At 38.6% G+C, this 72,089-nt stretch overlaps 1 protein-coding gene across 1 annotated transcript; it reads left to right on the plus strand.

Annotated features, from left to right (window-relative positions):
* Positions 1-520: 520 nt before the first annotated feature.
* SLC17A6 (solute carrier family 17 member 6) lies at positions 521-33,005 on the plus strand (the record flags this gene model as incomplete). Its single annotated transcript, XM_082484957.1, has 12 exons — positions 521-606; positions 3,529-3,781; positions 4,962-5,080; positions 21,754-21,868; positions 23,670-23,757; positions 23,857-23,943; positions 24,855-24,997; positions 27,415-27,564; positions 29,784-29,916; positions 30,622-30,732; positions 32,184-32,311; positions 32,673-33,005. The coding sequence occupies 12 exons, from the start codon at positions 521-523 to the stop codon at positions 33,003-33,005; spliced, it is 1,746 nt and encodes a 581-aa protein (XP_082341083.1).
* Positions 33,006-72,089: the final 39,084 nt, after the last annotated feature.

A 72,089-nucleotide genomic window follows, 5' to 3' on the forward strand; every position in this document is an offset into this window, starting at 1 on the left:
CGGGGTGCTTCTCAGCCGTCTGCCTACGGCGGCGAATCGCACCCCTCCCCCTCCAGCTCTACAGCCGGGGACACCGCCAGCGCCAACCCGAGATTGCTTTGAAACGCTCCCGCTAAGGGATCTCCGTCCCCTCCCAGCCGGGCATGGCACTGCCTCCACCCGCCACCACCGAACCCTGCCAGGCCGAGAAGACTTTCTGAACGTGCCTGGCATCTCCGCGCTGCCGGGAAACCCGGGGGCTGCCTGCAGCGCTCTCAGACTCCCCGCTCGCTGCCGCACACAGGCGCGCTCCCTCGCCCTCGCCCTCTCCCCCCCCGGCTCTGCACGCCGGCGCTCCCTCTCTCTCTCACACACACACACACGCACGCACGCTTTCTCTCACTCTCCCTTTACCCGAAGGTGCACGGATAGCCATTTAATGAGGGGGGAAAGTTAAGAGATTAAACCAATATGAACCATCGTTGCTCGTAGCGGTGCCCTGTCCAGAGCAGAGCAGAATCCAGCGAGCATCCCTGCAGGAATGGAGTCGGTAAAACAAAGGATTTTGACCCCTGGCAAGGAGGGATTGAAGAATTTTGCTGGAAAATCGCTTGGTCAACTCTACAGGTAAGACATATCTCTTATAGGACTCTGCTTCCTAGAAATATTCGGAAGCTTTTCTTAACCGCCAGCTGCTGAAAGAGGTCGACTGCTTATGGGAGGGTGGCGGTGGAGGGGCTGGGAGCTGCTGAGATACTGCCGATATAATCTGGATCCTGGAAACTAGTGCTGAAGCTTCTCAATATGGCACCCTCGTAACTTCTCTATCTGATTCGTAGATGGTGTCAGTAAATATGTAGCGAAAGATTACCCCATCTTTCTCCCACAAACACAGGCTCCCATCTTGAAAACATAATCAGGAGAGAGCAGCTCCCTGTATTTTTGTTCTGTGTTAATTTTGCAATGTAGTCACAGGATCTTCCCCCCTGCCCTTACCAATCATTAAAAAATAATAATAATAATCTTTCCTGGTTTCGATTAGTCTTGTCCCTTGTGTAATTCGTCGTCAGAGGAAGATAAACATGGAAATGTATAAATAATTGATATCCGAACGATTTTTTTTTCTCCTGAAGCTGAAACATATAGAGGGATGTGTTTAATTATTTATCAGTCTGCTTTGAGAAGCATCTACTTGTCTTATAAGTAATACACAATTGCAATTGCTAAACTCAAAAGCATCACTCAACAGTATGTTTCTGTGTGTACAGAACATTTCTACCGTCTTCGAGCCCTGTACACACAGATAAACAAGCCTAAATTCTCGCATACCTAAAAAGTGTAGGCACTAAAGTTGACACATCGTGCTCCATCCAACCTGGCGACTTTAGTGACCTGCAGGACATCTGAGAATAGTGTGCGAAATTCCAATGTATTTTCGATTGTCCCCTCTGCTAGCAATTACCGCGAAGTGATTTTTTTTTTTTTTTTTTTCGAATTACGGATTAAAGGTAACTGCGGATTTATCTGCCCAGGGTAGGTCACGTAAAAGTCTTTTTTTTTTTTTTTCCATACCTATGCGGCAGTGTTGGGCACAGGCACAAGGCTGTTCCACAGCATGAGTCACAACTTCTGCTGCCATTTTCAGGAAAGGGGACATAGCAGTGAAGTGATAAAGACAAAATTAAGATTTCTATTTTAGTAGGAAGGGTACAATTTTGAAAAGCCAAAAGCAAAAAAAAAACCGAAGCCATCAAAAACGCAGTGAATATCCTACAGTTTTTGGTCATATTTAAGTCATTTTCAATGGTCAGAAAAAGAAAAAGAAATATTGATGATCCAGAATAACTGCTTAAAATATAATTAAGGAAATAAAGCTCTTTTTCTACCTAAAAGATTCTACAACATATAAATAAACCGATCATGTCTACAATATTCACACAGTGAATAATGGAGAAACGGTGTTTGTATTTTCCAGCAAAACTCCATTTGAACTCCCCCCTTGATTAACAAATGCGCGAACTACTAATCTTTTTCAACGCACGGGACTGAAGTATTTTGTTTCCGATTTTTAGAATTGAAATAGTTTTCCAGTCCCTTAGACGTTAATTTCTAGTGTCTGCTCGAACACAAGAAGCCCATTCAGGGAGAAAACACTTCTACATCGTCCTTTATTTGCACAAACGAATTTTGAACATAAACCTATGGTGTTTTATTTTATTCACAACCTTAGGGCGTTTCTTAATGCTGCGATCTTTAAGCATGGGAATAATTCTCCCAGCAAAGAAAAATCGGGAGAATTTCAACTGAGTAACTATTGGAGAAAATCCCTGTATTTTCTCCAAAACACAGAGAACCTTTTGATCTTGATTCTGCTAATTGTTACTGCCCCATTAGCCGGATGAGTTAACCTCAAAGAGATGCTCCGAGGGGAATTTCTGACTTGAGAAAACACTCCTAGAGCAGAGATGAGGGCAGCGGTAAGGAGAGTTCAGAGTGTCGGGAAATGGTCAGATATTCGCTCCTCCAGACGTTGGAGCTAGGAGGGAAGCGATTCGTTTTTCTGTCTTTTAAATATCTCAGTGATTGCAAAAGAAGACTAAGAGATTCAGCATGGGACACCTGTTCGATAAACCCGATCTTTCTTACTAAAACACGTCACTTTTAAAGCTTTGCCAACAAAGAAGAAATAAAACCAAATGTCACTTTTCGTGGATGGCAGGGTTGGTTGGGTTTTTTTTTCGGTATTTTCCTGTTGATTCGAAATAGCTGCAAACAACCATTCCCCTTCAGATTCCTGCTCACTGTTTTCTCGGAGATAGGATTCCCGTGTGAAAACAAGGGAGTGGGAGGCAACGGGATCGAGTTTAAAGCCGATCTGGGCAGGTTTAACCTGCTGAGCGATCGCACGGTCACACCGCGTTGGGTGGGCAGATGCGAGCTTTTGGACAGACTTCTCCGGAGCTGCCAGTTCTCTGAAGACGGTCGTGTTTTCTTTCACCGCATGTGACAGCCATTTTGCAAATCTAAAATAAGTAGCAATATCGCTCCCCGCCCCCTCCCTTTCTGTTAATATTTCTTTTGTTCCCAGACATGTAGCGAGATGCACACCAAGATCATCCCCCTCGGTGCGTCTAATTCAGCAAGGAGGGAATAAAACCTTCACCTAAAGACTGTTTCGGTTTCCATACTATGCTTCTTGGGCTACCCAACATGGCGCCTCTGCAGTGGTTACAGATGATGTCTTCTTAATGCGTCCTACATATTTAAGCAGAAGTCTTTAATGATAGATGAGCAATTCTCAGCTAGAGCTCCTCCCTGGGCTTCTGCGGCGGGGTGGCGGGGGGAGTTGGGGATGACTAATCGTGACTCCCACAGGTCATTGCTAAAGAACAGTTGAAGGTGAATGGAAAACAAGGAATAAATCCTCAAATCAATCCAAACCGAGCCAAAGGCGGGGTGGGGGGAGTGGTGAACTTAAGCCTTCAGCTACCCGAAGTGGCTGTGCCTTCCGGCGGCCAGGGCTTGACTTTCCCTTCTTGTGTCGGGCAGAGTCCTAGAGAAGAGGCAGAAGCCCGGGGACACCATCGAGCTGACGGAAGATGGAAAGCCCATGGAAATGCCCGAGAAGAAAGCCCCGCTGTGCGACTGTACCTGCTTCGGGCTGCCCCGGAGGTACATCATTGCCATCATGAGTGGACTGGGATTCTGCATTTCCTTCGGGATCCGATGTAACTTGGGAGTGGCCATCGTGGATATGGTCAATAACAGCACCATACACCGAGGAGGAAAAATTATTAAAGAGGTGGGAGCCCTTCCCTCGTAAATCCCATGTCCTCCCAGTACAACTCCCAGGCCGAGCACCTTTAGCACAGGCGAGACGGGCTCGGACGGTTTCGCAGCATTCCCCCCGCCCCCGGTTCAGCCCGCGATACTCCCCGGCCCGGGGCGGGCGTTCCCCCTCGCACTGCCCGGCACCGCCGCCGCCCTCGGCAGGACGGAAACCCCGTTCTTGAAGAAGAAACCGTTTCCACCAATTATTCCTATTTTTCTTTTCGGTTCCCAGCCCCCTTTTGCGGTATTAATTTGCGGGCAGATTTTTTTTTTTTTTTTTTCCTTTCGCACACAATCTCGAAAAACGCAGATATCTCCTAAAATCAGTGTAAGGGATGGGGGAAGGAGGACGTAGAATAAGCGAGTGCCAGCGGATGCGCCGCGCTGTAACCGAGACGGGGAGGCTGTGCAGGAATGTTTGAAAACACCAGAGTGAAAGAATTTGCGTCGATAAAAGGCGTTAAAATGATAAGACCCGTTTTAAAACGGATTATTGCCTAGCGAGAAAGAGGTGAACGCTAAATACGGATGAGCGTTAATTACCAAAGTCCGCAGACAAACCCCTATAGCTTATTCCTTGCACAGGGAAGAGGTAGGTGTTTACAGTCGCGGCCGTGCGGGCAGGGAGGGCAGGCGACCCCCCACCCCGACCGCGCAGGGCTGTATTTGCAAGCCCGGAGGGACGGCCCCGAGGCGGTGGAGCAGCAGTCGGGTGTCCCCGCGGCTCCCGGGGTCTGCGCTGCCCCGGGCCGGCCCCGCGGAGCCTTGTCCCGGCGGAGCGGCTGAAGGTAGACGGGGCTCTGGTCACTCGTGAGCCACCCTGCCCCTCTCGTGTCCCTGGGGGGCACGAACGGTGCTGGTTTTATTGCTATTATTGAATTTGTTTTGCTGCTTATTTTCCTGGCGGTCACCTGGAGTATTTGCAGTGGTGGGCTAAGGCACAGTGAGTAGCTTTGGGCGCCCGGCGCGCCGTGTCCTTGTCCCTGTGCCCCCGCCGCCAAGTGCCACCCCTGCGCTAGAAGCCAAACACGCCCCTCCTCCCCCCTTGCCTGCCCGGTATGAAGTTACTGAGGGTGAATGACTTAATCTAGCACGATTACAGCCTTCCTCTTCTCTTTCTCTCCCTCTCACCCGGTCCCTTGCACTGGAAGAAAGCGAAGTTTAATTGGGATCCCGAAACAGTTGGCATGATCCACGGCTCTTTTTTCTGGGGGTACATAATCACCCAAATCCCCGGCGGGTATATCTCATCCCGGCTGGCAGCTAACAGGTAACGACGGCCTAAATAGCCCCAGGGTCCGAGCGGGAGGTGCCGGGGAGAGGGGGGGGAGGGGAGGCGGCGGGGGGAGCCACTGACACCCCCGCCCAGGGGCAGGGCAGGACGGGCGGGCCCGCCCCAGCTCCCCCGCACCCCGGCAGCGACACCCCCCAACCCCGCTTCAAAGGCAGCGGCGTTAAATAGGGAAAGAACACTTGCATGAATCTGGAAACGCAGATGCGGTGATGCGTTGACCACCTATTTTCAAACTACCTTCTGGTTTTGCGGGGGTGGTCTGCTGTTTGTTTCTTTTTCCTTTAATAAGATATTTAAGGGGGTTGTGGCAATGATAGTCACACAACCTGTACTCAGAGGCAAATGCAAAGATTCATTATTTCATCAAAGCTTAAGAGAATTTTTTTTTTTTTCCATGACTGAACGAAAGAATTTTATGATTTTTGTTTTAATGAAAAGGAAAACCATCAGCAGGAATTTTCCATTAACGCACAAATGAATTTAGAATGGTCGAAAACCATGTTTCAATGAGACTTCCACAATGAAAAGAAAGTGCAGATGGTGCGGGGACTTAAGGACTCGTTTCTATGGTGTCTGGCAGTTTTTCAAGCACCCAGGGTGCGATTCTACCTGTTAATTAGATCCACTGAGTATTCAAGACACATGAGGCTTTCACATCCATGCTTAATGCCATAGGCTCATCGTTTGCAGAAGCGGCGAAGGTCCTAGTGCCACTCTTCAAAACAATAACAAACTAAGTGCAAATGGATACTAAAATCAGCAATATATACCTTTAACTCCTCTCAGGAGTGTGCAACATCAAAGGTAGGCCTGGATAGGCAGAGGCACTTTGCCTGGTGAGCGAGCTTACTTGTGTTTGTTTGAGAAAGACGGAGAGGAGAGAGGGGAGCTACAGCAAAAATGCTCTCTCCAAGGTAAATACCTTTTAGACAGAGACCTACATTAAAAATAATTAGCATTTATTAATGGAGAAATGCTCTGTAACAGAGATAACCCTAATATCCCTCCTTCTAAAGCAAACAAAACAAAATACAAAATTTATTAAACTGGGGTATCCATTACCTGTCTGTTTACAAGTGCCATCTTTCTGATAATGGTTCAGAAATGTAAAAGGCTATTTCAAATAACCATTAGCAGCTAGTTAGAGTTCTTTTCCTTTTCTTTTCTTCCTCCTTCAAACATTTTTGCATCTTTACACAGCCTGTACCCCCTTAGGATTAATTGGGAGATTTGCTTGAATAAAGACTGCAGAATTTGACTCAAAGAATCAAAAATCTGTCTTCGTTATCCAGAGCAACATCAGTAAAGTAATTTGAATCAATCCAGATTTAAAGTGGTGAAACTACAAAGATTTGCAAGACGATTGCAGGGACATTCCCAGGAAAACTCAGTAGTAGAAGCACACAACCAGGCATACAAACATGTACATTTACAACAGTAAATGAAGACTAGTTCCAGTTATTAACCTGGGTGTATTTTAACTCAGCAATTATCACAGATTAGTGATTAGTTATTACTACTGTGGAATCCTCTGAGACAACTCCAGCACAAGGTAAATGACTATGTAAATCACAGATTTAATAAAGGAACTAGCTACAACATACATGCCAGTAATTGCAAATAGTAAAATATAGATAGTGGCTGTGATTTATATTTAGTTTGTAGGTAAAAATGGCAGAGAATAGAGTGCTGCGTGGTTAGATGTAGTGGTTGGGATAACAGAGTATAGAGGAGCTGAAAATACAAGTTAGTTCCTGGATGCTACAAAGAGATTTTGACATCTACACGTTCAACTTGAAATGAACAGGATAAATGTAGGATAAAGCAGCACCCAAAATAAGGTGCTAGCCTCGATGTCCATACCCTTTCCAAAAAACTGCATGGGAAAAAGTCAGTACACAGGCTCAGAGGCCAACAGCACCAATAGAAAATGAGCTACTATAAAAGTCTCTGCTGATTTACATGTCTCGTGCTACAGCCACAACTGGTCCCTTCACACTGTGGTGGATGACAGCCAAGTAACCTTTTTTTTTTTTTTTTTTTCCCAAATCTCACTGAATATCTTTGTGGCGTCAATGGTTTCCTTTGAATTCAGAGCAAGTTTGTATTTATACAGAAAAATGAAGTTAAGATGTGCTGTACATAAAAAAAATAGAATAGCGTCACCAGATTCAAGATGATCTGTGAGAAACTCAGTCTTGAGCTTAAGAAAAAGGGAAATTTTCAAGACATTAATTCCTTGGAAGGGAAGCAGATAATGATTGCATGGAAAAGATAGCATGAATGAAAAACTGACTCCCAACTGCTAAGAATGTTAAGGAAGGAAATTGAGAGGAGGGTTAAGGTGTGCTTTTGCGAGCTTAATTTATTATTGACAGGGAGCTGCTGAGTGTACGGCACTGAGTTTGCTTGACATTAAGATTCAGCGTAACAACCAATTACAGAGATTGGGTTGACATAATTCGAAAGTTTCTCTAAGGTGTAACACATAGAAGAAATGACCCTCCTGTGGCATCAAGAAAATCTTTCTACACACAATGCATTAATTTCAAGCTGGGCTGAAACCCTTTATTTTGATTCTGCCCCTGTTTTAATGCTTACTGACAATTAACGACTAGCAGCCCTGAGCTCTGAACTCCCTAACATATTTTCTTCAACTGAGTCTGTCAATGGGTAGCATTTTCCTGAGATCCTTTGCTAATTGTAGAGCTGAAGGCTGCTGCATAGTTATTCTGTTCTGCCTTGACCCACTGCTCTTACCATGCATAGCTCCCCGTTACTTCTGACAGATCGGATTTAGTGATTTGCAGATTTATAAGTAGCAAATGGAGTTTCTCAGGAATTTGCACTTGATAGCTTGGGTGTCAATTTATCTCATATTGCATCACTGAGAATTTTCTGTTATAGAGTATTTGCAGTCCAACAGTAGAAAAAATATTTTTGTTTTGTTTTGTTTTGTTTTGTTTTGTTTTTTTAAGAGGTGTATTTACACTGCTGTAGTACCAGCAAGGTCAAACAAAACTGTGTTTAAAAATTCCAGAGAACAGTCAGAAAAAACATATCTCCTGAGCACTTCCCTCTCAGGTGGTCAACAGAAGTTGGGCTAGTATGTTGCAAAGCTCAGCGCTCCTGAACACTTTCAACCTCTGTTGACTTCTGTAGGAGTAGGGAATCTTCTGTACATCACAAGACAACATAATGTTTCAAAAGACACGGACTGGGCCTCAGGTCCCCCCTCATTTGGATCAGTGAAGCTTTAAACTTGCATCCCTTGAGTAGTGTGAGAAAATAGAAGAGGATTCCTTTTGCCGCAAGAGGCTGGAGACCTCTTCTCCCAGAGGAGGATGTGCCTCTGGAAGATGCTGGTACGAAAGCACTATGCAACCAACCACAGCAGATTAGGGGAACAAAGGAGTTCCACGGGTAGGGTTTGTTACAGCTCTACCTTTTCTCAGGGTTAAGTTCTCAATGAACAATGAACAATTAACCTTGCCATTGATTAAGCATGACACGATGATAGCAGAGAATATTGAGCAGGTTCTAGTAGTTTAGAGAGGGCATCTTGTCATGTGGGTCTCCGGGTTTGAGCCTAATCTAGGTTACTTCTCCTATTTGAACATATGTATGGCCTTACACTAAAAAAAGTGCCCTTCTCCCCAGGTTGCAGTACACTGGGAGTAGAATTCATGGTCCCCACAGAGATGTTTACATAACTATCTTTATCGAGAGAAAATCAGCTACGATTCAGAGCTTTTGAGACTGTAGGGACCAGAACAGACAAGCAGATTCCAGAGACAAATCCAAAATAACATAAATGCTTATTGGTTACAACCCTTTCTGATTAGTAATAGCAAAGCTTTCTCCCCCAAAAGTGAATAAAGAGGGAGACTTTTTTTTTTTTTTTGAGATTGTTGGGGATTCAGTGCTATGTTTTTCACTAAATCACAGTGGATTTTGACTAGTGTGAGCAGGGATTTCAGGAGAAAGGAACTGAGTTGCTTTTGCATTGGTTAAAAGTATTTTTCCTTGAAAAATACAACATGAAAATTCAAGTGTCATACCCTAATACCATGTATCCACACTATTTAATCAGCTGAGCTATTACTCATAATGGCAGTTAATGCCATTTAAAAGCACATAAATCTCATTTGAATGCTTTTAAACTACAGGTTTTAATGTCAACATTACAGAGGCTCCCACCAGAGGGGTTGTCATTATGTGATTATGATGTGATATGAACAGAAAGGGTATGAAATGCTGACAGTCCTCCAACCCCACCTATTCTTAATTTCTCCTTAGTCCATGAAAAGAGCTTTGGCTAGTGCTAATCAGAATTCACTGCATTTTGACAAATTTAAAAAAACAACCATCATTCTCAGGAAGTGAAACCTTATTAAAAGAAAGAAAAAGAATTTTGTGGCTTGGTGGTTCTCCAACTCTATCATTCAAAATTTGATTTAATGCAATATTCTGATATGAAATTCAGAAGTGTAATTTCATAATTACATTCTTTTGTAGTATCTTAACAACTATATTATAAACAGATTTTGCTGTTCTGATGCTGGAAAACAGCAAACTGGAAACTGGTGCAGTTTTTCTTGGCTCGAGCTCCTCCCAGAAGATTTATACTGCTTAAGTGAGTGAGTTAAGAAGCACTTTAAACCTCAGGTGTATTGTGTCATTCCCAGAATATGTGTATCTCTGCCTGTCTACTGCCTAAAGACCCCAGGTTACTTGGGATATTTGCAGGGGTCATCATGTGCTGTGATGAAACCCCTTCTTTTTGTGTTTCGCACAACCAAGTGAGTGCCTGTAATTGGACTAGTGATATTTATCATGCTGGGAGACTGATGATTAACTGGCTCGTGTTTATGAACCTTTCAAAGATATGATACTGCTGAATAGTCCTTAAACAAGATCTACTGCGATCTTCACATTTCATCAGCCATTTAGGGAATATGTATAAACGCTGATAAACTTGTGGGTACAAAAAGGACCAGACAATCAGATGACATATTAAATACCATTTGGTAAACTGGCTTCTGTTCAATATATAGGGCACTCAAGTGCAAAGTAACATCAGGGAGTGGGGACCCACCCTGGAAAGCAGTCACGCTGAGTGGGATCTTAAACCACGCTGAACTAGAAACCCATCATGAACTGCCAACATGATGCTCTAATAAGGAAGCTGATGTAATCCTGGGATATTTATTTTTCTGGGTTTAGTGCAGTGGGTGTTTTTAGGTCAATGACACTGACCTTGTTGCAGGTAATTTGGGTACCTGCATATTAACACGTGTGTCAAAAACTTAGAGATTGATTTAGAGGTCTTTAATTACTTAAAAGATGATTGTATATAATGTCACATAGTGAAAGAAATAGCAAGAACTATGTATTCAGGATATCAGTATATAGAAAAGAATACTAGGAGACAATCTGACTACAAAATGTGCATATAATTCCACTCAAAAAAATTGCTGGGTGTAAATGTGTGCTTTAGTCCCATGGAAAGATATAACAAGAATCAGTAAATGACAGCCATATAAATGAAAAAAAGCATAAGTATTAACAATAATGACAAGCCACCACTGGCCCAACCAGAGAGATTATATGCTAGATTCTTCTTCTTTGGGTATTAAATTCCTATATTGAAAGTTATATTTTAGCTACAATAAAACGTTTTCAGTACAGGGATAATTAAGCAAAATATAAGGGATAATCAGGTGACACATAAGGGTTAATGCCATAGTGAATGTCAGACTAGACGGTCTTAAAACTAAGCTCTTGTTTTGTTCTTAATCTAGAAAGATAATAATTTTATTTAAAATAATATTTTTGATTCCACATTCATGCTACTGCAAAGCTGCAGCTGTCTGTGAATAAACTATCTGCTGTGCTGTCACACGTCTATGGAAAGGTGTGAAACCACACTGATTTCTACCACCTCATCTCAGGATATTTTAAAGATCCTTATATTTTAACTTCTGATACACTCTTTAAAAATTCTTTAACAACCATGCTGGAAATCTATAATAAACTTACTGCACTATCAAAAGCATTACCAAAATGCTGTGGCAGTATTTCCTCATGGACTTCCTCAGTGAACAGTTTAAATACTTACTGTGAATCAGGAAAGTTTAAATACTTACTGTGAATCTCTGAAATTAATGGGTCATTGTTAGATTACAGAGGATAGGGAATTAATTCCCAAGTTTGCAGTTATATATTTAAAATTGAAATGCAGGTTTTGACTGTTTGTGCCAAGTACTGTTTCAAAAATAGGTCTGCAATCATCACAGACTTTTTTTGGTAAAACAAAGCTGAGTGACCATGTTAGCTCATTTGTGTATGCTGAAAGATTAGAACTTCCTTACACAAAGAAATACAAAGGGCAGAATGGAATGACAATTTTAAAGAAATTAAAGCCCCCTTATAATTCTATGATAATGACATATATTTCTTATTATCTGTTTAACTGCAAATCCCAGCACTATTCACATTAAGAATCATCACTACATAACTATACTAAATTTCTCTACAATGCAATTATCTCTCATCTATGTTGAACTCTTCATCGTTGCCACATTCTAACGTGAATGAAAACATATAAATCAACCTTTCACTTCAAATTCATCTTTGTTTTTAAAGTGCCATTCATCTTGTTATTAAGGGCTAAATCCTTCTTCCCGGCAAGTAATCTGATAGGATTATTTGCATGAATAAACGGAATGATATTTCAGACAACTGTATGTCAGTGCATCTCATCTCAGAGTCCCAAGGATTTTCACTGAAACTGTGTCATTGGTGTGTCAGTGAAATCAGGATATTTCTCCCTAACTCAGCCTTAATGACAACAAGCATAAAAAATGTAAGGTAAAGTATTGGTTTAGAAATACAAGTACAAAGATTTCCTAGAACTTTACATCTTTATATTTTTCTGTTATAAAAAGAGAAATTATTCACTCTTCTTTAGTGGGTAGACATATTGTGTGCTTTTTTCTGATTTGCAAGCAATGTGTAATTCACAGCATGTCCAGGGGATCTGTGGATGGTTAGACAAGAGTCAACTTCTGAACTTCTGAAGACATAAGCTGACCTTGCACTGTAAGAGAGAACCCCCCAAGCTGTACTTGCCAACCCCACCTTTCACGTTCAGTTCAAAATCCTGTTGATTAAACTGGGCTCTGATCCCAGGCACTGGTGTAGGGTTTGTCTGTTTCCAGACAAAGAAGCCAGTATTGCACCAAAAAAACAAGACGATTTTGTCACCCTACACTATTGCAGGGTCTCTTGAGCACCAGTCACTGCAGGAAGGGAACTGGGGAAACATCTACGGGTGGCTGATACTGCTGCTGCCTCTGCCATATGGCTCAGGGTCCTTCCATTTTTCTGTCACGAATGATGAAGCTGTTTTCACAATTTAATGATGCAACAAGGGATTTGGATGGGGGTTTTGGTTGGTAAAAGGGGGCCTCAGATGTGTGACAAAAATTAATAATGTATCCAAGCCCTTATTATACTAGATTAGATGGCGGGAGGTCGGCTTTTACATATTAATGCTTCATGAAGGGCTTATAATAGGATTTGGTATGAAGGGCACACAGACACATCCCCCTCCTCCCTTGTACACATATGAATGGAAAGAACCTGTTTTATCACATTTTAAAAAAGCCAAATAAAGCTGCTATACTACAGCTTCTGGACACAGACTATTATTAAAAAGGATCGGTTTTAAGCAATTCTCTCACGAAGCATGGTCAACCTAAGACTAGCACTTGGGAATAAGTGTTCCTTTCTAATGTCAGAGGTAGCTTATTCTGTCTGTTTTGCCGGGCAGCTGAGTTCATCAAACATTCTAATATTCATGGCATAATCCCAGATTTGTTAGCCCTATGCCATTTTATGCAAATGAAAGGCCCGATTCAGAAAAAACACACTACATTCTGTCTATCATTTATGAAGCCATAAACTGTCAGGGTGGGAATTTCACAGGAATATGTCTACAGCAGAGGGGTCAACAGAGTCATCAGGAAATTAGCCTGCACTAGAAAAAAGTCAGAATGATGATACATGTCCCAGAATAGCTAAACGGTGTCTCCCCACACTGAATTGATTTTTACTTAATCCATTTCAAACACATAAACAGAAATAGAAATTGTCCCAAGAAGGGTAATCAGCACGATTTCAAACTGAAAAGCTTACTAGATTAAGATAAATATTATCAGGATTATTTAGGTTACAAATGTAACGAACGGGTGACATAATAGGTACATACGCAATAAACATCAGTATAGTAATGTAAAAATTCCAGATGAATGGCTACTCACAGTTCAGAGTCACCGAGGTAACCATTGGTGCACAGGGCAACAGCTGAAAAAAATGCAAACAATTGTCAGAATATATTACTGAGGAAAACCAGTCTTTTCAGAAGTCAGTAAGAGCACTGTTTACATTTACGCAAATTGAAAGCAAATAAATCATTATTAAAGGTGTTAAATTTATAGCTTCCAAGCAAACCTCAAGCAGCTACATGTTAGGCTAAAATATTATTTTCTGTTTTACCACAAAGCACCTGTGTTACTCTCAGTTGACTAGTACGAGTCCACAAGTGTGGACTTTTGGAACTTCTTGGATATAGAATGGCAGTGATCCTCAAGATACTAAATGCAGAGAACTACATTTACTCTTCATGAGTTTTTTCAGGACTAAATATAAAAATTTCAGAATTTGACCCTGCTTGTTCAGCTATAACTAACAAGAGTAGGATTGTGTTTGAAATTTGGACTTATTTTTGCTTTTCATCCTCCATTGATCCAAATCCTTTGACATCAGTACCTGTAGAAAAATTGCCACACAGTTTACATAAAATTACACAGCACACTTTCAGACCAAGCTTATAAAGAAACATATTATTTATTTGAATTATATCAACTAGATATGTCAAAACTGTTGAATAACTTTGCTCCCAGTTCTCTGCCAGGTCCCGAGCCTCCATGAATCCCTACTGCATGTATGATGCCTCATAACTAGAGTCCCTTTCAAAGGCGAAAAGACTAACCCTCTCTGAAACAAAACCCAGGTATGCTTTTGACATAGTTTCTTCCAGGCACTCTATCCAACAGGTATCCTTAATCACCTCTACCTGCTTTGGTACTTCACCCCAATACAATACGTACACTGGGTTTCATGCAACAAAATGCTGTTCAGGTTGGTTGCATAAAAACACCAATGTCACAGGCACTTTGCTCTGAAGGAATCTGCATTTGGTCTGAGCAGTCCAGATACAATCAGCTGTGACACGTGGCCCATATGTCAGAAAACACTTCGCAGAGCAGTACGGATGTAGCTTTTGAGTCCAACACATAGCAGTTATCCTCCCAACCAGCTCCACGAAACATTTTAAAGTTAAAACCACAGATGATTTCAATGAGAAGTGTATTATATATCTCTAAATCAACAGAGGCAGTTGAATCACAGCCTAAGCCCTGGAACTTGGTAAGGCAATTTGAATGAGACAGTCTTGGTTTGAAACATGATCTTGCAGATTACATATTTAAGGAGCAAGCCATCTCAAAGCTAATGAGCTAGAAGGAATGAGTCAGAGCTTTATCTGCACGTATATGGATATAATGAGTTGTAAAACGAAACTGCAGGTTTGAGAGATTCCCTGGCTGAATTCAAACAGGAGAGGGAGAGGGTTGGTAGGGTGATCAAATGAATGAAGAATGAAGAAGATGAGGTGAAGAGGGCCTGGCTTGCTTAGCGGTGCAAAAGAAAGAAAACAGAATTGCTATTGGGGTGAACCGCAGAGATTAAACCCACTAAAATAAACCAGCATGGATACAAGATATCTACTGGATGTAAGAAATAACAAGCTGTAAAGGACTTCAAAATAAGTAGGGCAAATGCTAATTACCTCTGAGATGGAACCTGATCTGCTTATGAAAGGATGATGTAATGCACTTGCTGGTAAGAGCAATCATCAGAATTTAACGACCTAGGAGATTTTTACATTCAGCATCACTGCAATGATGCTGTCATCCAATAGTGCCCAAGTTTTTTGTAAAGAACACACTGACATATCAAAAATAGGTCTGTGAACAGGCAATGAAAGGTGAACTCTGAAAACTGTTTAGGGTCTTGGTTTGACCTGTATGAGTCAGTGGCATTAGCGGGGTTTGGAGAAGGCAAAAGACTAAAGGGACTTTGTGTTACTAATACACATTGACGTAGTCTCTGCATGGCATGTCACTCTGGTGCTTCATCCAGTCCTTGCATGGTCCGTTTTGCTAAAAGACTTGTGAACATTTGGTGATTTATTGATCTTCAAAGATGGCAGATCAAACCGCAGCAAATTCAGGTCCCCCAAATGGTCATGTTCTATATCAAAGTCTTAGAAGACCTGATACGGGTAGAGACACGCTTTGTAAGAAGGGGAGTGTTCACTGGCAGCTAAACACCTGAAATTTCTATATATTCAGTCACCGCATAACTCAGTGAAAAAAATCGGTTACAAAGGATGATCACAAATTGTCACAAATTGTCATTGTTAGCAACATTTGCAGGAGGAGGAATTCTGAATAACTGGTGCATGCCTACAGGCATTCCAGCAAGATCCTGTCCTGTTTCTCCCTAGACATTATGTTTTACTGTAAAAATGAAGCATTTAATCCAGCATCCAGCCTTGCAGTTCCTCTCAGACAAGATATTCTATGGAAAAATAACATAATCAGGTCTATGTTGTGTTGTTGGCCTTTTGTAGGAGGAGGTGTGTCAAAGATGAATAACAGTAGGCAGAGTCAGAGTGAAAGATAATAAATTTTAGAAATCTTGAGTTGACAGAATAATCTAAAGGGTCACTTTGTGTGATATGTGTTCAGCTGCCCAGAGCTGCTCCTGTGCTGGGACTCTCCCAAACAAGCGCTGTTCAAGAAAGAACATCAAAGGATAGTCAAGAGCCAGTTTATTTTTATATATGTTTGACAAAACAAGTCCTTGTTCAACGTATTTTATGTGTTTTCCATAAGGAAAAGGAATGGCAATAACCAGCTCACCAACCTGAATCCGAATAAATTTCATTTTTTTTAATGACAGAATCTTTGCAAGGAAAACTCATGTTTTCACTCCTCATCAGTTTCCACCCTTACCTAAGACTAGGAAAAATGTTTTACCTTTGTTTACAAATAAAGTATTTGTTCGATACATATACTTTACCCAATGAAAATAATCTTCGATAATATGGTCAGTATTACAGTAAAATGGTCATGTGCAGAGGTTGTATATCCCAGAAAAGACAATGGGCTACGTTTTCCATAGGTTCCTGTTTACAGTCAGAATAAATCACCTTATAATATTTTGATTTATTGTAGCAGTGTGAAATGCTTTCACACAGCTCTCCTCCCCTCCACGATTCTCTACAAAACTAACAAAATTATCAGACTTTCCTATTCCATAGATAGGTCTTCTATGAAATGATGATCTTTGGAGGTGAAAACCGTTCAATTACAGTCCTGAAAGAATTTTCTATTAAAGCCATTGAAAACTTCTTCAGGTTATCATGAAGAGTGATGTGAAACCTTCTATGCCTTCATAGTTCCCAGTGTAAATCCATTAAAATATCTGCAATCTTGTTTTGTAGTTGTCAGTGACTAACACTTACTATTCTTTAATTATTTTGGATTTTATTGACATGGCATTCATAATTGATTAATATAAGATATATTTAGGCATCTTAAACCTACATTATTTTTTTTTTTAAATAAATATCAAAAAAACTATTTTCAACATATAGCGTTACTGTTTGATTTTTATTCTTTTTAAAGGATAAACGTTAGTTAAGGTGCTTCATATGCTTTAGAACAGACGTATTATCTGGTTTCCATAAGAGTTTCGTTTTCACAAAGTTGAACCACTTATCCAGAGAATAAAGAGACACAGATAATTGTGGAATTTGTCAATTATATTACAAAAATGACATAAATAGAAATACATGGGATTCAGACGGCTGAGGAATTGACTCCTCCCCGTACACATAGGAAAGGGGTTTAGCCTTACGGAGTCTTTGTAGCAATTTTTACTCCCAGTCACTGGGGTAAAAGGATGCTTCCAACCAGGACCCCTTACTTTCAGATATCCTATGTGTAACCCAGTACGTCACCCATCTGGCATTCAGCAGTTGGCTTTCATCTGTGCTCCCACTGTTCTCAGCTCACTTTTTGAGCTGGCACTTCTTCCAGAAGAGTAACAATATCTATAAAGCACTTCCATGCCGAATGCTCATGTAATATGAATTGCCTGGAAAAGGTAGATGAGAACAGTGGGGCTGCACAGATGCAGAGATTAGAAATCCAGAGATGAAAATAAATACATTTCTTTCGCTTTAGTTTGTCCCCAAAGAGAAAAATGAGCCAATTGGCTCAAAACCCAAAAAGATTAATTCCCCCTGCAACCTCATTCCATTCTAAGCATTTTTCCTGAATTGTCAGAGTCATTTCCTTCCTCTGCTCCCATCCCAAGCGTCTCTTAGTCAAATATGATTTTGCTATTATTACTACTTGTATTACAGGAGGACTAAGTCACAGCTCATGACCTTCAGATAATGCCAATGTCAGTAAAACACTGAGGATCAATGTTAGATTCTGTCTTTTGGGACTGAGTCTACCGAGTCTAGAAATAGAAATAGATAAGCAAAGCATAATTTTTTGTTTCAGGACTTCTTCTGGTCACTTCTGAGGGCCAGGCTTTACCTTTTTTTTTTTTCCCTCCTTGACGTACTACTAACCGTATTTATTAATTTGTCTTCTGCACATATTTATTTTCTTCTTTATATGGTTTTACCAGTTGCTGATTTGGGGTCAGAAAGGAATTTTCCCCCAAGTCTAGGGGCTGTTGAAGGTCTATCAGGGCATTTTAATTCCCTCCTAATGCCAGGGCTGAGAATGATGGCAATGTTATTGGCCTCTCCTGCTCTGTCTCTGTGGTGCACTGTAGTTTTCCCAGAATCTACCTTCAATCTGCTAAATCTCTTCGTTTGTGCCATGGCATTAAAATATGTTTTGTGGGTTTTGGAGTGTGTCCAGCATGAAAGGGATGTTCAGGGATACCTCTGAATGAAAATTCAACAGCACAACTACAAGGAATTCCTAGGCTGGGCTCAACCAAAGGGACACCATCAGCAAGACTTGGCTGACTCTGCGAGAGACGTGTTTGTCTCTAGCGGTGTTTGTGCTTGAGGTATAAAGCCTTCGCCACAAGCCCATGCCACTGTAGAAAGCATGACTGAAGAAACGCACAACAGGGCATGGCAGCTTTAAGACTGCGTATCGCATAAGGGCCATATCTGTCCGTTCAAGATGATAATTGGAATTTCAAGAGGACAAAAGGATACATGCATAAAAAAATGCAGTGGGATGTGGGATAGGAATGAACACTCCTAAACAGGGAACCTGTCAGTCTGAGAATGAACATAATCCATCTGTAATTGCAATAAATACAACTATGGAACCCCACATACTGTCAATTTGCCATGGAAACATAAGGATCTTAAAGAAAAATATGGTTTCTAACCCATGTTTGGTGTTGATGTCGCAGCAAAATTAAGCAAATGAGAATTGTTTGAGAAGCAGAAAGGAAGCTAAAGGGCATAACAGATCATAAAATCACTAGCTTAATAAAGATAACAAAAAGGTAAGCACAAAAAAAGAACAACATGATTTTGAGGTTTGATGTGGGGGTCAGTAAAATGCCTTAGAAATGCCTTAGGATCAATCAAAATGTTCTGTTTCCCAATTACATCTGTTAGAATGCGAGCAGCATTCAAATATATTTAGATTTATTGTAGCTGGAAATAATTCGTATTTGATCTAAATCACAATAGATGTAGTTAGATGAGATATTTAAAACAATAAACCAGTAGGTTTGTATAAAAAATGAAACTATATCACAATACTCTCTTAGGAAGAAGAATTTAGTATTTATGGAGGTGAAATAAATGTAACAAGACAAAAGAGCACAAAGGAGAAATGCTGATTATATTTATGGGTATGCACTGAGAGATGCGAAGCAAATGTAGGAAGATGTATTCGCTCTTGACTAAGAGTTATAGAGGAAACGGATGCACTAAAATAGGTGTGCCCTAAATTCATGGTGCCGCTTTTAATATGCAGTCAAGAAAAAGGATAAAAACCCCATTTCTGACAAGGATCATAATTTAACTCTAATTTATTCTACCCTTAAATCCATAGATTTTGGGGTGAAAAATTGAGCTGTATTTGAGAAGGCTGTTCTAATAAAGCATAGTTCTGAGAGAAAATTGACTTACAAGTGACATTGTGGAATTATTTCATTATCTGCTCCTCAGTGTAACTAAATATTCCCTGGTACTTGTGTGTCTAAATACAGGCAAGATTTTCATTTGGAAGACGCATGTCTCCGATCATTCCTTAAATTACATTTTCCTTTCTCTTCTAGAAGGAACAGATTCAAGGAAACAGCTTCTCTTTAGCGAACATGAGAACAAAGGCAATTCTGGGAAACACAGTTTTCAGCTGTGGCAAACAGACGCTGATTTCAGATACAGAATTGAAAAACTAAAGTCAACAAAACAGTTACACAGCATAACTAACTCCTCAATGAAACAGTTACACAGCATAACAATTTTGCAAATCCCATCCTTACAAAGAGATGGCATTTTCTAATATTCTATCTTAGCAGGATTTTAACAGGAATAGTGACTTAGAAAGAGTTGCACTGATTCACACTAGCTAAGAACCTGCTCCAGCAAGTCTATGTCCGATCACACATTTAAAACTGTATTGCTGCAGTAGGCAGTTAGCTAAATATCTGCTCAGAAAAGAAACAGGAAAGCAACAAACCTAACAGTCCTTTTTTCCTGCTTACAAGCAAATATGGATTTTCTCAACGAACCTTCAGAACAGTAACAGTCTGTTGCTCTTCAAAAATTGCTAACAGGAACACCTTTCTTTTTAAAAGAATTTGTAAAAATGACAAGCAAATCTCTCATGAGTCCCAAACTCTTCTCATTAACAAGTAAAGAAAAAGGCAAATGAAAACCAAGACACCATTGTGCTTTACGTGAACATATGGGGGGTATTAAAAAGTAAGGAAATGAACTGCACGTACTTTTGGAGTAGAAGCTTACACATAAAAAATTAAGAGTAAAGGCAGAATTCAGGCCAAAATAGTTCACACAGTGCAACACAAACACATGCACCAGTCAGTCCCGGTAAATGTATTGAACATGCTGCCAAACAAAGCCAGAAATGTGCTGCACAGCCAGCTAGATGCTGTTTAACACGAGATGAGGAGTTGTTAACACAATGAGGAGACCAGATTTAGAACTATTTAACAAAGCTTCCTTACCGTGCCAAGAAGCGTTTTTTTTCTGCTGCCCTTTAATATTTGTCAAATAGAAGTGGAGTATACTCAGTTTGCTATTTAAAGATTCACGTCAGGCTGTAATTCTAAATAGAGAATGTGAAACATAGATGTCTATGAGGAGAATTCTCATCTTTAAACTTATTGCTGCTTCCTGCTTCTTCAGCCCAAGGTCTGTTTCTCACTAACTTATGGCACTGTACCAATTTCTGAAGAACACATGCTAAGGTTAAAGGTTTCTGTCAAATCTGTTCCACATCAGATACCGTGATGTCATATGTTAAGACATCTCCAGGATTTATCTTAGCGTTACATAGCTTTGTATAAAGAAAGTGGCCAGTCATTGCTACTGGCTTCATCCCTTTGCATAGTTCCACTGAAAGGAAAATGGGGGGAAAAAAGGATTATTTCCACAATAATGGAATGAATGACCGTAAAAAAAAAAAAACAAACAATGCTGGAGAAAAGGTTTCCTTCTACAGGGGGTAGATATTAACTGAATCAAACTAAAATTCAGTCAAAGAAGTGGAATTTTGAAAATGAATCATCACTTCACAGTTATTTAGACCTTGCAATGCGCTTTATTTGAAGCAATTCCTAGGATGCTGTTGGAATCAAAATCAGCAACATTCAGTGAGTAGCCTTTGAAAAACCAGCAGAAAGAATGATCTGTTTTCTGTGCGTATGTGTTTCCAGATTGATTAACTCTTGTGTCTAACAAAATCCCAGCTCTGTCTGAAATTCTTCCTGCTGCTTTGGCATTTATAAAAGTGCATTCTCTTCTGCTTTATAAGCAGTGAATGCATGGTGCCACTTTCCTACAATTAAAGCACTAATGAGAATCTCTCTTTTACTTGGCCACTTGTTTTAGCAAACCATTTGGAGTCTTAATTTCTAATTTCTCCAGCGGGTGGTGAATTCAATCAGATTTGGTTGAAATAGATGTGAAAATTAACTAAAGGAAAGTGTGGGGATATATACGGAGAGTGAAAACTATACCTGTGACTGCATAAGAAGTATTGCCTTCGGAAATTATGCTAAATACATGTCTATGCCCATGTTCGGTCTGGGTCTTATCAGCCACATTATTACACAAGATGGAAGTAGATCCAGTCCAGCAGTTAGTATGTTTAAATACATAAAGAACATATGTTTAAATACATCTATATTGATATGTGAGCATATGTGGAATGAGTCAATTGGAACAACACTGAAGTTACTTCCTTTCCTTTTTTTTCCCCCCACCTTTGCAGAGTATTTGGTGCTGCTATACTGCTGACATCCTCCCTCAACATGTTAATACCGTCTGCAGCCAGGGTGCACTATGGGTGTGTCATCTTTGTCAGGATCTTGCAGGGCCTTGTAGAGGTATGGAAAAATTAGAAAATAACCGGTAAATGTGATAGATGCTTGTTAGCTTTTAATTAGCAATTGTATCATTTCAGGGGAAAATAAAAGTTGCTTTCAGTTTATTATTGATTTTTGGTGTAATGGATTTCAGTGTATGAATTACAGCTATTTGATTGTCCTTCCTCTATAAAATTACATTGGAACGTTTTCTCAGCGAGATACGTATTTAACACTGAAATTTCACTGAAATGTACTGCATAGGGCTTATACTGGTGCTATTCTTACCAGTTATTTGCTGTCCATCCTCACAGATGAAACACATAATAAAGAATTAAGCTTCTGTCATAGGCCCTGACCATGGTCTTGTTGGTATGAATGAGAGATTTACCATGATTTAAGAGAGAAAAAAATAGAGCCTGCCTTCTAAATTTATTTGTTTGTTTCTTTCTTTACTGAGAGACAGGTTTTTAAGCCTGTGATCGCTGGTTCTTTGCTCCTCAGGGCTACACACTTCTGTTGCGTGAGCTGATTTTAAGTCATGGGCTTTACTGTATAAAAAGCCTCCAAAAGAGGGTGCAGAGTGGGCCTGAAAGTTAGGTAACTGTCAATCAAGTTCTTAAAGTATACACGTACAAATATGGATCCATTCCTGAAAAGTGCACGCATAGAGGTGTGCTTGACTGCAAAGACGAGAGGAACAGAAGCAAGTGGGTAATTACAAAATAAAACAGCTATTTTAGACCCACTCATTTCTGTGATACTGTTCAAAGGAATTGGCAATCAAACCATCTCAAACAGGACCGTTTGAAGAAGGTTTACAATACGTCACGTCAATCTTAAGATTACATCTTTATATTTTTTTTTTAAATGAACAAAAGACTGAAATGAACACAAAACTGGTTATAGGATCTTCTTTCAAAACAGAATAATGTATTTTGCAACCTTTTTTGTATATTGAGATTGACAACATTTATGGTAATCTCCACATTTGTCAAAAGTTATTAATTTTTTCTACTTGCATAGGAAACAAAATATCAAATTAAGAGAAAAGGGACTCTATATAACTATGCATATGTCGTAATAATTTTTAAGTTTATTTTTTAAAAAAATTAATGTATATTTCATATCAACTTTTCTAAAATTTCAACACTACAAGATGCCATGATTCTGTGTAATTTTCCTATCGTTAGGTTAAAGACTGCTTTTGAAGAGAGACCTAAGAATAACTGGTTTAAAATCAAATCAAGTAATATTAGCCAATTATTTGCTTTAAGTGCTCAAGAAGGTTCATTAAAGACAATACTAGTGAAAAACTTCTCTCTTAACATTATATTTTTAAGCTCTTATTGATCTTATTTTTTAGTTTTAGAGCAGTGGAACAGTAATCTGTATTTCCTAAATTATGCTTTAAATGTTAGATCAAAAAATGTTAGAAAGCCACCAAAGCTGAGGGGTGGAGAACTGAGCCCAGCATTAGAAAGACTCCAGAGTGTCTGTGTTTTCATCCTTCAACTCGGGTACTTGTGCGTTAAGACTCTTTCTTTTAAATTCTTTGCAATTCTTTCCTGGAAGAGGGAGTAAAAGAAATAATTGTGTTTTATATCTGTTTCCTAAGGCCTCTTTGATGATGTGGAGTGATATACAAAACCCATTTCAGTTTTAATAGAAACAGAAGTTTTTCTATGGCTGTGCTCAGACTTGACTATAGAAATGCAACGCATTCTCAACTTCTTGTTTGTAGCAATTAAAAAAAAATAAATCATGCAAAGACTGAGTGATTGATCAGCATTAGCTAACTTGTGGCACGCCCATTCCCCAGGGGGTCACCTACCCTGCCTGCCACGGTATTTGGAGCAAGTGGGCCCCCCCATTAGAAAGAAGTAGGTTAGCAACCACTTCCTTTTGTGGTAAGTAACTTTCTACTTTTGTCTTTCTTTTATTTGTATCGTAAAATTGTTTTGAGACTGAATTTTTCTCCCTTTTCATCCACACGTCTTGTTTTGTAGGTTCCTATGCAGGAGCTGTTATTGCAATGCCTTTAGCTGGAATTCTAGTGCAATATACCGGGTGGTCTTCTGTGTTCTATGTGTATGGTACGCATTTTTGCTCCTCTCACTCCAATATTCTATGACCTTACTCTACCCTTTCTAAAAATGTAAAAGCTACTGTTAAGAGGCCAAAAAAAAGGAGAAGCGGGTCCGTAAAGTTAAAAATACAGTCTAGAGAAAAGGACAATGAAAGAGCAGAATTTAGAAGAGAGAGTAGAAAAGCAACATTATTAAAAAAGAAGAGAAGCTAGTTCATGGGGAAACCTTCATCACATCTAGTACAAGTAGTGCAAACTGCTATGCAGGTCTATAGAACCTCAGATCATGTAACCTCAGTGTTTCATTTATACAACCGTAAGTTCAGAGTACCTGCCCTGACTGAGATGTCCTGATTTTTATCTGAAGACCTTCATTCACACTAGACGTGCTACCTTAACTTACACTGATGGAAAAAATGGTCCCCAAGGAGTTCATTCTGCAGTGTAAAATGGATGTGAATTAGGGGGGAACCTTGTAGAAATTCATTAAACGACTCAGGAAGTGCATTGCTCTATTGAAAACAATGCCACAACCTTGTATTTTGCAGGTAAAAAATTTAGTGCAGTAATCAAACATCAGTGGCTTAAAGCAGAATGGAACTTCATTTGCAGTCTGGTGAAATGAAATGGAAGCTGTTTCACCGCATTGCATTGTACAAATTGATGCTAAAATACCAGTGAATATTCACTTACAGTGAAATCATTCTGTAAATGAAACAAAGAAGACTTCACTGTGGTCCAGCTCTGCATGTATTTTGCACAAGTATTGTTTGCAGGATCTGATTCTCTGTTAGAATGACTCAGTAGAAGAGCAGTAACAAGTGCCATTTAAATTTGTTGTAATTATTCAAGGCTTTTTTTTCCTTGTTTGCCTCTTTACTGTGCATTTTTTTTTAAGTCTTTCTTTCCATTCCAAAGGGAGCTTTGGTATAGTCTGGTACATGTTTTGGCTTTTGGTTTCATATGAGAGTCCTGCAAAGCATCCTACGATCACAGATGAAGAAAGGAGATACATAGAAGAAAGCATTGGAGAGAGTGCCAACCTCCTAGGTGCAATGGAAGTAAGAATATTACTCATACACTTGTTTCCTATGAGAGAGTAGTAAAAGTCAAAAAACCCAAATAGAAACAACCAAAAAAAAAATAATCAAAGACAGAAAAGCATGTTTCAGACAACTGTATTTTTTTGGAGTGGGGAGATCTGAAATGTGCTGATGGATTTCCAAGTGGATATTGCTTCTGCACGAAGAGAATCATAGACTCATAGAATAGTTTGGGTTGGAAGTGAGTTTTAAAGGTCATGTAGGCCAACCCCCCTGCAACGAGCAGGGACATTTTCAACTAGATCAGGTTGCTCAGAGGTCCAACCTGACCTTGAACGTTTCCAGGGACGGGGCATCTCCCACCTCTCTGGGCAACCTGGGCCAGTGTCTCACCATCATCAGTATAAAACATTTCTTCCTTCTATCTAGTCTAAATCTACCCTCTTTTAGTTTAAAATGATTACCCCTTGTCCTATTATACAGGCCCTGCTAAAAAGTTTGTCCCCATCTTTTGTGTAAGCCCACTTTAAGTACTGAAAGGCCACAATAAGGTCTCCAGTTCTAGCAGATCACTGATGGAATTTATGCCTTTTTCTACTCTGAAGTATAAAAAAACCCAACAGCTACATTTGAAATTGCAGCTTTATTGAGACTTCCATAGTACCTTTAGTTCAAGCGGTTAATTTCCTTCCTATATAATCCCTTCTGGAAGGTTTTCCTCTTTCTGAAAGTAAACTGGAGGAAAAGCACTAGCCAGTGTCTCCTGAGGTCCTCAGAACATCAGAAAAAAAGCAAATCCTGACTATTCTACATTTCATTTGCAAGAAATACTGTAGGTTGCAACACAGCATGCTAGGAGAGCCATAGGAACATTCCCCACTATCGCGGTCATGTTGTTGGAAACATGTTATAAAGCATCTCATAATCTGAGTTAGTTCTGAACTGGATTATTTCTCAAGAACTCCTAAAAACCAGCTCTGAACTCAGAGAGTTTTTTAGCCACTTAATAATCCTATCATGCTAAATAATAATTTTATTATTTCTCTAACTATTGAAAAGTTTTAAAGAAACTATCACCATACTTACTAACTCAAGAAAGTAAAAAAAAATCAGTTCTTAAGCCTCACTTCATCTGCCCAATTTTTTACACTATCCATTCCAAGTAGACCCTCAATACCGCTCTTCAATACGTTTTCTAATTGGTCTGAACATTGGTTCTTGATTGAACTCAGGAATAAACCATTTTTCTCTTAATAAAAACCTATGATAGAGACTACATAGGGAACTGGAAATATTACAGAGTCATTTCTTTGATAGCTGACATTTTTAGGTGTTCTTGAGCTAGCCTCTGGGTTGATGTTTAATAGCAGTCAGCAGCGTTCATGGCTTCATATGTAAGTGCTTTTGAAAATCTTACATGATATGAGACACTTCAAAGAATATCCATAGTATTCTAACTTGGACCGGATAATTTCTAATTTTTATTGTTGCTTTTTAATTAAAGATTTTTTGGAAGAGATTAGTTTGTATCAATAGTTCAGTCTCTTCTAAAATATTTATGCTGAAATTCTTCCCTTAGTATCAAGTTAGCTTTTCTGGCTGGCTTCTCATTAATTAAGTCATGCTCTCACTTAAGTGTAATTTAATAGGTATACAAGGTATTGCATATATTCATCTATGGGCTGTTTTTCTTTGAAGAAAAGCCAGTATTCAAATCAACAGTAGACTAAATTCAGCCTGAAACCTTGCTGAAGTGATTTTCAAACACTCATCTGGGTCTGGATCCTGTATTTGGATCAACACAGATGGGCAGAACCCTGGGCTCGTGGAGAGGTGCTGGGACTCAGCAGGATTGTAGTTCTGTCCATCTGTCATTTTTTTTTTTTATTATGCAATTCATTTTAAAAATACAATAAAATAAACAAAAAATATATTGACCAAGCAGTTTCAGCTGAGGCTTGGTAAAAGAATTACTCAGAATGCTGGGATTAAGATTTAAATGCTAAAATACATGCTTAAAATAAATCTGGATGAAATTGTGTACTTGCAGTCTAAAAACTGACCGTTGCCTCAGATACAGCAACACTGTCTTTTAAAGACATACTATTATTTTGGACCTAGTATGATCATGTTTAAATAATTGAGATAAGGGCACTTGTACACGAGTTTTGTGATACAGTTAAGCATCACTGAGATTCTCCTCTTGTGCATTTTGTAGTAAGTTTAACTTGCTTATTTTTTTAAATTAAATCTTGATCATTCAAACACGGATGCATGTACTTTATGATAATTGAAGCAATTGGAATTCAGATACATAAAGCTGTGCATATATGAGTTTGTTGGAGTACAGGTAAAAACATCAGGTAGGAAAAGGGAAGATAGACAGTTGATAATGATCAAAATGGTGACAGGATCTCCCCCTTTCTATATTCCAGAAATACAAAACTCCATGGAGAAAATTTTTTACATCTATGCCAGTCTATGCAATAATTGTTGCAAACTTCTGTAGAAGCTGGACTTTTTACTTGCTGCTTATTAGTCAGCCTGCTTACTTTGAGGAAGTCTTTGGATTTGAAATAAGCAAGGTATGTAAAAATAATGTAAAGCTTTTATCTTAGCTAAGTAAATATCAGGGCTACATTTGTGGTATTTATTAGGAGGAGGAAAGAAGTGTGTTCTGCATCTTTATCATGGGTTTGTAAGTCTTAAATCTTATCCCTCCCAGTTACTGTTCCCTTGACCACCGCATGTAAGTGAAGTAACAACAACGAAAAGGATTGGCTAGAGGAAGGTGAAGGCAGGATGAGATTTAGGGAGGATCTACTTGGGACCATATTGTAAAAAGACCTTCAGTTAAGTGCTTGAAACCAGATCATGCATGGTATTAGAAGGGTATCGAGAAACTCATTACACTTCTGTCCCTGCCACCCCAGGGGATGCGGGATCCCACCAAAGCTATAAAGAAAGCATTGACAAGTGGTTCTGTTTTTCCAGGTGCCTTTTACAAAGCAGGACTACCTAATTTTAGGAAGGATAGTACAATTTATCACCTTTCTGTATCCCCCTTTAACGTGGTGAGAACTGCTCCCCCTTTTCCACTTAGGAAGCAAGAGAGATGGTGGCAAAATACGAGACTCAAGGATAATCTAAGGTTCCACATAATTCATATGAATTTTGCATCAGACCTGTAATGTAAATGCAAACAAACCTTCGGAGTATATTGTAAGCTTTCTACTACTACAGATTTCCTGCTTGTGAAAATGACGGGGGGTTGTGCTTTTGAGAGACTTGTGTTCTTTTGACATTGTTCCATGAGGTATTGTTACCAACTAATTTGGTGGTGTAAGGGACAATTTTGTCACCAACCAAATTGTGGTGTAAGGGACAATTAGGTGAACAGCTTCCAAAGCGTTGCCATATTATGGAACGTTGTCAAAATTATGCAATGCCATCCTGCATCTAAAAGTGGGCTTCCATCTTTAGCTGGAGTTATTTTAAGAAGCTTAAAACATCATCTGTTATGTATGCAATAAGAATGGTCACATCCTACAGAATTAGTTTTGCATTCATTTCTTCTAGAAATTTTTTCTAGAAGATTTTTCTTAGAGCGTATTCAAAGAAATGTGGAGCTTTGTAAACAATGACAGAGAAGTCGGTTTTCACCTGCTGCGGATGTGGATACTCAAAAATGAACAGTTATCATTTAGTCAGGAACACCCCAAAGCAGTAACTGCAATACCATACTTACCTCACAGTTAATATCTGGCTTTTTGGGAGAAACGCCTATTGACATGAGGCTAGCTCTCGCAATATAGTTGCCACGTATACAATCTGCAGTGAAACGCACAGTGTCAAAACTTTAATTGAAGAGTAGGGAAAACTTGTTTTCCTTTTGTTCTCATGGGGTCTGTCTGCTCTGCACCCTGACGTAACTCAAGTCAGACTCCAGGCCAGCTGATGCACTGTTCAGACAGGAATTATGCAAAAACCCCTGTGCTTAAACACTTTTTGAGATATACAAAATAATCAGAATTCCCTACTAGAACAAAATGCCATGTGTACTGAATGAAACTACCTGCAAGGCGGTTATATTGACAGGAGATAGCAGTTGGCAGTTCATGCCATGCTCACAGGTACCCTATCCTGCTTTGAAGAACTGGTTTTCAAATATATTATTATATCTTGGAACAGTCATCACAAAACGACTATGTCTTACTTCACTAGCATGTATAGCATCTTGAACACTGTCGATGGAAATTTAGTATGTTATCTTTCAATACACTCAATTTCTCAGACATATCTTTTGCCTAAGTGAAATTCGAAGCTTGAGGGATGGTCAGAAATCAAAGGCAAATGGCCATTGTGCGTGTGAGGATGATCCACAGGGAATCTGCCGAGACATGGTGGGTTTGCTGGGCAATGCTACGACAAACACATCACCAACAGAAATGTAGCAATTTAGTTCAACACATTTGATCATAAATTTTATGAAAAGAAAGGGCAGAGAGGATATACGTCAGGGGGAAACAGCCATTAGCTTAACTATAAACTGTGAAAACAATCTATAAACAAAAAGTGTCACAGCATCAGAGGTTCTTAAAAACTCTGGCTGTCCTTCATAAAACACAAAGACAACTTAGGATCACCAGTTTTGTTCATTCAATAAACCAAGTTGAGATATTTAGTTTTAGCACACAGCCTGAAATTGAAGAGAAACAATTAATTAGTTGCTGAATACTTCAGAAAATGAAGAATCAATATTTATTCATGGCTTATACTCTGCTAATTCTAATGCTTATTTTAGGTGGGTATCTTATCTGCTGTGCCGCATTTAGTGATGACAATTATTGTTCCTATTGGGGGACAAATCGCAGACTTTTTAAGAAGCAGGCAGATTCTTTCAACCACTACTGTAAGAAAGATAATGAACTGTGGAGGTACGTCTTCTTATTTTATTAAAAAGCTTCTTGTACTGATTCAATGTCCATATAGTATGCTGTATACAGGAAAAAAAGAAACTGCATGGGTTTTTGTACTTATGAAGCAATACTTTGTGCGATTTTTATGTATTACAGATATCATTACTGAATACAAGTGAACACAGTTGTTCCTATTCCCGGTTTCAATATATATATTTGGTATTTGGTATTTGAAAAAGCATTTAGACTGCTAAATACGCAGACAAGCTTTTGGGGGGTAATTTGCCTACCCTCAGCTGCTTACTGAATCTTAGCTCCTCAGTTAAACACCCTCCGCAGTACGAGAGCCCAGACAACTACCTGAGGTCACACATCTGACTTCTGAGAGGTTAAAGTCACACGAGCTGCATCCTGGCTGTGATAAGGGCTGCAAAATTCCTAAGCCGGTTAAGTGTATATTCCCATTAGGGTTGGCCGGAATGACCTAACCAAACCACAAGTATTTCTTTTCATCTTAAAACTGATGGAAAGTAACAATAAATTAGCATTCAAAGAATAAAATAAGGATGTGCTTTTTTAGGGATGAAAGAAATACCTATTTATATTCCAGTCGGAGGTAATGTTCTGCCTCTGTCTTCCTATGAAATATTGCCATACCCTCAGACCTGCAATATTTGAGAGGGAATGAAATCTGATGCATGGTTTTCTTTGTGATTTCCCCAGGATTTGGTATGGAAGCAACTCTTCTTCTTGTGGTGGGCTATTCTCACAGTAAAGGAGTGGCTATTTCATTCCTAGTGCTTGCCGTAGGCTTTAGTGGATTTGCCATATCTGGTAAGATTATATTACTGTTATTAGTAAATTATTTTATTTTAAGAGATAGATCATCTCATTTGGGTTTTATTCATTGATGGTAATTTAAACAAACCTCAGAATTCCAAATGACATTATTTGTGATCATTACAAAGGGAAGTACAATCAGTATCACATCTTTTATATTAGATTATTTTTGTTCAAATGCTTCAATCTCTTCCATATTCATTGCAGCAAATTAGACTTTCTTTTCAGTGAGGTGCTAATGTACACCATAGATTTTTCTTGAAATCAAACACATAATACAAATGAACTAATATTATACCATGATACCTAAATTTACATGTCTTTGTTTAAATATAGGCCTTTTATGATTTTTTCCCCTCTATATTAGTTAATGCTTTGTTAGCATTGCACTTTTTTATTACTTTGGGGCCTAATTACTAGCAATCTTTTTCTGATTTAAAATTCAGCTCTTCCCCTTTCCTGCTGATATATCACCCCTTCGCCTTTGCCTTTCCCAAACACAAGTCACCTGGCCTTCCCGTGTTTTCCCACTGTGATCTTTGTATCCTCTCCCATGCTGGTTCCTTATGTCTAAAACAGGCTCTTTTCTTTTGTGCCAAATATCTAAACTCTCCTTAATCAAATCTGTCCTTAATCTCTTGTATTCTGCAAGGCATCATACCTGTTTTATACAACTTGAAAAGTGTTTTGCACTTTCTCTAGCAGTTATCCATATCTCACTGCCTGCCTTTTTTCTTTGACTATCTTTCTGTATCCAAAGATTTGGTTTTCTGTTTTCACTTACTTAAGTGCTTATTTTGGGAACGAGTTCTGTCACTTCAGAGAAGCATGTGGGGTTTTTTAAGATTATTTAAATATTTACTGCATAAATTTCAACATAATTAAGCTGCTGGAAATGCGAGAGAACAAGCAAATATTTATAAAAATAATTAATAAATCATTTATAGATTTATGGAAGGGAGTATTTTTACTTCCTTCATTTTACCACTTAAGAACAGAAGGGAATTCCCTTCTGCTGGACTGTGTGACAAAAAAGAAAAATGTGGGCAATAGGAAAGGAAAGTGATACAAGCTGGAAGAAGAAATGACGTGTTATTTACTGCATGAAATGGTCATGAATGACACTGCGAAATAGGAACTTTCTCCCTGCCTAAATATCTTCTGGGTTCTCTGCTCCACACAGTCACTACTGGGAGGTTTTTTTAAAACTGCAGTTTTGGGAACAAAATACATTTGGTATCCTTTTACAACACATTTTTAAAAGAAAATGAAAACCCAGAGTCTCTGTGGGAGTGTTTAGCCATTATAAGCCTTTAAGAGAAAAAGAAATTCAATTAAACAGCCCAAATACGTCACAGTAAAATTGCCAAGCGATAGCATTACTTTTCAGAACTGAAGTAATGCTCTGCTTGTGGTATGAATGTTTGCTGACCTTTGTATTGCAGGATTCAATGTCAACCATTTAGACATTGCCCCGAGGTATGCCAGCATCTTAATGGGGATTTCTAATGGAGTCGGGACCTTGTCTGGAATGGTTTGCCCTATAATTGTCGGAGCAATGACAAAGAACAAGGTAAACGGCGATACAGTTTTCAAATCTTCCAGTTTAATATGATTGGTTCCAAGGAAAAGACCTTGCCATAGTACAACTTGCCGGGCTATCAGTATTAGAGTCTGGGACCTCCAGGGGACAGCATCCAGGAACTTGCAAATTTGAAGCATGCTTTGCTATACACTCAAAAGGTCAATGCTTTTGTAGGCTAATGAACAGTGATTTTTCAAGGGAAGATAGATATAAATAATTGGAAACCGGACACTTACATGTTTTAGCTGTGCTGACTATCACAGCGTCAATCCCTAATTTAAATCTTTCAGCTCAGAAGAGCTAGATAAGTCTATGAACTAGTCTGATTTAGCAAATTTCTTCTTTACAGACACGTGAAGAGTGGCAGTATGTCTTCCTCATTGCTGCTTTAGTTCATTACGGAGGTGTTATCTTCTATGGCATATTTGCTTCGGGAGAGAAACAACCCTGGGCAGACCCCGAACAGACAAGTGAAGAGAAATGTGGCTTTATTCATGAAGACGAACTTGCTGAAGAGACAGGGGACATTACTCAGAATTATGTAAATTATGGTACCACCAAGTCTTATGGTGCTACAACCCAGGTCAACGGTGGCTGGCCTAATGGTTGGGAGAAAAAAGAGGAATTTGTACAGGAGGAAGTACAAGACTCATACAACTACAAGGAAGGAGATTATTCATAACAAACCTAAATATTGGTTATATTTTGTAGTGTTTGTGATTAAATTCATTGTGATTGTTTGCACACAGAAATAAAATGTGGTATAAACATGTAAACACATATCAAACAGGAAGGTCTTACTGTAAAAAAAAATGCATCAAAGTGCAATCTGTATGAGTTGTGACATGTCATCACATTCATTAGGTTATATTTGTTCTATAAACATTAGAGTTTTAAGGGTTTACTGGTCAAAACTATAGAGGCAATTAGATACAGTATACAAGAGCTAAAACTCATAACTAAGGATTAAAGCACAACTAAGCAACCAAGTTGGCACATCTAATGCTCTTTTTAGAAAGCCAAAATTACTTGATCATTAAAAATGCACTTATATATTTGTTACACTGTATTGAAAGAGATTGTGTTAAATACACGTTTACTCAGTGCAATGTAGGAATTGTGTGTTTAGCCTAAGACAAGAGCTTTCTTAAAGAAGAAAGGTTGAGTCCTAGGCATTTACAGAGGGTTGATCCAGTTCCTTTAATGGTAATTGTATCAAGCCTAAAGAACAAATAAGGCATATTGTATGTTTATTGTGATTACATGCTGCAGGCTACTCTGTGATGAATAAAGGAATTCTTTGGGAGTTTTATATTGAATGTTTGGGCACAAATTCTTATTTCTATTCTTTACAGAATCTTATGAAATTATAGGCATTGTCATGTACTTCCCTGCATTTATCAACTAACGTAAAAACAATATATAATGTTAAGTCTGACTTTTCATGCAGACTGTCAAATCCCTTTATCAAAAGCCAAGCTTTATGATTCTGTTCTTTACAGTGTATTCCAACTTTCTACTGGTGTCTTTAGAGAGAGAAAAAATCCAATATAACCTAGAAAAAGATATAGTCTTTTACAAAATTCCAAAGAGAAATTTACTATGAGTAAGTAGCCCTATGAAAAAGGATGTATTTGTTTTGCAAAATATTTTGAAGCCAATAGATGAAACAGAGAATAATTTAACCCTTATTCTTCCCTTAATAGCTTTCATATTTTTACACATCGTGCCACAGTTGTATACATAGATATAAGTTTATTGAAGATACTGTAATTATAGAAAATGTTGCTATTTTAGAAATCCCTGAAATGAAAAATGTATTTGTCTTTCGATTAAACCTAATAATAATGGACACTGAATATGAGTAACATATAAACTCACAATAAACCAAAGTGGTAAATAACTAGTGTTGGGTTGAAAGAAGCCAACAAGCATCACGCTTGTCTTTTTAGCATAACTCAACAGTGACTGCAACATTAGTGTACCAAGCAATAAGTGCAATGCATTATGAAGTGCATAATCTTCTAGACTATATATTAACCTTCATTTAGCTTGTTGTATATATTTGGGGTTGTTGGGATTAAACCAAACTGAACCAACTGAAGTTAGCAACGCCAGACCACTTCTTAATACTCTAAAATGACAACAACGATCCATTTCTTAATTCAATCAAGTGATTATTATTGTATGTAATAATCCATTCTGGATTCTTGGTCTGTTCATTGTATTGTGCTAGTGATTGGAAACCCTGCTACCGCAATATACAACTTGAGGATTGTTTCTTCTCCTTTTTTTTAATGCAAATCATACCTTGACCTTAAGAAAAAAGTATTTTGCTTTGTGCCTCAAAGTGATGTAAAATGTGACCATAGCTTTTGCTGTGTTTAATGAAAAAGATGTGGACTGTGTCACTTTTGTTGCTGCAAAAAGTGTTAATAAAATGCTCTATTTATCCTTTTATATAAAAAAGGACCATTGCAGTTTCCTGTCATTTTTTAAGATGTGCTTTAATATAGATGACTAAAATTATTGTCACTGCAGAAAAAATTCTGCTATTGACATGGAGGTAATATCTCAGGTCACAGCTGGGAGCTGTGCTGAACACCCAGTGTTCTGCATTGTCTACTCTCTCCTTGAACCATGCACAAACAGGTGGTGGGAGAGGCACCTAACTCCAGATTGCTGTTTCTCCTCTCATAAGGATGGCTGGAGTAGGCGTGGAAGAGAAAGGAGCCGGAGGCTCAATGTGCCATCCAATGCAGTGCGACGGGGAAAGAAAAACTAATCTGTGTTAGCTGAAGAGCTGGCATGGATCAGCATTCTCTAAAGAAAATGAAAAGCATCACAGACTGGTGGTCTTGGAACTTGTTTCCTTTCTCGTGCCTGTAGCAAGACTCCTTCACTGAAACATGATCTTACTTTCCATCCATCTTTGGACAGACCCTAGAGGAATCAGTAAAGTCAACAAATCCTATATTAAAAGTAAGCCTTTTTCCAGCAAAATGTTTGCTCTTCAATAATTTTCTTGCACTAAGTAGAAGAATGTAGAAACACCAAACTGAACAAAAGGCTGCAAAACACTAGACAGAACAGGAATGGGCCCCCTGTTTCTCACCAATAAACTGGTTGTGATGAGATGCTGAGTCAGGTTACACTGCTAATTGTTTTGATGGACTGGTGTGATGTTGCCATGGAAACTTCCTGAAAGATTCCAAAGTGGGATAAATAGGGGCTGTAAAAGTACGGTTGCATTTATCATGGTAAGTGGACAGCTCAGAAAATGAAAACTAATTAACAAAATCAAAATCAATTCTTCTCAGTTTTCAGTCTAATCTTACAGGTTCTCTATCTTTCCAAATTGTTGCAATAATTTTGTTTCATTAAATACAGGTAATTTTTTTTCTTATTAGCTTGACACCTCTTAATTGCTTAAAACAAAGGAGAGACTTTAATCCAGGCATCAGACATTGCACTGTTCAGCCACGTACAACTCAGTGGTAACTCAACAATTGCCTTTAAACGCTACACCACTCTAAGATCCTCCACAATTCTCTTTCTAGCTCTCTGCTTCTCCTTTGAGTCTTTACTTCCTCTTTAAATGGCAGTGCAGAAAAATGCCTTCTGGGAAGGAAGAGGAGCATGACAGGTTTTAAGATTTTTACTTCTTCACAGACTCCTATTCACAGAAAAATACAGGAACCCAACGTCAGGAACATGACTGACAAATAGGAAGGGCAAATGGAGAAAATAACTAGGTTCTTGCGAAGGATGATTAAGTGAAGACAAGCAGCAACAGCTGGATCTGTTCTAGGTAAAAAGAGAGTTGAGGGGACATGACCCTTCATCTAAACTCCTATAGCTCTTCTCAGTAAATATGTTTATATTTCTCACTTTCATTTTTGTAAAGTAGCATCACTAAAATATACTTCTTAAGCCTCTTCTGAATTCTGCCCAGTCTGCCCAGAGGTTTCTCTCCTGCACTCAGATTCAAAGTCTAGCTCTGCAGACACGTTGCACTTGCATGGCATAGGGTTCCCCTGTTGGAACAGTTAGCAGCTCAAATCATCCACCCTTATCAACCAGACTGTGGTCACAGTCACTTGCTCGTTTTGTCCTGTCACTTATTTCTGTGCTGTTCCCCTACCTGGTACTCTCTGCTCATGGACTATGATGAAAAAAGGAAAGGAATTGTTGCTTACATTTTTATTTATCAGTTTTCTTCTAAGTGAAGAACAATAAGGAAGAGGCAGAACCCAGACTCCATTGAATCATTAGAAAAGCTTTGAGTTTATGCGTGCTGGAATATCACCTCAAATGTTCACCTTTATGTCCTCAAATGATTTCATATAGATAGTATCACTCAACCAGTGACAACTTTTTAAATATTTGAATCAGATCCCTTCTGTTAACACATACTCTTTGTTGCAGAGATAAAGCTATCATAAAGTGCTCTTTGCTCTCAGAAGTGATCATGAAATTCAATGGACCAAATTTCATAAAAAACACTTTTCTATGGGGGAAAAGAAAGCCTCAAGGTAAAGGTTGAATAACAGCGACAAAAGAATATCTGCAAATATGAATGAAGTCCTCTTTCAGCATGAAGCTAGGAACAGGAATGAATATGGAAGTCAGAATAAATGTCACAGTTCAAAGCCATACTGTTAGAAAGATAACATCACAGCCTTAGTTGCTGCCTCTGAAAGATGAAATGTTTTGTTCCCTTTAGGATAAGCTGTGAAGGAGTTTGAAGGCTAGTCTAAGTCTAGATTAACTACTTAACAGCAGCTGCTTTTGTACTTATTTTGAATTTGTCTGTGTTTTTTGCTTGAATAATTTTCATTGCACTGGGAGATTTACAAGTAAATAATCAAAGGATTTAGAACTACAGTCAGATATTTTAATTTTAATTATTTATGTATATCCTCTCTGATCCAGCTGATGTGTCTGATGTTGCTATTCCGCTTTTGCTTCAGACTTTTTGACTGTGTTGTAACCCAAAGCATGGCAAAGAATGAAATGTGTTGTGTGTTCATATCTGTAAAACTACTGAAGCCTATGTACTTATACTGAGGTCAAGTGCTTAGACAGTGTCTTCCATGTTTGAGAATTGATGTTACAAAATGATTGTTGGTGAATGCCTCCTTGGGAAGGTTTTTAACATTAGAAACATACAATCCTTGCAATTTTTGCTTTACGTGAAGCCACGTTCTCTCAAATTCCATGGGTTTGAACACAACACAAAAGAAGATTTTGAGACACAGTTCAAAATCTGGCAGGGTCTTATCTATAGAAAGTAAGTAGTGAATAAATATGAAAGAGAAATGTTATGTTCCCCTTTCTCAATTAGAGAAACAGTATGAAAGGCAGATGTGATGTCAAACATAAAATATAAGGATAAGTTAGAAAGTACAGGAAATAAACTGCTGTAGGAAATTTAAGGAAAAGCTTATAGAAGAGCTGCCAAATTTCCTCTCTTTTGCTCATGGCAGTCGTGAGAGAAAAAAACTGAATATGGAGTCCTAAATATCTGGTCCGCCCTATCCGGAGTCTCAGGTACGATGAAATATTGGCTCAAAAGCTGATTACCATGTTCTGGCTACACCCTACCTTGCCCTAACATTGTTTCAAACATATTCCTCTGTCAGGGGCACGAGGGCAATATCGGCCTTAATTGCCCTGAGCACCCTGCCCTGGGACCCGCACCCATGCTCCCATGCGTGGCCCAGGAGCCCCATTTCAGCTGAGGCCGGGGCTTCCCTGTTTCCAGTCAGTCTCCTGAATAGAAGTTGGATCTATGTTTTGTCCTTGTCTCCAGTCCTGCCGCTAGTCCACCTCCTGTTGCTCCTGAGAGGGCTCTCCCCATGGAGCCTGGACCCGATTCATTCCTTGCTGTCTCTGGGACCGTCGGTGGAGGTAGCACCCTGCTCTGCCCGCGTTGCTCAGACCCTGGTCAATAATGGCACAGCCAGCAGCTGGGTCACCCTCGGCTTGTGGCTCATTTCCCTCACCCCTTCCTGCTCTTCCTGCTCCCTGCTGGACCCTTTCCATGTTGCACCAGTGATGGTCCAAGAGACTTGCTAAACTTCACCCTATGAAAGCGCACACGGTCAATTCACACTCCTGAAATTAAGCACCGTTGTCAGTCCTTGAAGAAGCAGAATGCGCATAATGATCCCATCATTATTTTCTTAAAATACAATGAAACATACTGACGTGTCGGGCAGGGGATTTAACCTGTCAGAGCATACCGCTTCGTTAATAGTAGGTTTTGGATTCCTACTTAAAGTCTGTTCTCTCTCACAGATGTACTCTGCCATCATGGATGTACTCATGGTGCCAGTTTGCTTTTCCAGGAGGAGCTATGTTTCATTTGTCAGTGTGTCTTGATGGAACTGTATCAAGTTTTCATCCTTGCACCCACCACAGATTTTCTTCACTGTGCACAGGAAGCTGGTATTCTGATCCTCAGCCCTTCTGCTGGAGGAGATCAGTATTTAATTGCACTTAATTGCTTTTCAAAACCGATATATCTTTACCCTACTTCTGGCTGGGCACTGTTGCACAACGGCATACTGTCTGCTCACAAAAGCATGCAAGCAAACGATGTTCTTGATCTTTGCACTAACCAGGGTCAGCAGTTAAAACTGATGGTTCGCAGAACTGGCCATCAAGGCATTATAAAGAGGAACACAGCCTTGTATGACTGACAAGGAGCTGATGACAAGGTGTCGCTTGTAGCCCCAGGATCAAATGGCAGGTTCTGTGCACAAAGAATAGTCAATGAGATGAACATTTGACACGGACAAACAGTACGGCTATATTTGGTTTAGCAAGGTCCCAATTCATACTAAGTACTACTCTGACTGTGACACCTTGAACACACAGTATATAATTTATACATGTCCAAATGTACATCATCTACTGCTTTTCTTTCAGAAAATACAGAGATTACACATGTCAATAGCAACCTAACAAAATAAAGTGGCTAGCTTAATCAGCAAGAGGAAGAATTTTATTTCAAATGATAAACATATCTTATATGAGAAAGTTAACAGCCACCCACAAAAAAAATGGTTATTAAATTGATCCAATTGTAAAACTTTACTTAAGATTTAACATGAACCACGTTAGAGTATTCTTCTGGGTTTGTATATACATACATGTATATACAATATGCACATATATATGTACCTAATATACAGATATTTGGAGCAGTAATAAGAGAGAAATCTTAGTGTACACAGAAGGATTTTGGTTCTCTTTGGACCTGATCAAAATCCCAATGTATCCTCAGCAAGTTCAAATAGCACTTACATAAGTCTCCTCTCAAGACCATTAAAATCTACAATATGCATGGCCATCAGCAACAAGTAACAAAAATTTTAAATCACACATAAGAAATTTGGTTGGTTTTGTTCTTTCTGAGAAGATGTTGAAGTCTGATAGCTTGAGGGAAATTCAGATTGGCAACCCGAAAAAGGTCTGTAAAACTGGATGGGGATATTGGGAGGAAACACTTGGTCTCATATCGCTTATCTTGACACATCCACCATTACATTTTCCACACATCCACCATTACATTTTCTACATTCTACGAATGCAGAATAACCTATTATTTATTTTTCCCCATAGCAGGAACTTCATATTTAGTACTTACTTAAGTTGATGTATACATTTCTAGAGGTATGAATAGCCTGATAATGTTCCCCATTTTAAGGGATCTCCTTGAATTCAGAATGTACTTTTTCAGAGCATCACTGTTCTCTCTTGAAAAAGACGGATGAAAAAGAGCTTTCCTTGAAGAATGGAATTTCTTTCACTTATCCAAATGGTTGCAGTCCTCCTGCCAGTGTTTTCAAGCTTCCTGCTCATCACACTTGGTGTAAAATTTGAACTGATTAAGTAGGACATGCACAGTAAAAAGGAGTCAAGGTGCACATACACATGTCTGTTTTAAATCGGTGTTCAGAAGATAAGAGTGGATGTCCAAGTGTCCAGAGAGAGGAAAAAATTCCTTATATTTTGAAAAATATTTCTGTGTGATACAAGGAGTTGTACGTAGAAGAATCCAGATACAAGTAGGATAGCCCTACTTGCTTATTTACTTCTCTCCACCTTTCTGTAGCACCTGGGAAGGTCAGCAAATCAAAGAGAAAGGCCAATATTAGGCCAAAAACAGATGTAAAAGAAAAAAGCAAAAGTGACGCTTGGAAGCAGAAAATGCACTAGATGAGAAAGCGATTCAAAAATAAAGGACAGCATTGTTAAAATTGCAAGGTTGCCATTTAACGAGTTTGCCTTTTATAATCAATTAAATGTGTCAACACTGGATAATTGCCATAGATGGCCATGAACTAAATAAGTTTGTGAGGAGGGTATGATAATTTCCTTCAAGGTAAACATCAGAACAATCAACAGAAATGCTTTCAGTTTTAATCTGGAATGTTACAATGTTCTTTTCTTTTTTGTAAATGTTGCTTTCTGCAATTAAAATTGAATCAAATAAAGACAAGGTCAATCAAAGCTCAACTTTTTTCTCAGCTGTGTTTTTCTATGCAGTTATGTCTGATCATAGGATCAATAAAGCACAAACTGTTTACCCCCTACAGATGAAGCACCAAATTAAATGTGATGTATGAAAAGATACTTGTCAGCATGTACAAGTCTTGCAGAGAAAATCACAAGGCAGCGCTGTAAGGTGAAGAATGACCACCTAGCACTCCTTTAGGAGTCTTGAAGACAATGGTCCACAGTTATTTCTTGACTGATAGTGTGATGGTATATAATAGGCTGGGACTATGAAGAGGTGGACTGACCATGCTTTCTGAGTTCGTATTCTCCATTGCATGAACATGCAAATCCCAATTACTGTTGACGTATGCCATTTAATAATAAAAACACAATAATAATCTCAGCCTAAAGTATAAAAGAAAAGCTAATTTATATAACAAGTATGTATACACCCTCCAAAAAATTTTCTGCTCATTTTAAGCATCCTGAAAATTAAATATGTTAAAAATTAAATTAAACACATCAAATGTTTTAAACAAAAGCTGTGCTCCAGGAAACATAATTTTGACTTTTTTTACCCTATTTCTCTTACACCTTAATTATAACTACCCATTTACAACCATCTCTCTCTCTTCTTTTCAGCTATGGTCTGGGTAATGCTGAGAAGCTTAAAATTTGACTTTTTCATAAATCAATACACCTTTCTTGTCAAATCAAATAGTCTTTTTTATACGCTGAACACATTTCAGTAATGAATGAGACAGAAAGGAAAATATAGGAAACCAGAATTACCCCTTTAGGCCAATTATTTCAAAAGATAATTTTTTTTTTGTCTATTTCATATGAGTAAAAAGAACGGGCATAAAAAGCATTTTCTAGTTTATTTATTTTCTTGTCTTAGAATGTCTTTATTAGCCTAGAAACTTGTTCATTCAATGCCAGCCTTATTACAATTGTCATTTATGGTTTATGTTACTAAATGTAAATAATCCATGTTTTATTTAGAATAAAATCCTTTGGGCCGTGAGTGGTTTATTTGTTCTTATGCATTAATTTGACATGAGAGGACACAAAAACTGCTTAGCAGAAAACTTACAAGCTGAAATAATTGCTGTAGGGTGGGAGTACCAGCACTATTTAGCATTTAACTATTGGCACTCGTTTAAGATCTATTCTCTGATATTTTAATGCACATACTGTGAAACTTTGGAGAACTGGGCCCTGTCCTCTCTCAAAATACCCACTTCTTCTCCCTATGGAGGCAATGTGATTTGAAGACATTGACTTCAATACAAAGAAGATAAACCAAGTTTCTCAAAGTTGCCACTGTCACGCTGATTAACACTGTGCTATGTACCAGCCGCACTGCAAGCACTGCAATCCTGTTCTGCAGCAGCCACTGCCAGGCAGGAGATTATCTGCAGTGCTGCTTCTCACGGGATTTCAGCCTATATTCCCATTGATCAGAAATAAAGAACCAAAACAGAGAGAAAGCCCTAACCGTATTTTCCTCGGATTCAAAACTTTTGACATTTTTTAGTTCTTTGTCAGAATGAAAGCTTTATCTTCACAGGACTTCACAATAAAAGCGGATCAGCTCCAGAGTAGTCCTGGGCTACAGCTGCTGCTGCAGAGAATCAGAACCCCAAATGTAAGCCTCTCATATTCCAGGCAAATGTTCGAATCCTTCTGTCAGTGAATTGGTCTTCCGTAATCTCCTGATCTCTCCTGTTTACTTAGCATGAGTTGGTAAGAGTATTTGAAGCAAAGAGAGAAGACGTATTTGTGACACAGAGGAGAAGCGGGGAAGGTACGGCTCCTGGTCACTGAGTGATGTTGCCTTATCTGCCTGCCACAGCACCCAAACGACAGATGTTCCAGATGTTCTGATTCCAGCATCAGTTAGGTAATACACCTTAACAGACGCCTAAGTTTCTGTCAGTAGTGGCAACGGTGAATCACACAAGAAACACAATCCCATGAAATAACAAATGAAACAACCTACGGGCGTTATGTCATCAGAAGAAAAACCCTATTTGACTAACGAGTGAACCTGGAAGCCCTGCTTGGAAATGCAGATTTTCTCTTTTGTTATTGATTCATTTAATCTTGTGAATCTATCACTTTTCACTATGCTATAAAAATGAAATAATGGATCACATGTAAAATGATTAACAGCCACGTGTTAGTAGCATGACTTAATCATTCCCTGTGGGATTACTATTTTCTTGCTTGTTTCTTTCATTTCAAGCAACTTGGGCTTTCTTTTTCTGCAATGAAATCGCAAATCACGTGATTCGTCCTGGAATACTCTCATAAAAATAATCAAAAAGGCATACAGAAAAAGGAAAGTGTGAGAAAGATTGAGACAGAAAAGAATCCTCCAGCTGACTGAGGGGAGAGATTTAAAGGTCGCCATCAAAACAGGCTGCAAACCCAAACATCAGAAAAGACAATAAAATCAATTAGCAAAATTGTATTGTTGATGTTTGAAAGTTAACTGTCTTAATAACAGAGTATAGACACTTTATGTATTCAAACACTTTTGGGAAACCTCAATCACTTCCAAAATAAAAGGTCTATGTAATTTTTACTAGGAGCTAAAGTTTCTTTTAAAGACGTTTTTGATGTGCATATGTTAGAGTTTATGTGAACAAAAAGCGTTTATAGAGTAGCTTGAAGCCTGACGTCATGTTATGTGTGACTTTGCTTCTGTTGCCTGAACAAACAGTGTAGGACCCACAGAGACTCTGGGTAGTGAAATGGTGTTGATCTCCTGGGGAAAAATGCTGGAGTCCCTCATTTCATTTGTTGTGTGTGGCCATTAATTTAATTTGTGATTACTAGCAAAGTACAGAAAGAAATATACAGATGAATTATTGATCTGCTTTTGGGCACTAATTAGAACAGGTTTACAGTTAATCTCTAAAGCACTCTTTATCTTGTATGCAATAAAAAGAAAAACAAATTTAATTTGTCCTATGCTGTTCTCGTGATTAATTGAATGTATGAAAACAAATCAGCATTACATTCCTAATAAGGCATTTGCGAATGAACATTTTGGTTTGCAGACATCATTCTCATTATTCTGTATCTGCAGAAAGAACTGAGATTGTCAGTAACAACTTTGAGAGAAGGCAAGGCTCGGGGTAAATTTAGCTATATGCTAATATCTGATTTCCAGCAGATAAAGTGCTTTACTTAGAAAATATAGTAACAATGAAAAAACCTGACATTTTATGTGAGTAAAATAGTAATTTAGCATATGATTATATACTGACAATGTCTTTCTGCTTTTCCTTTCTCCTCCCTCACCTCTCTGAGCCTGTGATATGACATTTACTATCATATGGCAGCAAAGCTGAAGCTCCATTGGAAGCTTCCTTGGAGACCGCGCCGTTGTTCGCTGTGTGGGCAGCGCCGCAGTAGCGCTCCGTTCTTCCCTTCGGCATGAGAAAGGACACTCTCAAAGAACAGCCTTGACCATAGTTTAAAATAAGGAGCCTGCTTGCCTGTGCTGCCAGCACAGATTTCATGTCACACTTTATCATCAGGTATAGCTTCCAGGTAAGCAAAAGCAGACTGTACCAAGCATCACCTTTCAGCAGGATCCTCTTCTACTAAATCATTTTTGTATTGTTTGTAAAGGCAACAAGTTTTAGATGATCCTTCATTTTGATATGGCACAAAAAATGTGACATAATCTGTGTATTAAATGGGAGAACTGAAGATGTCTACATGAAAGAACAGGTCTAATTTGGCTATCTGTTACTTTGAAAACTGTTAATGCTAATTAAATTCACATTATGGTTTTTGCATTAACATTGACAATTATCTCACTACTTAGTATTGTTATGTTTATTATACCTTGAAGAACACAAAATCAGAAAACCATCACTCCTTTTTCTTTGGAGGCTAAAAAGCAGGTTTAAGTCCACAGAAAGAAGACTAAACCCTCCTTGTAATTCCTCCTGCCTTCTGCCACCTCCAGATGATGCTCAGACATCAAACTGAGCATGTGCAACATACACCCGCTAAAAATGCTGGTTGCTACACTCTACGTTTACACGTATATACATTTGTGTATTTAAGCTTGCCAAGACGAGTATTAACTTAGGAGACATCAGATTTAAAATTTGCAAGTACAGCCCTAATCTGCTCCTTTTCCACATATATTCTGAAGCAACACACAATGAACTAAGGGATTTTTCCCTGAGACCTCAGTGTCACTCTGTACACAAATGAATAAAGTAAACTAATGAGCAGCTATTGAATGTGTTGTTTTCTCCTCCTTGCTTAATGTTATCGCCCCATTTAAATCCTGATTTGAAGACAGAATGATTAATTTCCTTGTTTCCTCTTCAGTAGTACTCATCACTACGGTGTCCTTGTGCTTCAGACATTGATCCGCATTTCCTCAGCACCTCCGTAATATGAGGGCCTTGATTGCATGCTTACACAGAGAACTAAATAAAAAGAAAATTATAACTAATTCATAGGGCACTATTTTGAAAGCTTTTAATCCTGATTTTTCAGAACAATTGGTGACAAATAAAACTTCCTAAGTTTATAATATAAGCTCCTGTATTGGCTGCAGTTACAAGTGCTCTAATGTCATCACTCAGATGTATCATCTGACCATAATCAGACTGTATCATCTCACACTATCCTCCCAGAAATAAGAAATACAGTTATTTAATATCTATGAGATTTGCCTGTTTTATTTAACAATTTGTTTAGTTTCAGTCTAAAAGTTTTGGAATAAGAAAAAAGGAAATCAGTTAATTGGGACGGCATTCAGCAGCCTCAAGTAAAACATCATCTCCTTTTGCTAGCAATTTGCTAGCAGTCCTCTGCCTCAGTCACCACACATTTCTCCCCTAATGTGACAAGTCACTTTCGTTCATATCTAGAAACTATTTTCTGTGTAATGAATCAGTCAGTCATCTTATGAGATCAGTAGTGCCCAATCCCCAGCCTGTCTTCCTTGCCTCACTCGCCATCAGCCCAAATCTGCAATTACCCGTCCCATTCTAGAATCTCAATGCCATTTGATTCCTTAGTCCAAAGGACCATTTGGATAGAAAAATTGTACCTCCTCTACCCATATTCCAACCCTTTAATGCGGTTGATAAGAGCAGCTGTAATGGTTTACGTCACCCATGGAATCTTTTTCACAGGGATTCTCCATGAGCTGGAACCCCATATGGAATTTATTTCAGTGCATGCGGTAAATGTTTGTGCATTTGAGTAAGATGAAGTGGTGCATATTGTGCTAAATTTCAGTGGGCAAATACAATGATTGTACAGGCTACTCTGAAGCCCAAGTATTTGAAAGCATGCTTGCAAAAATGTCAAAGTTTAAATTATTGCATATTGATTTAAATGTCTCAGTAAGTAATTATCAATTTCTGGAAGGTTTGCTTCTTGCTCTGTGGAAGAATGTCTTCATTTTGTCATGTATATTGCCGAAATGGACAGAAGTGGATGGGTTATGTTGATAGTAACAAAGCAACGGGGTTGCAAAGAGACAGTCGGTCAACTTTAGTAGAGTAGCCCTACTGTCTTCAGATGATTCAGGCCAGTTCAATAAGAGCAAGAGCATCCCCCATTTAAATTTTGGAAGACTTCATTATGTGCATTATTTATGAGTTAACACACACTGAAAAAAAAACCCAACCCAAAACTCAGGCAAAGTTCCAGGAAACAAATCAGTTTGTCAGTGAATATAATGAAACTGCTGAACTACTTTATAAAGGACTTCTGTCTTCAAATATCTGGGTTATTTTCCATAGCTATTTACTTAAGAATCAAAACCTGTATGTACATTAAAGCAAATATAGAAACAGCCCTTCAACAAACAGTGAATCATGTACAGGAGTTCAGCCTAAAAAAGGCAACTCCACAAGGAGCCACTAGAGTATAAGAAATTTCACTTATTTGTAAATTCATGAGAAATATAGTTAGTCAAATCCAGACAATGAATTATGAATGGTTCTGAGCAAAGGGGGAAAATTGCACATACTGTACAACCGACAAATAACATTTTGGCATCCAAATACTGAAAAAAAATACTGAATATAAAATAAATAGTAACTGACAAGATGAAAACATTTTTCTATCTCAAAGCTGCCAATCTAGTGGTGACGTATGTAGTTTGAAGATGTTCTTTATTTACATAAAGAATGAAATGCTAGAGGTATGAATTATGTCATCTATTTGTCTCTGGTATTTCTGAGTTGTCTCCCCAGCTTTTGGTTAGTAATGTCTGTTTCTCTAAACAGCTATTTTTAAAGAGAAAAATTTGCTATCAGCTACATCTTCTGAGTAGACAAAAACCAGCAGTGTGGCAATGATATTAGATAACAGCAAAAAAGAGCTGGCGACGCGATGTGCCGAAGGTCAAACTCTCAAAGCAGAGTTGCAGACTTGTAGCTACTCCTACTTCTGCATACTTCTGACAGGTGGCTCACATCCATCATTTCTGACTCCTGGAAGCTGCCGGTCTACCCACTCTATGTCAAGTTAATCGCATATAGAATCATATACACTAAGAGCAGGAGCTTGAATTGACAACTATTATGATTTTCCTTTCAGCAAGCTGAATTCCTTTCAAGATTTTCAGATAGACTACATTGGTATGAAGCGAAATAATTGCCTGATGTAAAATTTTAACACCATTCAACATCAAATACGGCAAATGTGTTGCTTCACTTGTATTCTCTCACAAGCACAGGTTTTCCCTATATCCTAAAAGCTTATTAAACCAAATCTTTCTCCCTTTTCCCTGTTTCAAAATCTTGCTGTCAGGACTCTGGCATAAAAAGATCTTGCAAATCCATGGCAACCTGATTTTTAATCTGCACAACCAAAAATAAGTGCGCACGCGTGGCTTCCTCCCCCTCCCCCCGGTCATATGCTCTGCTGACACATTGAGCGTTCGGAGGGTGAGGGATTAGTCACTGGAGCAACAAGGGAAAACTAAGGATTCCTTACAAAAGAAGGGCCTTCAAACCATGTGTCTGCTACTCATCACTCCCTTCACGTGAGAATTCAAAAATACTTGGCATGTTTTATGGCAAGTTGCCTTTTTTAAAATAAAATGATAATAATGGGACCTCACTGACAGCTGCTCCGTGGTTTGGAATATGAATACTAGTCCCAGCGGAGGCAGATTAGAGGCCAAAGTGCAGATGAAATGGGGAGAGGTGAAAGGTTATTAGCTTGAGACATGTGTCTCCAAAATGTATCTTACAGATCTTCACCACATAGCAATGCTGTTATATTTACATCACTTCTTAAGTTTTGGTTAAGTGTTCTTTAAAATAGGGTATGTATAAAAATATCAATTACGTAGTCATTATACACATGATATACCTGAAATAGCATTTAGCGATCTTTAGGAAAGCTTATGACTCATAATCATAAAGAAAAATTTATGAATATTATGTATTATAATTAGACATTGCATTAATTACCTGAAGAGGAAAATCTTTAGACCAATTCTTTTTACAGCGTTTGTAAATTATTTTTGTATTTACCCAAAGCATGCACTGTTACCAAATCTCAATTTTTCTGTTGTAGCATTTGGTATTCAGGAACAAATACTACCAGTACTAGTTAGCGAACTAATTTTACTGCATGGACAGTCCAGGAATAGATATGCATTATTGTCCCAGCAGCATCAGATATTGTACAGAGAACGTGTGGAAACTGCTGGGAGTAGCTATCACAACTGGGAAATAGGATATGTTATGAGATCATCAAGAATCATTTCTATCGTTTCATTGTCAGATACAGCACATATGCAAAGCAGCCCATTTCTTACCCATCCTAGCGGAACGCAACTCCTTTACTAAGAGAAAAAGGAAGCTGACCACCTCTCTGTTTGGGCTGAGCCCCTTTTAAGATGACAACATGTAGTATACACTACCATATAATTTTAGTGGCAGCTACGTACTGTCTAAGGATTTGCACACCATTGACACTGTACCGAGGAGAGGTCTGCTAAAATCTCACACAATGTTATTAGTTTTACTTTTTGCTTTTAAAGATACCTGATATCGATTAAATATATACAAATTTATTCTTAAAAGAACAGTTTAATTAAGCACTTGACATTTGGAAAAACATGAGTTATAGGTGCTTTGAAATTTCAATTTGTGTATCTTTCTGTACATGTACGATAACATTTTTTCAAGGATAATTCGACAGATTCTGCACTCATTTTGCACACACTATGTACACAAGGATAACATCACTAAAGGCTCTAAAGCTGTTCCAAATTTTTCTTTTTCAAATATTTGAAGTCCTAACTTATTTGTTACTGAAATGGAATCTTTTTAATACATTTTGCATGAGTTTTTGCAGTGTTTTATCCCGATATTCAGGAAAAGCTTTTACATCCAGAGAAACATTCTTTTATCACTCCGAACTTGCCAAGAGGTCCCTGCAGCACTGAGAAAATGATCGATACTGTAGAAAACATCAGACACATCCAACTTCCTTTTTCTCCTTAAAGCATTAGCACGTAGCGTATGTAACTTGATGCTCAGAAACTTTGCATAACGTCATGACTCCTGACAATTCAGTGTCATATCTGGCAACTTTCAAAAGCTATATGAAAGGCTACTTGAGTGGGAGGAGAAGAAAAATATTAGTAGATTAATAGTAATATCTTTTTTCTCTAAATAGAAATCAGTGCAAGTTTGGCAAAAGAAATATACGTTGGTAAGTACTAGAGACACCTGCGTAGAGCCAGTTACTGTGTACAGCAGGCACTGTCAATGCAACTAATTTAATCACTGGAACTAACTCAAGAAAAAAAATCAGTTAATTGTGGTCTTATATAACGAGTGACGTCAGTCCATGTCTCAGTACTGGAAAATAATGCAGCCTTATGGGGCTTTTAAATCTAGCAGCTGGCAGACTGTGATGTTGACAAGGAGAAAAACTAGAAGCAAGAGCTGTTTTATTTTTAAAGTCAGAATTCTGTGTTCAAAGTCGGGAGAGATCTAATATTTTTTCTTTTTCCTTTTCTTTGCCTTCTGCCAATTTGGAATTTGCACGGAGGCAATTGTTCTAGGTTCAGGTGTGGCAACTCCGGAACCCAGACAAATTAAATTTTATTATTATAATTTCTTTCAAGTTGCAGATATGAAATTGTGATATTTCTGATACAAAACACTAATACAAGCACAAATCACTGTGAATGCAGCATTTATGATAATGCTTTTCCTCAAAGGAATATTCGAGAAAAATGTAAGTAGTCCTTATTTCTTTACACTGCTTTTGGAAAACGTTCTTTGGTGATCTTTCCCATTATGCAAATTGCTCTGTTACGTGAAATGGTGGGTCACTTGGCATGCATTCTGGATACAGGGTGTGTAATGTGCCGGGCTGAGAGACCACCAAAGGTACTGGTCCAGCGAACTCACTTCTGTGATCATGCGGAATGGCTGATTCACTTGCTGGGTCAGTGATGGTGGGAAGAAGAGCAAATAGCAAAGAAGAAAGATGTGGCTACAACACAACTGATCTAATATTTTGTTTCATGGTGATGACAGCAAAGCTACTCGTTGTTTCTGTGTTACCTGAGTGATCTCAAAGAGAACTTCACAGAGAAAAGAGAGCCTTATGCTCTCTTACAGGTAGGAAAATCCAAGTTCAGCAAACTGAAAGAACCAGGACACATTTACCCAGTAGCCTACTGGCAGAGTTAGCACAGAACCCAGTTTCCAACCCTATTGCACTATTGAACTGCGCTACCTTTTTTGGTGAAGAAGAAAAAAATAGACACATACAGATATACTTGGATTAATTGGATTGGATGTCGATTAATTTCAGCACAGTTTAATTCTTGATTCCGACAGAGCACTGACTCATCAGAGACTGGAAATTGTGGCTGAACTGCTGGGAGTGACACCTAACAATGCTTTACTCTCACTTCTGTATACGGGACTTCTGTAACATCAGGCTGTGGGCACTGAAGACATCCAACAACTCACAGGATTTAAAACCAAGCCATCATGTTGAGCTCTAAATAATCTGATGGGGGAAAATATTTCTCTGTCTCCTTTTGGAGACTCCCTTCAAGGGCACAGACTTCTTTTTCCACTTATAAAAATTTTATTGTTCTCCTTTAAGCAGTGAATTGCAAAAAACCAAAATTTTACTGCGCACTTCAATAAACCACTTTGGCTTTGCAGACATGTAATGAACGAATAATAAATGCTCCTTGAAGGATCAGAGCAATTGCCAGTGAATGAGATTACATGGCACATCCTGCTGCTGTCTGTCTTGGCAGCACTCACACATAGGAACGCTAGAGGAAGATATTAGAATTATATTACTAGGGACATACACATTTCTAAATACAACTATTATCTCCTAAAAACCAACATCTGCATTTCAGGTTCTACACCTCTCAAAATGTAGCATTTCAAAGACAAGTGCATGAGCAAGCACAGTATTCCTATGTGAGGAAATTAAATTTTGCTGAATTTTCTGCATTCATGTTTTTGAAAAAGCTTTAAACAACTGCTTATGTATTTTCCTCAAGGAATATCAGCATATGAATTCCTTTTTTTGAGAAAAACGTTCATTTCTGCGCAAATGTTACAGAAGAATGCAGAATGCCTAATACTTTATCATTGAGATAAATAAGCAGAAGAGCTCTTTCCTTTCTCATTCCTAAGCGTAAGCAAGTATATTCCTCTGTGCCATAAATCACAAATATACAAGAAGTCCAACCAGTTTTCCAATAAAATATGCCTCCTTCGGATTTAATGTATAAGATGTAAGCATTCTATCCTAAGACAACGACAACGCTTCTATCACAGTGAGTGACTGAGCTACACAAACCAAGGGGAGCTGTAACTTGTGCTGCCAACAATTTACACAGCTTTTCTTACCTTCTCATTGTGCTGTCAGGAAAAAATGCATACAGGTAGTTACCATGGTAATTCCTGCATCACATGATAATCATAAGCTGTTGCAGAGATACAGAGCATCTTCTTAAAGAAGCATGCATAGATGCACACAGATAACAGGCAATAAATTTTAGATAAACTTCCTTGTTCGGTACATCTTCAATCAGATCAGGTGTGAAAACATTAGCACAGGAAAGACCATGTCAAGACTTCCTAAGCTCAACAACTGTAACTGTAACACTGAAAACACATTTGCTTGTAACTAGCTCAGTGGGCACAAATGATGGATTAGATTTTAAAAACGTAGGACAGAAGTTGCATTACTTTCTTGTACAGTGCGAACAGGATTGCATATACTTTGCAAATAGTAACAAAAAGAACTGATTATTTCCTTTGTAAAACAGCCCTGAAAGCACTTGATAGATATGCTGAGAAGGAAACTGTATGCATTAAATTAAACTCATGCAATCACACAGAAACAGCAGAATGAATCTGATTTTGAATTTCTGGGATTTTTTCAAATCTGGAAGTAACAACTTCCCTTAGTTAAGCATGCGGTTTAGTCTTTGGTCACAACCTACACACCAATGACTGAAGAAAATATACCAGTTACTGAAACAGAAAAAAACATTTCAAGCCTCGGAGTGTGCTCTTGCCTTAGCTTCTACACCTGAGAACAGAGCTTTTTTTTTTGTTTTTGAAGTAGCTTGTCTTTAACTGCGAAGCAATCTCTTCTCATCAGAAAACTCTCTAAAGTTCTCATTTAGGTTGATCTAAAGCAAAGGCTGGTGTGTGACTAGGGAAGGACACAAAAGGATGGAAGAAATCTAAAAATGCTTCATTAAAAGATGCTTGCTTACATATGTGGGGGTAGCAAGGAGAGGAGAAGGAGGAGGTAGTCTGTCTATCTATCTCATCACTTTTTCTGGTTTGCTAATGCAACTACTGAGTTTTTGTGCCGCTCGCAACATGTAGAGCGGTGAATCGCATTAGGCAGCCTTGTTGCTCTTCTCTGCACAATAGAGGCAAAGAGGGCTGCTTCTTTTTCTATTTCACATCAAATACAGCCTGCGACAGTGATTTTTTCACAGAATCTTTCTGCACATTGGGCCAGACATACGATAAAGAGTAAAAAGATGGGCTTGGTACAAAAGCCTGGCCTCTTCTCCCTCACCGGCCATACAGAAACAATTCAATACAAAAAAGCTGAAGTGGTATTACCACTGCCATCTACCATCAGGATTTATGACAAATTTAAAAGTGCTGAAAATGGAAGTTATCTGGTGGATTTCTCCTTTTAGTTCTTAGTTGCCTTTTAATCCCAAAGACATTGGCTCCTCAGCAAAATTAACATTTACCTCATGTCTCTACATCTAATGTTTAAATCCATCTTGAAATCTGCATCCTAGACCTCTCAAGGTCTAGTAGCATCTCTATAGCAATTTTGAGTGTATTTTAAAAAGAAAAATCATTACAATCATTTCTAAAAGCTACTGAAATCTTACACAGTGAATCACAATGCTATACACTGCATTAGTGCATTCCACATGAATCTCCCGCTATTGTCCATACTTACCCCACATCACCTGGTTAAGAACAATGGTGATGAGATCCCATCACCATAAAAGCCTAGGAAAACTGGTTTTCTTTCTAAGTGGAACCAGTATTACATAAGTAGTCCGCTAGACACCCTGCTTTTGACCCTTCAAGGCCACATAAGTGAAAGTGAGCATCTGCATTTAAGCCAACATCTGTGATGAACACAGGTGTAATACGTTTAGTGTAAAAGCACTACTGAGTACCCCATTTTTTCACTTTTCCTCAATTTTTTGTTAATTTTAAGGCAAAAGAATACAAAATGGATTGTAGAGATAGTAGTGGAGTCCAGCTGAGAGAGTGCGGGTAATTTCTACCTTGAAAGCCAAGACTGGTACTCTGTCAAGTGAAAGTTGAGAAAGAAAAATGAACCAGCTCTAATTAGGGATAGAAATTAATGACATTTGATTCTGCGTATAAGCGACTGTGTAAAGAATGGAGAATTTCAGCTTCTACCAGCATCTGAAGACAAGGGAGAGTCATAAGCACCTCAGAAATGCTTTTTCCAACTTCTGAAAGGTTTGGGGTTTTTTTTTGCATATTGTCTTTGTCTACTTTCTGTATCAGAGCAGACCCTATTTCTCCTGTTCATTGCCATAAGCTACTTACAGTTAACAACACTTGGTCTCAGGAAAATGTCAAATATAATGAAAAAGAAAGTGGAAAAGTTATAAAACAGAGAAAGTTGGCAACAAGTTCTCCTATGGGTCACATTCTCACAGGTTCGGCAAGTTCTTCTGTTTCATCCACTAAAAAACATGCTACCACCTCAGCTGCTTCTGCTGCTGCCATTTCTGCTCTGGTTTGTGTCACCAGGGTATTGTCCATAAAAAGAACACCTCCTAAAGCACTGTATAATGTCAATGCTGGTTGACAAGGTGGAAAAACAGTTTTATTCTTGAAAAACACCAAAAATGAACCACTGGGAGTTTACCCCTTTTCTTTCTTTACCATGAAGGAGATCGTGCAAGAAATAGATTATAATGATGTTGATGAAGAAAGAATAAAATAGTCAAGGACAGTTTTGAGACTATTAAAATATATGATGGATCCAAAACCTGAGTATAGTCTAGAAAAGAAGGTTTTGAGGTCCTCTAATATGAACTCAAACATTGAGAACCCTGAAGAAAGAGGAAATGTCACTGATTTGTCAGTTAGATGTAGTCAGTACCGTGGACTTTGTTCTAGCTCTTGGAAAGACAGACAGCCACGACTTACCAGAATAAAAATTAAGGTTATGATTAAACTAGGAGCTAGTGGGCAAGTGATAAAAAATAACAGAAGGCATGTCAGAAAGTTTAAAATATTTTTTGTTAAATTGCCTCTTGATTCTGTATGTTGACAGCAATTGGTTTACACCTAGAACAAAATTAATTCTCAAACGAATGCAGAAAACCACCTATCAGATAGACCCCTGCACAGATGTATCTGAGAAACTCCACAGAGATTCCAAAGACACTTTAGATTATAACTGTCATACTGAGACTTTAAAAGGAGCCACAGTGAATATTAAGGTACTAATGACTGCAGGGAGAAGTGGTAAAATATTTATGTTAAAAATGAGAGTAAATGGGACCCTCCATCCATCACTTACTGATGTTTATGAATATATTCTATAGTTGTAGAAATCTGCAAATCTGACTTATCTCAATATCCTTCTGCAGTAATAGGAATCTGGGGAGTGGCTGAAGCCTGGGAAAGTGTAAGATAAGGACTGAGATACAAACTAATTTATAATTTATAAAAGTTAGAATATGAACTATCTAATCATCTGACCAATGAGATCCTGGAACACCTTTCTGCATGGATGTTGAGGAGAAGCAAACAATACTTTTAAGATGAAGTGTCATCATTTTATGGAAGCGCGTACGCAGTGTGGTTGTCTGAATAGCGGCAGAGTACACAAGAGGATTCACAAGTTTATCTCTAGTCCTCGCGACAGGTAGGGTTATTTTTAAAGGACCAAAACATACCCGTGGGAAATATTCTTAACGCAGGCCTCTCAACATCACTTCACATCCACAATACGATGCTATTATTATTTATTTTTTAGGAAGCTGGATTCTTTTATAGAGATAATAGCCTTTGTTTTTCTTTTACAGTAAATTCCTGAGGCAGAATTGCTAAGAATAACTCATTAGGCTGAATAAGGGTTGCTCGAAATGTTACTGACCAAGTGATTATTCTAATGCTGTTAACTGGGCCTGCTAGTGCTTTGGAGTTAACATATACATCTCTATTTGGCTTTTGGGTCTACACCAAGTACGGCAATACCAGGCAGTTTTCCATAACTGCTGTTTCAGACTGACAGGTACAATGTTATCTGTTCTCTTTTTCCCCGTATGTTTTCTGGTCATGAAAAAAAGTTTTAATTCTCTAAATAACCAAATGCATCTTCTAACTTTCAAGAATATCAAAAAGTCTGTGAGGATCAAGATGAATCATTTGACACACACATATTTCAATGAACATGTGGGTGGACGCCAGAATGTTTCACCCTTACTGCTGTTAACTTTCAGGCTACAAAGTTATCAGGTATCAAAATTATGTCATTGATTCCACAGACTCTTCACTAACGAAATCTGCCAGGCGATGACTAAAGAATTATTCTGAGATTTGGAAGATTTAAATAGAGCCCCGTGTTAGGATATAGGCTTCTGGTGCGATCTCGTGAATATTACTAAGCTCATTCAAACGTGGTGCAGAAAATCTATGCTTTCTTCTCTGTATGAGGGGATTTGCTTCCAGTTCTCTCAGAACAGTTGTCTAGTCATCAGGGAATAAGGTTTGATTTGGGCAGAATCTTTTAACCCATCTTTACTGCTGAAGCAGTTCCACATGCAAGGAAGCATTACAGAAGAACACGAGAATGGCCATAGTTGTTCAGACCACAGCTTACTGCTCTGACTCCAACAATAAACAAAAATGAGCACCTATGGATGAGTACGAACAAGGCAGGCATACACAATGTTTCCCCTGTTAATACTCTCCCAGTATTCCCTCTCTCCAAAGCCTGCTGGTACCCTCAATGAATCTCTCTTCCAAGTACTTATTAGTCCCCTCTTGACACAATGCCTTTTGTCATTCAAAATGTCCTAAAGCAAAGAATTGCACATGTCTAATGCAAATTCCTTCTTGTTTTGAGCTTCTTTTGTTGGTTGTTTAGGGTTTTTTCTGGTTTTGGTTTTGTTTTTGTCAGGCCCTACTGCCCTAATTTGACGGTCCTGATGTCTTGTGCTGGAAAAGACAAATGACAGCTCACCATGCTACTCATGGTTTTGAAGACTTCTGTCTCAAGTTGTCTTTATTTCCATGTTGAAGATCACTAGCCTACACAGTCATCCTCTGTGTGGAATTCATTCCATTCTTTTGAATTCCTTCTCTCTGAAACTTTTCTGTTTCTAGTACATATTTGAGGGGGACGAAGGGATTGAGAGCAGCCCTGACGAGAAGCACTTGGGGGTACTGGTGGATGAAAAGCTGGACATGATCCAATAATGTGTGCTTGTAGCCCAGAAGGCCAACCACATCCTGGGCTGCACCAAAAGAAGAGTGGCCAGTAGGGCGAGGGAGGGGATTCTGCCCTTCTACTCCGCTTCTTGTGTTGTGCCGGGCCCAAGGGACTTTGGCTCTGGTTTCCACACAGTGGCAGAGCAAGCGAGTTAGAATCTGCCAGGTGTGATATTATGAGACCCAAGGTCCCCTTGCCACTGAAGAATCTAACTCCAACTGAAAATCAAATGGATTTAGGTTCAACAGAGCCTGAAGTCTGATCTGCAAAGTTATTAGACTCCTATTAAATAGAACTAAAATGATTAATTATTTTTTTAACATCTTGGAGTAATTTTTTTAACATGACACTTAAATTCCCAAATGAAGTAGATATTGAAACAAATGATGAAGCCTTAATAAGGTATTCTTAATATATACATCTTTAAGAGCTCCACATCGGTTCATTGGGTTTCCCACATGTAAGGTTAGTATGGTAATGCTTTCATTCATGCTTCATTTCCATGTGAATTTTATGCATTTTGGGAGATACAGATTATTTTATACCTTATGTACAGTACCTACTGTAGTGGGGTCCTAATCACAGTTATGGACTATAGTAACTTTGGCAATACTGTGACCACCTGCCTCATTTATATATGAACCTTTTTAGTCACCACTATCTACTTTTATGACGTCTTTCTCTCTCACGGAGAAAAAAAAAAAAAACACCCAACTTTCAAAATGGTGGGATTTGTGGACATCACTACTGGCATACTCACTTAAAATATTTTCTTCTCTAAATGTGAAGAAGAAACCTGAATAAAATCAGCAGTCCCTCAAGGTGCTTTGAAAATCCAGGCCTATGGGATTTATATGTTCATTTCCCGTTGAAATAAAAAGGAAATAGTCAAATACTCAATGCAACTCTGGAAACCGTATCTTAAGATTTATGGCAATATCTAAAATGCTAAAAAGGAAATTCTTTCTCCAGCTATAATATATATTATTGATCTCCATATTTAGCTGTATTTTCATTCTTCAGCAAAGAAAAAATATTGGTAAGCCTACTGATTGTATTTTTCAGTATTCCTGGCAAATATAGGATTGTTTTCATTAATGGCAAAACTACTTTTGCTCAGCAATTCACTGTGCATTCTGTGCTAAGCTGTAATGAAAGCTAAAAGCTTTTCTTGGGTATGCAAAATAGTTTATTATTACTAGCAGTTACACACAACCAGGTTTAGTTAAAGAAATGTAGCTGGATTTAAAGGGAACAAACCCTCCAAAGACCTAAAAATAATCAATTCTTTAGGGGGTTCTGGAGCTTTTAAGTATGTTTCTGCAGTACAGAAATCTGATGTGAATTATAAAAAGAAAACAGTGCCCTAATAGCTTGCAGTATTATTTTACATCCCAAAATTGTAAAATTCAATGTGTACATTCCATAATACACGGCCAAAATCTGCCCTTCTATGCGTCCCCATTGATTTTAACATTATTTAAATTGTTCAGAACAGAAAGAAAGCTATTGTAAAAATTTTGAGGCTGTAACATACTTTACTGTAATGACGTGTGTAGTAGTAACATATTCTGTGCAACACAGCAGAATTTTCACATGGGCCAAGTCTACCTCTGGCTCCAAAGGTGTAGACGCCTCCTGGCAGCGAACCAGGGCAGTTCTATTAAATGAAGGATTACTACATTTGAGCACCCCCACCAAATTAAGGATCACTCTATTTTACTGCAACATTTGAGCATATGGAATCTGAGGATGCAGAATTTAATATCTAATCTTTAACACTCACAAAGCATTAGTCAGGCCTGAAAACCTAAGAGTTTAGGGGAAAGAAAATAATTTAATGAGTTAAAATTTAGTTTAATCAGCTGTTTGTCTGTGCTGTGGTTTTTTGCTTTTAGTTTTCTGGATCATAACGATGTTACTACATTATGCTGTCCAGCTTTCTTCCATATGTATGAGATTTGAAATGGGCTTTTTTTTTAAAAAAAGAGAAAGGTTGTTATTCTCACTGAACTGTCCAAATTAGGATGGTAGTTCTTCAGCAAAACTGCTAAGCATCGTTACATCTTTGCTAAAAAGCTGACAGTTCAAAGAGAGTTCCCTCAGTGGTGCCTTTCATAGCTTCCCAAGGAGGACATACTCAGGCCATATCGGCTACTTACATTAGGGCTCCACTTCTTAGTTACCCTGAGAACAGAACTGAACCCCATCCAGTTTAGTTGTTCACAGAGCTGAGTCTAAAGCCTGTGATGTATTATCAACTCTGCCACCAGGGTGGATGTCGGATACACTGTAATCTGTCAAAATGCTAGGACTGCTAAAATATTTTTACAAAGGAAAACTTCACTATTTGCAAAGAGTTATACACAAATGTGTTAGGACTACAGCTTTGTGTATGCAAGGAAGCAGAAACAATACAGAGAAATTAATGTTGTCCATTGAAGACAGCTTCCATGGAGCCTTTCTGTGGAGTCAGAGCCAAAGGTTTTTCAGCTTGGTTCCATTAAAGAGACATTAAAGAGAAGGGAATTTTTGGCAAGGGGAACCAAACTGAATCAAAATGAAACTGTTGTTTAGAAAATATTTAATTGAAATATTTTGCATAACAATGCACTTCGCTGCCAAAAGATGAAACACTCCGATTTCATTGATACATCATTTAGTTGAAAAATTGAGAGGTGTCAAGGATAAAGCACCCTCTTTTGGCACTTCTGAACTGAAAGTCTGTAGTGTTTCTTACACACAGAGTGGAAGCAAAACAGAATGTTTCAAAAAACCCTATTTTTTTCCCAGAATTTTAATTTGAGAAATTCCAAAATTATATGGTTTTCCCCTAAATGGAATAGGAATAACTACTGAAATCTTAATTTTTCCACAGGTTGGATTTTCTGCCTTCTGTGTAGCATTCAAAATGTCCCACCTTCTCAGAAAAGAATGACCATCTTTGATCTACATCCTCATTGCACTGGTGTATTGAGAAGCAATTCAAAACCTATATTATGGGCTGCAATTTGCACTTGCCCAGCAGTATGAAAAAAACAGCGCCACATGAAGCAGTAACACCTCCATGGTATGACTTTAAATTTCTAGAAGAGTCTTGATAACGCTTTCAAAAATGCTGTCACATATGGTAGCCATAAGATCTGTGCCACATTATATTAGATGACTGTCTTGTTGTTTGGCTGTTCCAAGCTCAGAAAATAAAACCAAACAAACAAGCTAACCAACCAGTAATGTCTTGAGCTATATTAAAATCACAAGACAGACATTGGATAGCCTCATGGCTATCATTGGATAGCCTCATGGTAGTCTCGTAGTCAGTTCTTGTGTGTCTTCAGCTTGCTCGCATAATTAAAGGCAGGTAGCATAAGGAGATGAAACAAAATCTTTTTCTCAATGTACATAAGGAGAATAAAGATGTGTAGATTTGTACACACTGCATGGCCATATAGTTAATAAAAAGAGATTTGTGGTTCAACATAATTGCCACATTTCTTAAAAATAAATGTAGATTATTCTACAAATATATTCTACAAATTTATAAATAATTGCAGGTTTGCACCACATATCCCTTTCTAGGAAAGCTGTTTACTACCTGGATTAACGCTAGTATAAAAAGGCAAATGAATATTAAACAACCTTTTCTGTTTGTTTGTTTGTTTAAAAAAAAAATTAAAGTATTTTTTTTTTCCATTAGGCAGAGACATTTTGGCAATATTTATTTATCCTAAGTTTCCTGCTTCTATGGGGGCAGAGTAGATACAATGTATTAGAGCCCTTCGCATTTATGCTTCCAACTGAATTCATAGATGCTGGCAAACTTTGCTCATTTGTCAGAATGCTCTTTGCTCTGCTTGGTTTCACAGTAGCTGTGAAACTGGTCTCCAAAGCCTGTGCACACTACAGATATTTATGCATATAAAGGGATGGAAGCAAGACAAAGCTTCAAAGAGGGGGTTGGCTGTTCCCATCTGGAGCTCTAAATGAGGAGCTTTAGCCTCACTCTGCCCCACAGGGGACATGCACACCAGTGCAATAAGGTTTTCTATACATCTTGTTAAGCCAGCATTATATTGAAAAATGCCAGTTTTCATCCACACGCCACCATCTCCTGAGCCCTCAAGCTTGTCCTCAGGTCTCATAAAATACTTGCTTCCACCTGTTTCCACCAGTATCCCCTAGAGTTTACCATGAATTTAATTGCCTGCCAGTTTTTATGTCTGCTTAAACTACAAGACCTTTAAATAATTTATGTCCTAATTACTGTTCATCATTTTTTAACTAGAAGGCTCAATTCCATTCACACAAAAGAAAATTCATGGGATTCATTCTGAGGAAATACTTTCAAGGAGCCATATAAAAATAGCAAGTGTGATCAGGGTTTTGAAAAATGAACTGAAACTTACTCTAATAAAACGTCATAAAAATATTAATCATTCCCTCCTGATATGGATCATAGTCATTTTAGCACAGCTTCTATTAAATAAGTTCATAGTTCATGTGAAATGTAATACCTCAGATTTCTAGGAGACCTTATTTACTGATCATCTCATTCAGGGCTACCATTCTGCTTGCAATTGATATTCCTTTCTCCCAAGCAGCAGGATTAAACCCGACTGATGTTTCAATCAATCTCAACTAACATAACCTCAGGCTATCAAATTCATCTACGATAATTTGGAGCAGGAGCCTGCAATGACTCTGGGCCGCGGTTCAGAATTAAACTTCTCTTTTTTGAAAGGGAGAGTGATTTTTTTTTCAGGACTACGGTATTTTCAGGTACAAGCAAGTAATGCTTAAAGTTGCTCTATGATTTGTGGCAGGGCATCTTAGGGAGAGGGGAAATCATTCTAATGGAGTGTTATAAGTTTCTTGAGTTCAACAAGCTAATAGAAGACACATGTTTGGAATGATTTTGCTGTTAACATTTTGTCTGAGAAATATACACAAAGGAAAAACAGAAGATGAAATTATAGGACAAGGGTAGACTAAAGGCTTTTGAAGTTTTACTGTCGCTACCAGGAATAGCTGTTACTCTTTTACAGGTTTATGGTATTTCTGTTAAGCATATCCTGGCCAATACTTTAAAAATCTGATTGTGTATCCATGCATGATTGCTTCTCTGCTTTCGCCCAACTGGGTCTATTTAACAAGTAGGGGCCAAAAATTCCAGTGGTCTATGCATCCAGAAGCTCCAAAAAGGAATTCCTTGTGAACTCAAAATATACATGATTTTGTAGACAGAATTAGGAGTTACAGGAGACTGGTTATTAAAACGTTTACTTAAGAAAATAAAACTGTTAGATGTTGACCACTGTTGAAAACAAGAACAAAGATAATACGACTGCTCAGATGTATTTCGCATAACGTTACTTGAATGAGTACTGCATTATGAGTAAATTTGTCAATATATGGACGTCCAGCCTCTGACTGTGGGCTGGATCTGACTCGCCAATGTAATTCAAGGCCTGTTCTTCAATTCCCTCTTCCCAGGAAGCCCTTCAGGCTCAACATATCATAGAACCTACCTGGCCTTCAGGGTCCTGAAGTGCCACATCCTGGACTAGAACAGGTGCTTATAGCACCACCAGATGAGAACGTATTTACCCGTGTATTCATGAAAACAATGCTGTGTTTGCTACTGCGTGCCCCGGTGTATGTGCATTGCATGCTGGTGCCTGTCTGCAGTTGGTCACATAACAGATACCCTTGTAGTCATGGAACTGGGGGGAGGCGAATACATCGCTCTGCATTATTGGCATTTCCCTTTACTCAAAAGATTGGGTAGAACTGGAACAGTTGGGAAAAAAGACAAAAAATCTGCAGGTCAATCCACTCAGTTGTGATCATAAGTTATATAGAATCATAGAATCATAGAATCATAGAATCAGTGAGGTTGGAAGGGACCTTTAAGATCATCAAGTCCAACCATTAACCTACCCTGATAAAAACACCACCACTTCTAAACCATGTCCCTAAGCACCTCATCTACCCTTTTCTTAAACACCTCCAGGGATGGTGAATCCACCACCTCTCTGGGCAGCTTATTCCAATGTTTAATAACCCTTTCAGTGAAAAAATGCTTCCTAATATCCAATCTAAACCTGCCCTGACATAACTTGAACCTGTTTCCTCTTGTCCTATAGGAGATAAAAAGCTTTCCATCTAATTTTCTGTACACCTTTTGGAGTAAAGATGCTACAAAAAAAAAAAAATCACAACAAAGAAATCCCAGTACATTCAATGACTGTGCATTTACATTACAGAAATCATACCTCAGTTGCCCACATTTATCTTGTTTTACTTGAATACCTCATCACATCTGAGCTTTGGCTAGACTGGACTCAGGAAGCATGGTTGAATTTTTCATCTAGTATTGAAAAAAGGTGGCAAAGATTTCTGAGCTGATTTTCTTCCCCAGCTTTCTCTGAAGGCCTAGCAGATATTCTGCTTTTTCCCTTCAGGAGAGGCAACATATGGAAATAATATGGGGCAGATCTCACTCCAAGCCACTTTTATGCTCTTTGAAACCTGACTGTTCAGGCAGTAGAAGCATTTCTTGACACAACTGCTCTCAGCTACTATGTTCTTGTTAAAGCAGTCAGTTGTTTTCAGGCCAGACGGAATAAACATAGTGACCCACATACTCTTTGGCCTGACAGATCAATCCCTCCCCGCACACCCAGTCAGGGAATATCACGCCTCTACTGGTGTCTGTCAAGAAATCAGCATCCAGCCACTGACGGCAGCTTAATACAGTGCAAATTCTCAGCGCTGGGTGACACTGAAGTCTTTTAAAGGCAGCTTAATGCTTCCCACCTCTTTCCAGAGAAATATACGTGTGCCAAAGGTACAATCAGAATCCCACTTTCACATCTTCTGCACAAGGTTGGGAGTATCCTGCCTCCAGAAGACTATTTTGCATGATTTCAAACACATAAGGGGATTACCGGGGTGCTCTTTAAGGCTGAATAGAGAATTTAATACTTAGTTCAGGTATACTCTTCTGATATTTTATCATTAAAATTAAGAGGAAAGATTTTTATTGTCAAATCGCATCAAATACAAGATTTTTGCTTTCACCGTATCCCTGGTTTAAAATCAGATCGTTGTATTCATTACTGGAAGTATTGATGTGAATTCATAAAGGGAAAGTGACTATATGCAATTTATTTACAATGCTAATATTCCTTTGCCAAATGTTTCATCCCAATAACTTTTGTATCAACAAGGGAAGTTCAGAGGATGTTGCTGTAATAAATTATTTTTCCTGAGAGGGATTAGAGCCCTCTGATGGTGCCCCATGTGTTGTAATAACCCTGGGCTACAACAGTTTCATCATGCTGCGGTATCCTTTGTTGATTTATTGCTTAGCTAATGGTCTTTAGAGGGAAGACTTGCTAATAATTGTCATTTTCTCCACATACAGTTCAACACAGATAGCATTATGTGTCCCATCACACCATGAACTTCTAACAGCCCAAAAGGCTGAGCAGCAAGCCTCACTCACCAGGAATTACTCCATACCTAAAGGTAAGGGTCCTGGGCAGACAGAGGGACGCCCATTAGGATACATGACTTTGTGTCTCTTAAAGAGACAGAGACTTTCATAATCATTTAGTACTTTTTTACAGGACATAAGATCGCACACCATTTCTCACACAGCAACAACAACAAAAATCTAACTAACTAGTTAAAAAGCAGAACTCTGTTGATTATAAGTTTAAAAAGATGTGGTATATGATGGAAAAATTCAGTTACTTTGTGGTGCATATTAAATCTTTTTTTTTTTAAAACACAACTGTAAATGGACTATGAGCTGCAGAATCCCGATTTCTGTGAATATTAAAAAAAAACCAAACAAGAACAAAATAGGTATGTGCTTAAAGTTTACATTAAAAATACTGTTGTGCCTTGAAAAAAAATTAGTTAATTTGTGCAGCACATTCATGGAAGATATAAGGGGTTTTTAATTTTCCTTAGGCGAATTGTGTTTAATCACTGACTGAAAACTAGACCATTCACTAGGAAAAGAACTCCACGCATTTCGTAGCAGCTAATTTGTCATTCAGTTTTGCAGGTAGAACTCTATTTTAGCTTATTTGGTGTAGATGATTACCTTAAAGGAACAGGGTCCAAACAGTTATTAGTCTACCTCTGTTTAATAACTTCATTCTAATTAAAACTCTATTTTTTTTTATTTATGTCTTTGTGGTGCTCTGATGTAAAGTGTTTGGAAAGGTCAAGGAACAGAATCCATAACTAGTCCATAGCTACTTAGAATAGAATCAGAGAAACATTAAGGTTGGAAAAGACCTTTAAGATCATCAAGTCCCACCATCAACCTAACACCGTCAACTCCACCACTAAACCACGTCCCTAAGTGCCACATCTACACATTTTTCAAATACTCCCGGGGGGGTCACTCCGCCACTTCCCTGGGCAGCCTGTCCCAATGCTCGATAACCCTTTCGGTGAAGAAATATTTCCTAATATCCAATCTAAACGTCCCCTGGTACAACTTGAGGCAGTTTCCTCTCGTCCTACCACTTGTTACTTGGGAGAAGAGACCGACCCGCACCTCGCTACCCCCTCCTTTCAGGGAGCTGTAGAGAGCGATAAGGTCTCCTCTCGGCCTCCTTTTCTCCAGACTAAACACCCCCAGTTCCCTCAGCCGCTCCTCATGAGACTTGTGCTCCAGACCCCTCACCACCTTCATTGCCCTTCTCTGGTCGTACTCCAGTACCTCAATGTCTTTCTTGTAGTGAGGGGCCCAAAATGGAACATGGTACTCGAGGTGCAGCTTCACCAGTGCTAAGTACAGAGGTACAATCACTGCCCTAGTCCTGCGGGCCACACTATTCCTGATACGGACCAGGATGCTGTGGGCTTTCTTGGCCACCTGGGCACACTGCTGGCTCATATTCAGCTGGCTGTCGACCAACACCCTGAGGTCCTTTTCTGCCCGGCAGCTTTCCAGCCACTCTTCCCCAGTCCTGTAGCGCTGCATGGGGTTTTTGTGACCCAAGTCCAGGACCCAGCGCTTGGCCTTGTTGAATCTCATACCATTGGCCTCGGCCCATCGATCCAGCCTGTCCAGGTCCCTCTGCAGAACCACCCTACCCTCAAGCAGATGAACGCTCCTGCCCAACTTGGTGTTGTCTGCAAACTGACTGAGGGTACATTCGATCCCCTTGTCCAGATCATTGATAAAGATATTAAACAGAACCGACCCTAATACTGAGCCCTGGGGAACACCATTTGTGACCAGATGCCAACTGGTTTTAACTCCATTCATCACCACTCTTTGGGCCTGACCTTCCAGGCAGGTTTTTACCTAGGGAAGAGTACACCCACCCAAGCCATGAGCTGCCAGTTTTTCCAGAAGAATGCTGTGGGAAGCAGCGTCAAAGGCTTTACTAAAGCCCAGGTAAAAAGAATCCAGAGCCTTTCCCTCATCCACTACACGAGTCACTTTGTCACAGAAGGAAAACAGGTTGGTCAAGCAGGACCTGCTTTTTAGTTTGGTAGCGTAAAGCAGCAGTGAAGCTACCCAGTTTCAGTGCCTAAGTCTCATATAACTCTTATCTCCTTGTTCTCTTCACCTCTGCCATGCACTGGCTACCCAAAATTGCTATGCTCTGTACAAAGTTCATGCGTAGAACATATCCATGCTCTGAATACCCTCTGCTCACAATACAGAAAAAGTATTCTACCAGTTTTGTCATGCAAGATTGTGCAAGTACGCAAATGGAACTGGCAGCTATTTATGGCCGTGAGGTTTCAAAAGCACGAGAGATCAGAATGGTACTGACCCATAGTCAGTAGTAGCAGAATTGAAGATCTGGCCCAAGCTAAAATAACTAACTTTGAGATTTTCCTTGTACACGTCAACTGCACACATAAATGGCAGTGGATCATTTAGAAACTTGTTCTTGATACGTGTCCTCAAAATTGCAAAGGTTTTGGTAATTGCAAAGGTAATGGAAATCCCAAACTGTTCATTGTACGTCATTTACTTAATTGCCCCACTCTGAAGAGAGAATATATTTTTAAAACCCTGTTAAAATTTCACCTGGAATGTCACAGGCATCCCACTGCCCCCTTAGCACTTCATGTTCTTCAGCTGGATGCTGAAGAACAAGAACATTTTTTTTTTTACAGAGTGTTCATGCTTTCATAAATGGATGCAGCGTGACTGAAAATTAACAAAGGGTGAAACAGCAAAATTCAGTTGTCTTTTGTGTTCACAATAGCAACTCAGTATGGTAAGTGCTAGCATGGCACAGATCCGAATAGCTTCCTCTGGGTGTATCCTAATTTATGCCCTAAATGTGAAAGTATTTGGCAAACTTAGGTTTGTATTTTCATTTGTAAAACCAGCCTTTCTCTACACAAGGATAAATTCTGAGAAGTGATCATGATTTCAGTGACCCAACTGTTACAAGAAACCACTGACAATCATGATGTTGCCATGTAGAAAGGGGGAAAATATATATACTTGCAAAGGCATAGATTTAAGTTTCAAGTTATCAAAACGTTAATTTTGGTGATGTGCCTGAACCTGTCCATAGTTAGGGCACAAAATCCATTGACTTCAATGAGCACCCAAAACCAACAAGTATTGATTGAAACAAATATGTCTTCAATAAATACACTGGATTATACTGTAAGCTTCAAAATTAAATCCTGCATTTTATCTAGCTACTGGGATTTAAAGAAAATACTGAAACCCTAAATCAAGTTCAGTTAGAGTTGGCAGGGGGCACAAGCACTACGTCTAACAGATTTGAACACTCATTTAAAGTGCTGACTGTTATTAGATACTGAACGATGAGGATTTAAACATCTATTTTATCAACTACTTCTTTCCACTGAAGGAAAAGCAGCATCATACCATTAAGATGCTCTAATCTCCTTTGCAGGATAAATCGCATTGGAACTATATTTAGGTCAATGAGATAGACATCTTTATTCCCATTCATTCCAAGTAAAGGGTACAGAAGACCAAATGACTACTGGGATTTCTGAGCATGATCAAAATGATGTTAGTATGGCAGATTTGTTCTCATTCTAGTCACATAACTATTGCTGCTTGTGGCATACATAAAAAAAATATCTTGTGCATTTAGTCTAAGAATGACAGGAAGAATACTGAAAGATACAAGGCCGTGTGCTTCCTAATTACAAAAAAAAAACACAACAAAATTAAAGAGCATATCTGATACATAAAGATCTGATTCTGATCCTTTTCTGCCTGAGATATATATCATTTTTTAACAAAAAATCAGTGAGTAAAGGATTATTTAGTTTGCAGATCTTGCTCTACTGTAAATGTAGGCACAGACCCAAAGACTAGCCACATATCCAAACTTCAAAATACCCATCTAATAACAGTTTCTAATTGCTTTTCATTGTCACTCAAACAGACGTAGTGAATTTGCAGACTTGTTTTGCTCATTGGTACAGAAAGAATATTTTCCCTTTACACAGATGAAACCAAGTGAAGCAAAGGACAAAAAGTGGAACATTTCATTACTTGAAAGATATTTAATAATTGTCTGAAGCATTCCAATTTAATCAAACCCACCTAATGTTATTGGTAGCCCCATCCAGTGTTGATTTAATCAAACTGATACAGAGCAGTTGAAATCAGAGCCTGGTACAGGTAGCTTCCTCAACTATAATTTATTTTCCTTGAAGCTGGGCATATTAGTTTCACACACTTTGACACTTCTGATAATGAAAACATCAATAGCTTGGTACAGTTGCAATGAACATATGAATAAAAGCCACAGGATCAGCCCTTTTCTCTGTTATGGATACCTGGGGAGAATGGACCACTTCTGAGTGGGTCATGGGAATCTGATGCCAACACAAAGTTATGCAGCTGGGATGGAATAACCCCATGCAACCCAGGCTGGGCACCATTAGCTAGAAAGGACCTTTGCACAATGAGAGATGGGGATCCTGGTTGCGAAGTAGAACATGAGTCAGGAATGTGCTCATCCAGCAAAACAGGGCAATGACACCGAGCTGTGCTAGCAAGAGCGTAGCCAGAAAGCTGAGGGAAGGGATTTCTCCCCTCTATTCAGCATTTATGAGATGGCATCTGTAGCAGTGTCCAGTTTTGGATTTCCCAGTATAAGACTGATATACTTGAGCAAGCTTAGTGGAGAGCCATCTATATGGGCAGTGGACTGAAACATGTTATGTACTAGGAGAAGGTGGATGCATTCAGAGAAATGCGTTTTGGAGAAGGCTAAGGGCAGATCTTACTGCTGTCTTCAACCGTGTATTGGGAGGATAGTGTCAAAATCTTAGACGTGTACACTGGTGGAACTAGAGACAATGGGAGAAGTTGTAAGAATGGAAATTGCCATCACATATTAGGAAATTCGCAACCAGAGCCAGGTCTAAACTGATCCTGCTTTGAGGACAGTGGGGTTGCACACAATGACCTCCAAAACTCCCTTCCAGTTTGTACTATTCTATGCTTCTATGCTTGTGTTGGATTACATCACTAGTTCCATGTCAGGTTCTACTGCAGATATATGATATGACCATCAGCTTTATTTCAATCATTGTTTTCAGGTAAACTGTAAAGAACACTACTTTTTCTGTCAGTTTTGTCTCACATTGTGCATGTTTTTGAAGTATAGCTTTTGCTGACTTTAAATTGGGGACTACCAACTAGAAGAGTGTTGAAATCATGATTTAAGCTTTTCTACACTTCTCAAAATCTGATGTGGAGCCAACAAGAACTATCAAGATAAAAGAACAATAACAAATTACTGGCTTCTTATCTGTTTCATTCATCTAGGTATCTATGACATATCTAACTTATTTCCATTTTGCTTGTAATATTTGTTTTGAAATAACCCTGAGAAATATGTTACGAAAATCATGTTTCTGCTTCTTAAATTCCTATTACTGTGCTACATATTAAAATGTTAACCTTAAACCTAGATCAAGTGATTTATTCACAACATCCTCCTACTTGCAAAGATGTATTATATATATGTAATGAATAAGCAAGAGCTACCTAATAAATGTGGTTGAGATCTATTTAATATAATTAACAATTACCATAGAAAAAGCAGTGTAATCCAGTAAATAGCACATAAACTGAAGAGATGGCACAGGTTCTATTGTGGTCTCTGTCATATTTTCCTATGTAACATTTTTATGCTAACTATTCCCATGTCAATGTGGTTTCCTACTAAATTTTAGCCCTCCAAAATTTTTTGCTATCTATTATGTGTTACCCAAATAAGACTAGGTATACGTATCAGAATTTATACAAAATTTGCAGATTATTTCAATCTGCAACATCATATCACATCCAAAAAGCAGAACAGCATGCCTCCCTTCTCAGTTCATTCTTCCTCTTGTTCAGAAAAAGAAAGCCCTACTAGGAAATATGTATTCATTTCAGTGTGCATCAAAAGTGAAAAAAAATAGATTCAGAGTAAGGTAAGGCAATAGGCGGATGGAACAACTGATTGAGGACAGTTCCACTAGAAAGATACAATAGAAGCAGTAGGTAATTTACAATTAATGATATTAACTGAGCTTAGCTTCTTCATCTTCATGGAATATTTTCAAGAAGGTTGCGATATTCTAAAAATACTTCCTTACTTACATGATCTAAAAATCACTGAAGTTAATGGAAAGATTTCTATTAACAGGGACACCATGATTGTTTTGGGAGGTAGTTCTGGCTCTATGGATTGGACTTAAGGAAACCTCTGCAAATAACAGAATTTATAAAAAAGGATCGAAGGGTTATCTTCTAAGGGTCATTTATTACTGCTGTGTCCCTTCATAGCAAGTAAAAAAAAAATACTGCTAATTCCTGTTAACATCCAGTATTCTTTCTTGGAGATAAGTGGCTTATGCTGTGCCATGCCGCATTCTATGCTTGCCATACTCTTTCTGTTTTTTATTGTGGCACAAATGCTCCCTTGTAGAATTTTAAACTCTAGTTTCTACTAAATCATGTTAAGAGTCTGAAAGATCTTGGGCCAATAAAACTCACTTCTGTAAAGTTGCTACAAAAGGGATATGAGCTTGGTTAAACGCATTCATTTAAAGACCAGAGAGGATATTTAGATGAAGAGTTCTTACACTGCTATCATCATATCTATTCTCATTTGAATCTCTATTATATGATCAAGGACTGCACAGTAATGTTATAAGAGCGTTAACTACTTTCACAATCACATGTTCATCTTGAGCATTTTTTCAATCTGAAATACAACGTTCAGAAAGATGCTTTGGGTGAGAGCATCAGTAGTACCAGAAGTAAAAGTAATCTTCAGGAGTCGGTCATATGAACATGAAGGTTAGCTATCTATACTTCATGTTTGGGCAAACTGTGCCTTCGCTCCAGCCATAGGCAGTGGGACCCTCAGATCCAGGTCGCCACAGGTCCCCTCCTTGCGGCACTCAATTGGATCCCACTTTGCTTTGCTGCTGACAGGCTCCTTATGGATCAGTACTCTAAAGTGTGTCAGGACATGGTATCAAACGCTGGCATAAAATCATTTGTAGTGTTTGACTGCTAGGACTCTCCCTAACACAGCTTTGTCCAGCGCCAGCCAGCCTTCGCAAAATTCTTGGGCATGGTATGAGGCACAGCATGGGGCAGGGACAATTCTCATCAGGCAGTACGAGCCAAGGCCACCTCTGAAGGGAGGAACATAATCCAACCCTACAGATGTGAATCCTGCTGTGCCAGAGAAAGGGTCTTTGTCTATTTTGCTTGCCTTGACAAAGCCAAAAGGCTTCCTTTTTTATGAACTCTTCAAAGGCAATATCTTTATTTTTCTGAGATCTTCTCATCTGTTATATAATGCTCGAACACAGTAATTTCAGTATAAATGAAAATAATAATTTTGTGTGCCTTTACTAATGAAGTAAAATGCTAATTTTATGAGTTATACATAAGCATTGCTTTAAAATTTCCAAATTAAATATTCATCAGAATTCAACATTATAGCAAAATTAGAACAGTAACATAGACTAGCCACAACTGAACACTAATTGCTTGTCACATTGTGATGGATGTTTTTTGTTATATACATAATTATATGTCTGATATAATATGCTGTAGTACTACTGCTCTGTAATGAAGAGTCTGATTTTCTGGGGTAATACATTTATAGCTTAGCAGTATGAAATAGCAATATATTGATTATTTTAAAATCACAGC

The sequence above is a fragment of the Vanellus vanellus genome (genome assembly GCF_965231255.1).
Source record: "Vanellus vanellus genome assembly, chromosome: 6".
NCBI lineage: Eukaryota > Metazoa > Chordata > Aves > Charadriiformes > Charadriidae > Vanellus > Vanellus vanellus.